The sequence below is a fragment of the Chlamydotis macqueenii genome, chromosome 3, assembly GCF_036417535.1.
Source record: "Chlamydotis macqueenii isolate bChlMac1 chromosome 3, bChlMac1.mat, whole genome shotgun sequence".
Taxonomy (NCBI): domain Eukaryota; kingdom Metazoa; phylum Chordata; class Aves; order Otidiformes; family Otididae; genus Chlamydotis; species Chlamydotis macqueenii.
Genome location: NC_141558.1, coordinates 127,425,165 through 127,494,958, shown reverse-complemented (window position 1 = coordinate 127,494,958; position 69,794 = coordinate 127,425,165). Strand labels below are relative to the sequence as shown.

Genomic DNA, 69,794 nt, shown 5'->3' with positions numbered 1-69,794 from the left:
GGAAGCCTTTCTTAACAAGCAGCACCCTCATACATTCATCTCCCCATGCATCAGGGCTGCAGGCCCACAGAGGCCTCCAGGGCAGTTAGGGCTGCCGGCGCAACCCTGCTATAGCTCTGCAGGGTGCCCTGGGACCTCAGCTGTAGATCTTGGCCTGAGAGTCCCAAGTTGTTCAGGATTCACAGCCACAAGCCTTCCTCAAGCTCATGTTTTCTTACAAAAAAAAAAAAAGAGGAGAGGAACCGTGGCTTCTTTTGAATCCTAAGTTGAAACTTGCCTCCATTGCAAAGGAGATCCATAGCCACATTCCCCCTGTGCAGCAGAGTACTATGGGACTGACTGACCCACATCTCTCACACCCTCATGGAGCCCACCACCCTCTCCACACCTCAATCCGTGGTTTCTTCCCTTTCCCCAACCACCCAGTAATGGACAGGGGCAAACTATGGGCAAGGATTTTGCAAAACGCTGGGCTTTGCTGGCCCTGTTGGCTAATCGTAATCTTCCAGCCGCAGTTCAGTGCCCAGTGGCTGAAACAAGCCATTGGAAGCAATATTGCATCCAGAGACCTAAGAATTAAACCACAGACAGAATTAAGTACAACAGCTGTGCTCAGCTGTAACAAACAACCGTACTGAAGGGAGAAAAGCTCACGGTACAGGCTAGTGCTGTGGAACATTGAAATATTTCAGGAAAAAAAAAAAAAAAGTAAAAGCAGCACAGAACCGCTGCATGCTATGCTTCCACACTGGAAGGGAGGGATGCCATCCAGAGGGACCCTGACAGGCTGCAGAGGTGGGCCCGTGCCAACCTCATGAAGTTCAACCAGGCCAAGTGCAAGGTCCTGCACCTGGGTCATGGCAATCCCAGGCACAAATACAGGCTGAGCAGAGAATGGATTGAGAGCAGCCCTGAGGAGAAGGACTTGGGAGTGCTGGTGGACGAGAAGCTCAACATGAGCAGTCAATGTGCTCTTGTGGCCCAGAAGGCCAACCGCATCCTGGGCTGCATCAAGAGAAGCATGGCCAGCAGGTCTAGGGAGGTGATTCTCCCCCTCTACTCTGCCCTGGTGAGACCCTACCTGGAGTACTGTGTCCAGTTCTGGAGCCCCCAACACAAGAAGGACGTGGACCAGTTGGAGAAGGTCCAGAGGAGGGCCACAAAGATGATAAAAGGGCTGGAGCACCTCTCTTATGAGGACAGGCTGAGAGAGTTGGGGCTGGTCAGCCTGGAGAAGAGGAGGCTCCGGGGAGACCTGATAGCGGTCTTCCAGCACCTCAAGGGGGCCTACAAGAAAGACAGGGAAAGGCTGTTTAGTAGGGCCTGTTGCGATAGGACAAGGAGAAATGGTTTTAAAACAGAGGGGGGTAGATTTAGATTAGATATTAGGAAAAAATTTTTTACAATGAGGGTTATAGAACACTGGAACAGGTTTCCCAGAGAGGTGGTGGAGGCTCCATCCCTGGAAAAGTTCAAGGCCAGGTTGGAGCAACCTGATCTAGTTGTGGATGTCCCTGTTCCTTGCAGGGGGGTTGGACTAGATGACCTTTGAAGGTCCCTTCCAACCCTAACCATTCTATGATTCTATGATTCTATGCCAGCTCTGCACCAGCTCAGCCAGGGAGCAGAATCAGCTGGCTGAGCAAACCATCTTGAAACCAGAAGCCACCATGTCAGCCCTGTGAGAGGTGAGCTCTGCACATGCCAGGGAGATGGGGCATCCTTTAAGCAGGCGTGTCTCCTTGCCTAGGAGAGGATCTGCATCATACACCTACTTTCCCCTAGATCCACCACCTCAACCTCAACTGCTCCCGCGCGTGTGTGCAGTGTCACGACGGCTGGTAGACATGAGGCAGCAAAGTTTGGCTCCAGGGTTTATTGCAGATGATTTCTCCCACCATGGGTAGCAGAGCTGTGGGGCGTATGGGGCCCGGGGAGGGAGCAGGGCCTGAGCAAAGCAGGGACACACCAATCGCACAGGGAAGGAACTTGCACTGTCTCCCCTCCCCAGGACAGGAGCGGGAGCGCCCACCCCAAACCAGTGCCTGTGTCCCAGTGCCAGGCACCACCGCAGCACTGAGTGAAGTCACCCGCGTTCTGGGGGCTCTGGGCGATCGCTCCTGAGCCCCAGAGCTGCTGTCGTTCAGCTGGTGACGGTGCGGGAGCCGCAGGCAGTGCAGGACATGCAGCAGGGCTGGCACAGGGCTGTTGGCAGGCACGGGAACAGGGCACTGAGCTGGGGACGGCAGCACTCCCACAAACTGCCAGGAGGCTGGGCACTGTGGCACGGTCAGCACACATCTGTGGGTTTGACCAGGATGAGGGAGGACGTGCAGTCGCCATTATCACAGAATCCTGGCCAAACGATGTGTTTTTTGGCATTGAGCAGGACATTCTGGCACCGGTCATACCACCAGCCCCCGTAGCTGTTGGCGCAGTTCCCGCTGTACTGGTCCTGGTCCCTGTCGGTCGTGCTGAACTTCATGTTGTCATGTATGCCCCCCTTCTTGGGGTGATAGCTGGTCAGATAGTCATCCCCATCACCAGAAAACCTGCCCAGCCTCAGCGGGTACCCGCTATCCTCGCTCTCCACCCTGAAGATGTCGTACTCGGCGTAATGGGTGACGTTGGCCTTGTTCCGCACGATGAAGCGGATTTTGTAGGTGCCCTGCTGCGTCAGCAGGTGCAGATACTCGGTGCCCAGCCAGTGATCGCCCTGCACATTCCCGAAGCCATACTTGTATGTAGTCCAGGATTGCTTCCACGTGATCTCAGTGTCATGAGAGTTCCTCTGGACAACAGTCCAGCCCTTGCCTTCGGTGTCCATGTCGCACCACACCACGCGGGGGGGTGACCTTGCTGGCTGGATGACATACACCCCGCTGGGGCTGGTCTTCTGCCCCTGCCCTTGTGGGAGGGGGAGAGAATGAGAAGGGTGGAAGTGAGGAAACTCATGGGTTGAGATGAAAACAGTTTAATAATTAAAAGGAAACAAACCACCACCACCACTTGTGAGGAAAAGAGTAAAAAAATAACAAATAGAGAACAATAAACCCCCAGAAAGACAAGTGATAAAACTGAAAACAATTGCAAATTATCAATTAAAACAACTGAGATGGGAGTGAGGTGCAGGGAAGCAGGTGGGAGGTGTCAGGTGGTGGGGGGCAGGCATCACCCCAGGGTCTGCAGGCAGAGGGGGTTATGGGGGTCAGGGTGGAATATAGGGAGGCAGAACAGGGGTGGAGGGGGGAGTGAGGGCATGAGACAGGAGGGCAGGGGTTGTTGGGGGGGGGGGGGGGGCGGAGAAATACCAAAAAACCTCAAAGAGCTAAGGGGAGGGACCAAGGGAGCCAGACAGAGAGAGAATGATACAGACAAAAGTGGGCTATGGCACAGAAAGGGAAGAAATTAAAACAAAGGGACAGGGACCTGGAATAACTTAATCTAATGTAAGAAAGAAAAGGTGTATGTAGGATACAGGGCAGAGAGAGAGGAACTGAAAAATCAGGGACATGGACCTGGACATAGAGAGATGGGGGGTGGGAACTGTGAAAGGCTAAAAGGCAGATGAGGAGAAATTTTGAAAATTGTGATAGGAAGACAGACCGATAAATGGAAAAAAAATGGGCAGCAGAGAGAAAAATAAAGCAAAGAGGTAGCAGGAGAGAGGGAGAGGTATAGGGAAGTAAAAAAAACCTACAGCAGTGAGAGAAAGAGAGGGAGAGGCAGGGAGGGATGAGGATGCAGAAGAGGGATGAAACAACGCTGCTGGTCCAGGACCCATTGCTTCTCCTGCTCTCAGATCTGCTGCGAGAATTTGACGGTTTGGATGAGTTTTTCTCTCTCTCTCTCTCACCCCACCCTCCCTTCCTCCTCTGTACCTCTGGTCACTTCACTGTCATCCACTTAAGAGAACAGACTGGCGTCTTACACTCTTACAGTAGGAGGCTTTGAGGACACACAGCCTCACGCGCACACACGTGCCTGTCCTGCGCTTTCGGTTGCATACAGACCCTGCGGTGCATGTTGCCAGTCTGGCCTGCCGCCGGCTACGAAGAGGAATTCTTCCTCACCTGGAGAGGGAGGCTCCCTCTGGGCTGCAGCAGGAGGCAGATACCAGTCAGACGGCATTTGTTTTTTTCTTCCTTACCTTTCACCAGCCTCTCCAGCTTCCCGCTGCAGCAGCTCCTGTCCACAGCCAGTAAGTCCTCCCATGGCTCGCACTGGCCCCTCCACGGCCACCCGGGGCAGGGCAGCACCAGCCCCTCCAGCAGCACCCACCCCTTTACAGGGAGGGGCCGCCTCCATCACCCTCACTGCCCGCACCTGGGGCTCCTCCAGCCCCAGCCCACAGCTGGAGCCCGGCAGGAACTGGGGGCCATCGCCTGACCCCCACACTGCATCACCTCCTCCCATGGGCTCTTCACAGCCCCTGGCCCCGGGCACAGGGAGCAGAAACGCAGCCGGAAAGTCAAAGGACACGGCGAGTGTTTATTCAGCCCCAGAAGTGAGGTGCAGCCAACGCTCCCCCAGCCCCTGGAATGCCTCGGCAGCCGTTTCCAGAGCTATGTTCGTCTCGCATGGTCGGTTGACTGGCTCCTGTTGGGCTGGGCTGCTAGGCAGAGGTGGAGGCTGCCAAAAATGAGGAGCAGGGCACAGGACATCAGAAGAAAGGAGAAAAGTGGCAGCCAGCTGGACAGGGGGGCATTGTGAGAATGCATGAGGCAAGGAACGGGATGGCAAGAGAAAGACACAGACAAGAAGAAGGACAGATGCACAGTGAGAAAAAAAAGGCAGCAGGACAGAGACAGATAAAGAAGCAGCAAGGACAGAGGAGGAGAGGCAGAAAGAGCGAGTGGGAGCAGGACAGAAAAAAAATAAGAATAGGAAGCAAGATGGAGATGAACTAAAACCAGGGATGGGCAGCACAACAGGAGAGGAACTGAAAAACAACAGTGGCAAGGAGCAGGACAGAGGGATGCTGTAAGAAACAATGGCACGGGCAGCAGGACAGAGAGAGAATTTAAAAGGAAGAGAGAGCACGAGAGAAACAGAGTGAGGGGTGAGGAGAGGACAGACAAAAGGATACAGCAACAGTGGGAAAGAGGATCAGGGAGCAGGACACTGGGACAGAATGAGAGAAAGAGGGGCAGCAAGCAGGACAGAGCAGTAGAGAGGGACAGAGAGACAAAGAGGGAGACAAGGACAGAGGGAGATAAATAATGACTGGGGAGGGGAGAGAAAGACACGGGCAAGGAGCAGCAGAGAAGAATGGAGGGAGAGAGGGATGGCGAGCAGGACAGAGGGTTATAAAGATAGAAATAAGACGAGGGAGGAGGACTAAGAAGCAGAGACAGAAAGGTACAGGGAAAAGGACATTGAGATTAAGGAAGAAATAAGGTTAGGGAGCAGTACAAAAGGACAGAAAAAGGAGAGGAAGAAGGAAGAATAAAGATGGGGACAGGGAATGTGGCATATGGAGAGAAAAAGTAGGACAGAGAACAGGGGAGAGGGACTGCGTGATAACAGAGAGAGATGCAGATTGGGACAAAGAGACGGAGAATGCAGAAAACAGAAATGGGCAGAGGGACATGCTTCAGACAACCTGTCACTCCTAATGTCACTTCCATGGACCCAGAAATGGGACATGGCACAAGACAGAGGAATGGGGGAAGTGAAAAAAAAGAAAATAAAGGCACAGGAAACTTTTTTAAAAGATAGAAAAGAGAGAAAGGAGAGAGCAGAATAGTGATGGGGAATGGGATACAGATGGGGAGCAGACAGAGTAAGAGAAGATGAGAGACAGGACACTGGACAGAAAGTGAGAGGGAAAAGGGATGGAAAGCAGGATATAAGAATGGAAGAAAATTGGGAAAAAAAACGACAGTACTTATTACACAGTGTGGCTAATTAAAATGTAAACAGTCTATCATCTTGAACAGAACTGCTTACCAGAGTGGCTTAGCCTGTGTCTCATCTAAGCTACCGTCTTTCTTGACAGGGTACACAGGACTATAAAACCCACGATAAAACACGCTTACAGGACTAAGCTAAATGGATTATGTGCACAAGATTTGATATTACTTAGTCTTAATCCTATCTGTACAGTCAACACTTTTATGTCTGAATTTCATTGCTACAAATTCCACATTTATCCATGCTCCTCCATTAAAACAAGGGGAAAACAAAAAAAAGCATTATGTCAGTGATCTCAGTGTTATAGGGCTGTTTGAAGATGCTGTGAACATAATGAGAGACTTCTCTTTTGCAGGTTCTTTGGAAATCCTACATTGACTTTGAAATTGAGCAAAAGGAGTATGAGAAAACAAGAAACCTTTACCGCAGATTACTCCAGCGGACGCAGCATGTTAAGGTGTGTATGGGTACCCAGAACACAGAATTGATCTTGAACCTGGTCCAGGGTGGACAGAAAGCCGTGACTACCTTGGTTGTGTGGCTTTTTCAAATCGACAGTGAACCACGTTTAGTACTGCGCCTGTGCCGTGAAAGGGGGAAAGACATTTCTACATTGTGTATAAGAGGTTTATCTTTTATGCAAGTATTATTACATGGACCTCTTCCTGCTGTGCTTCTTGGGTATTGTACGCTACTTTCATTGGTCATGAACAAGAGAAAGAGTTTTTATTATTACTGACCTCAGGTATTTTTGGTTTGAAGGAAAAACAAGAAAACATCATACACGAGGTAATCCCATTTTAATAGTCTCTCACGGTCCAATATTTGAGAGGAAAAAGAATGGGCAAAGTGCAGCAGTATGCAGACATTACCAACAGAAGTGGCATTAGTACGCTTCTCGGTATTGCTTTCTGGTATTCCATGGTGAAAAACATCAACCCAAAGATTTCTTATCCATAAGTTCTTGGGGGCTAGGGGGAGAAGGAACCTGATGCTCTTAGTGAGTTGCCTGAGAATCACAGCTTACAGCTACTCAATGTCTTCTGGTCTCACGGGATGAGGCAGAGGTATAATCGATTTCTTCTCCGTATCTCTGGAAAGAGCTTTTCTCATATCTGTGGCAAAAGAAAAAAAAAAAAAAGCTATTGTAATAAGACAGTCATTGTGCAAAGCCATATTTTCTCTTACAATAAGACCATTTTTAATCAAGAAGATTTCATAGAATATCTCAGGTTGGAAGGGACCCATAAAGAACATCGAGTCCAACTGCCTGCTCCTTGCAGGACTACCTAAAACTAAACCATATGACTAAGAACATTGTCCAGACACTCCTTCAACTCTAACGGGCGTGGTGTCGTGACCACTTCCCTGGGAACCCCGTTCCAGTGACTGACCACTCTCTCAGTCTTTTCCTAATGTCCAATGTGAATTTCCCCCGATGCAGCTTTATTCCATTTCCTGGTGTCCTATCGCTGGTCACCAGAGAGATGGAGATCAGCCCTTCCCTCCCCGCTGCCCGCCTTGAGGGAGTTGTAGGCTGCAGTGAGGTCACCCCTCAGCCTTCTCTTCTCCAAGTTGAACAAAGCAAGTGACCTCAGCTGCTCCCTGTAAGTCTTGCCCTCGAGATCTTTTACAATCTTGGTCGCCTTCCTCTGGACGCACTCTGATAGTCTGATGACCTTAATGTTCAGTGGCTACATTATCAATTGGAATATAACACTGCATGAAACTCAACCAAATGGAAAGGAAATGCTAGGCTAAAGGGACAAAAATGTGACTTAAGGTGTCTGCAGCAACAGTAGATGTCTGTCCGCAGCCCCTGCGTATCAAATGAACAGTGCAAGAACAGAAAAGATACACAGCATGGTCGTGTAACTGAGGGGAGAATACTTTAAGGAAAGATCTAGAAAGAGGAAGCAGCTGGTACTTCAGTTTTGATGACAGAATTAACGTTAATATACTTAAATTTCCATGTTCCTTCGCTTTTAAGCTGAAAAGGCCAACCAATTCTCTGCCACTGTTGACCACTGACACTTTTAAATTTGTAGTCAGACATTTGAGTAAAACAAACTTTCAAGTCGCTGCTATGGGAAGAAACGAGGAAAGCACTGTAATTCCTTCCCCAAGTAACATCAGCAAAAAGCCCAGCCACTGGGTGTGGGCCCCTCAGAAAGAAAAATTAGATTAAAAACTGCATTTTAATTTTCATCTTACCTACAGGATAAGTGTCTTTGTACTTACTAACTTATTCTTGTTTTGTAGTTTATTTTGCCACAGATGCTACAAAATGTGTAAATTGCGAGGTTAAGTTTTGCAACTGATGTAATCTTCAGTATGAAAAGCTATCTAAAGGAGTATGCAAAATCCCCTTCATCAACAACTATCTGAACTTGCTTCACATAAAAAAAAAAAGGAAAAAGAAAAAAAAAATCATACAAGCAAGCCCAGGAAACCTTGACATGAGACTCTTTCCATTCAGCTTGAGGCAGAACAAGTACTTACCATAAGCATCTTCATCTGGCTCTCCACTGCTAGCAGGGTAGTACTCTAATACCGTACGGTACACGCTGTAGCCTAGTTGCTTATACATTTTTACTGCAACCTGATTTGATACTCTCACAAAAAGATCCACGAAAAATCCACCCTTTCTTTGAAAAAAATGAAAAACAAGAAAGCACAGTAAGGAATAGTACATTAACGTATTTCTGAATAATAGCCCCTAACTCGTGATCAGACCAAGACAGGTCTGATCACGTGGTGCACTAATCAAACATCTTTCACGCTGCAATAACAACAGGCGCACTCCTTTACCGAGGAACAAATCCTGTATAGGCACAAATCCCATTTTATTTTTGTCACATGACCATTCTTCTACACTAGCCAGTAGGTTCAGAATTACGAACAGGAAGAACAGGACAAGCTAAACACCCACATAAGCCTCATATCTGTAAGAAATTATTTAAAAAAAAAAATCTCAATTTTAGCATAAGAATTTTTTTATATGTACATATATATATACACATATATATATTGCCAGGCTCATCCGGAGGGCTTTAAACTGGTGTTGCTGGGGAAGAGGGAGCACAGTCCAGCCCACTGCTGTCAGCATGGCGCCAGTGCCAGCACCGAGGGTCCAGAAGCTGAGGAAGGATCACAGAAAAGTGCAAATAAACCTAAACTGTGATCCAATAGCACCCCTGTCACTCCAGCCAGCAAGTCGGCTTTGTCGGGGGCCCAGCTGAAGTGTCTCTATACCAATGCACGCAGCATGGGGAATAAACAGGAAGAGCTGGAGATGCTTGCACACGAGCAGGGCTACGACCTCATTGGCATCACGGAGACGTGGTGGGATGACACATACGACTGGAGCGTCAACATGGAGGGGTATAGGCTTTTTAGAAAGGACAGGAAGGGGAGACGAGGAGGGGGTGTCGCTCTCTACGTCAGCAACCGGCTGGAGTGTGTGGAGCTCCGCCTGGGGATGGAGGAGGAGCTGACAGAGAGCTTATGGGTCAAGATTAGAGGATGGGGACGGACAGGGGACGTCACGGTAGGGGTCTGTTCCAGGCCGCCTGGCCAGGAGGATAGAGCGGACGAAGTGCTCTATAGGCAGATAGGAGCAGCCTCACGGTCACAGGCCCTGGTCCTCATGGGGGACTTCAACCACCCTGACATCTGTTGGAGAGACAACACGGCAGGGCACAGGCAGTCCAGGAGGTTCCTGGAATGCGTGGATGACAACTTCCTCCTGCAGGCGATAGAGGAGCCGACAAGGAGGGGTGCCATGCTCGAACTTGTACTCACCAACAGGGAGGGGCTGGTGGGGGATGTTAAAGTAAAGGACAGCCTTGGCTGCAGCCACCATGACATGGTGGAGTTCAAGATCCACGGGGCAGCAAGGAAAATACACGGCAAGCTCTCTGCCCTAGACTTCAGGAAGGCGGACTTCGGCCTCTTCAGGGACCTGATGGGCCAAGTGCCATGGGAGGCGGCCCTGGAGGGAAGAGGGGCCCAGGAAAGTTGGTCCATATTCAAGGAGCACCTCCTCCAAGCTCAGCAGAGGTGCATCCCGATGAAAAACAAGTCGGGCAAAAAGGCCAGGAGGCCGGTGTGGATGAGCAAGGAGCTCCTGGACCAACTGAAAGTAAAAAAGGAAGCCTATAGAGGGTGGAAGCGGGGACAGGTAGCCTGGGAGGACTACAAAGAGGCTGCGCGAGTGGCCAGGGATAAGGTAAGGAAGGCCAATGCCCTGGCAGAACTGAATCTGGCCAGGGGTATAAAATGTAACAGGAAGAGCTTTTATAGGTACGTAGGGGACAAAAGAAAGTCCAGGGTAAATGTAGGCCCCCTCCAGAAGGGAACTGGTGTCCTGGTTACCCAGGACATGGAGAAGGCTGAGGTTCTCAATGTCTTTTTTGCCTCAGTCTTCACCAACAAGAGTTCCTGTCCCACCGCCCAAGCTGTAGAAGGTGCAAGCAGGGACTGCGAGGATGAAGAACCGCCCATTGTACTCGAAGAGCAGGTTCGGGATCATCTGAGGAACCTAAAGGTGCACAAGTCCATGGGTCCTGATGAGATCCATCCGCGGGTCCTGAGGGAACTGGCGGATGAAGTTGCCAAGCCACTGGCCATCATATTTGAGAAGTCGTGGCGGTCTGGTGAGGTCCCCGATGACTGGAAGAGAGGGAACATAACCCCAATTTTTAAAAAGGGGAATAAGGAAGACCCAGGTAACTACAGGCCAGTCAGCCTCACCTCTGTGCCTGGCAAGGTCATGGAGCAGATTCTCCTGGAAACCATGCTAAGGCACATGGAGAGCCAGGAGGTGGTTGGTGACAGCCAACATGGCTTCACCAAGGGCAGATCGTGCCTGACCAATTTGGTGGCCTTCTATGACGGGGTGACGGCATCGGTGGACAAGGGACGAGCAACTGACATCATCTACCTGGACTCGTGCAAAGCTTATGACACTGTCCCGCACGACATCCTTCTCTCTAAACTAGAGAGACATGGGTCTGATGGACGGACCACTCGGTGGGTAAGGAGTTGGCTGGATGGCCACACTCAGAGAGTGGTGGTCAACGGCTCAATGTCCATGTGGAGACCGGTCACGACTGGCGTCCCTCAGGGGTCTGTGCTGGGCCCGGCCCTGTTCAACATCTTTGTCAGCGACATGGACAGTGGGATAGAGTGCACCCTCAGCAAGTTTGCCGACAACACCAAGTTGTGTGGTGCTGTCGACACGCTGGAAGGGAGGGATGCCACCCAGAGGGACCTTGACAGGCTGGAGAGGTGGGCCCGTGCCAACCTCATGAAGTTCAACCAGGCCAAGTGCAAGGTCCTGCACCTGGGTCACGGCAATCCCAGGCACAAATACAGGCTGGGTGGGGAATGGATTGAGAGCAGCCCTGAGGAGAAGGACTTGGGAGTGCTGGTGGATGAGAAGCTTAACATGAGCAGGCAATGCGCCCTTGCGGCCCAGAAGGCCAACCGCATCCTGGGCTGCATCAAGAGAAGTGTGGCCAGCAGGTCTAGGGAGGTGATTCTCCCCCTCTACTCTGCCCTGGTGAGACCCTACCTGGAGTACTGTGTCCAGTTCTGGAGCCCCCAACATAAGAAGGACATGGACCAGTTGGAGAAGGTCGGAAGGAGGGCCACGAAGATGATAAAAGAGCTGGAGCACCTCTCTTATGAGGACAGGCTGAGAGAGTTGGGGCTGTTCAGCCTGCAGAAGAGGAGGCTCCGGGGAGACCTGATCGCGGTCTTCCAGTACCTCAAGGGGGCCTACAAGAAAGATGGGGAAAGGCTGTTTAGTAGGGCCTGTTGCGATAGGACAAGGGGTAATGGTTTTAAAATAGAGGGGGGTAGATTTAGATTAGAAATTAGGAAAAAATTTTTTACGATGCGAGTTATAGAACACTGGAACAGGTTGCCCAGAAAGGTGGTGGAGGCCCCATCTCTGGAAGCGTTCAAGGCCAGGCTGGATGAGGCTCTGAGCAACCTGATCTGGTTGGGGATGTCCCTGCTCCTTGCAGGGGGGTTGGACTAGATGACCTTTGAAGGTCCCTTCCAACCCTAACCATTCTATGATTCTATAAAATCCACATTTTAGATTGCATCGGCTTAAGGAGCACCTCCTTCAAAGTGCATAGGTGGGGCAGTGGAATCAGCCACAAAATTCAGTTGCCTAACAGGAGACAGTCCTTCTCCTCACAAGGCAGATTTTTCAGAAAATCATACTATTTTCTGATTTTACCAACTACAGTGCTGTTGCCCTATTAGCATGAGGTGGGGACATTTCCCTGTGGGTTCATTTGACGCTAAATTAAAGTTTGTGCGGGTACACGTAACCACACACGAGATGAAAACTAAGCTCAGATTCTCTCTGCCGTACAAAATTGCTCCAAGCTTGTGCCTGAGGGAATTGCACAAAGCCCACGATTACTGAACACCTATGTTGGAGACCCTGTGGGAAACAGTGCTGATGCTTAGTGAAGCTCTTTTCCTGCCAAGAAAAGGATCTTTTATATAGTATCTCTATTGGAATTCAGGCTACTTCCGACTCATCCTAGCAAGGCAGCTTTCAGAGAAACCCTGAGATTTTAAACCACCAAGCAACATTCATAATTCTTGTTCTCCAGCTATGGGGAATTTCAGCAAATCAGAACACTACTCAACGCAAAATTCTGGGTCTGTTTCATGCAAATCAAATATCTATGCCACAGACATGCATCTGTAGAAAGATCACTTTAAAAGACAAATGTAAAGATAAGCATAGTACTCACTTTTCTGAAATTTCTTCCAGTAGTTCCATCAATTTAGCAGCCAAACCCAGCCGTCGAAATTCTGGTGCAACAGAGAGAGCAGTAACGTGTCTGTGCCATTCTTCCCTAGCCACAGAGCCTTCCGCTTTACCCATGACTGTGAACATACAGAGCATCAGCGCGGTAGCGCCTCTGGAATGATGCACCACCCACAGCTGTACATCTTTACAAAAGAACCAAACAGCGTAGAAACAAACATTGCAATGACAGTGGTAAAGGCTCAGAGAGGGATCTCTATGTTATTGCTCCGATTCAGCAACCATTAAAAATGTCATTTTGCTCAAGTATTACAGTGGTCTCTTGACCAGTGTAAAAAAAAAACAAACAAAACAAAACAAAACTTTTTTTGCAAATTCATTGTTTGAGGAATGACTTCCAAATCCGAGTTTTGAGCAAGTCTCATGAGTCTTTCCCTGAGCTGAATTCAAGACCTGACTAAAGTAACGGAGGAACGGAGGGCTAGAGGCCCAAAGCTAATTCACCATCCCGACAACTACTGGAGACTTTTGGTGACCAAGAGAGAACAGAGCTTGGGACATTTTGCCAAGCTGGCAGCAGAAAGCTAAGGCTTGCAAACACAGTATGTTTAAGGGAGGGGGAAAAAAAAAAGAAAATAAAAAAAGAGGGACATTGTTCTGGGGGGCTTCTTTACAGTTCCTCTCCTTTCTACACAGAGCCAAACCAGTGTTAGTTCACTCGAGTATTCCATACTTCCACACGGGACTCCCATAAACATCCCAGTCACTGCTAATAAGCAACTGATGTGGTGGGTACAGAGAAACCTTCTGCACAGCAAATGCTGGAAGGAATAAACAGACCACCAGCTCTATTTGGAATAATTTCTGAGAAACACAAGTATTCCACGGCAAAGAAGCAACTGACATCCAGACCCAGAGCTCTCCCTCGCAGGCCCATGCAAAACCCCAGCCCAGCATCTGTACTCCCTGATGGCTGACAGCGCGCGAGCCCAGCGCGGGGTGCAGGGGCCCAGTTCCAGGATGGCAGAAAGGCGCACACGCGTTCACCTGCACGACCCTGGGCGGAGGTTACCGCAGTCCCTGCTGCGCTGGGCACGTCAAACCAGAAACTGCTGCTGCGAGGCCTGTGGACACCCTCAGACACGTATGAAGCGGGAAGATGCTACACAAGGCTCCTCTTCCCCGCCAGCTATTTGGAAAACGCGAAGAGCACGAAAAGCTCCCGCGCTATCCCCCCCCAAACACGCAACGCCGCGGGACGGCCGCGCCGGCCAGCCCGGCGCCGCACCGCACCGCACTCACTGTAACCCATCAGCTCCCCGCCGGGCGCCTCGGCGACGATGAAATACTCGGGCCAGTGGGCCAGGTACTGCAGGTAGAAGGGTGTCCCGTACTGCGGCGCTCGGTTAAGGAGCAAGCTGTCGCCGCGGCCCCGCGCCCCCTCCCCGGCGGCAGCGGGAAGGATACGGTCTCCGTCAGCGGGTCCAGGTTGCTGCGGGGGGGCGGAGAGCGACGCTCACCACGGGCCCGGGACCCGCCCGCCGGCCGAGGGCCGCCCCGAGCTCCCCCGGGAGAGGGGTGGAGAGGGGAGGGGGCGGCGGCGGGAAGGGGGAGCCGCCAGCGCGTTCCCCGGGGCCGGGCGGGAGCGGGGAGAGGAGAGGAGAGGCGGGCGGGCGGCGCTCACATGTTGAAGCGGAAGAGGTCGTCGCAGGTGAAGGCGCGGAGCGTCGTCATGCTGCCGCCGCTTCTCCCGCCGGCCCCGCCGCCCCGGAAGCGCTCCGCCGCACACGGCCCTTTCCGCCACGGACGGGCGGCAGCGGAAGCGGCGGGGCCGGGCTGCGCTCGGACGGCGGTTCCGGGGGACACCCCAAGCAGGGCCCGGGGGCCAGGCCCGGGACAGCCGCAGCCCCGAGGGGCTGCCAGCTGGGTTCCCTGGGCGTTATCGTCCCTTCGGAACCGGGCGGTCTCGCAGTACCGGAAAGCGGCCTCCTCTGCTCGAGCAGCCCCAGCGGGCCGCCCCTTTCCCCCGCGCCGCGCCTTATCTCTGCCCTCCCGGCAAGAGCTGGGAGAGCAGCACCGCAACTTTTTTACTGTTGTAGTCGGGCTAATCTACCGGCCCCTTTACACACAGCAGGCATTCCGTTTTCTGCAGTTACGGAAACGGCCTCCCCCACTCCAGTAACGAATCCTCACCCGGTTCGTGATGCTGCAACGCCAGCAGAAAAGGAGGAGCCACCGAGTGTAAGGCGGGCCTGGAAGGCTGAGACCCCAGGGAAGAATGACAGCCTTTGAGATGAAAAATAAAAACAACATGAAGAGTTAGATTTGATTAGCTGCTGCAGGTGGCATGCTATCATTCTGCAGGATGTACTTTTTGTCCTAATGTAGTGTTACCTGTTCTGTTTAACTTCTTTTATTTGTAAGATTTAGGGATTTACTAGCCCCAGCTTTATTTCCTTTAGTGTTTCCAGCTACTTCTCTATCTAAAGAAGAGGGAGTAATAAATAGAGACCACCACCTATAATCTTTTTCTTGCTTTTCAGTATTTAATAAGGTCAAACACCGTTCATTGGAGAAGATGGAATAGCTTATTTTTTACAAGTCATAACTGCTTCCAAATTTTTTGTATCATCTGTTTCCTGGCATTATGAGAAGTGAGAAGTGTGGGGTGGGAAAAAAAGAAAAAAAAGTACCACACAGAAAACCAGGTGGCACAGAGTCTCAAACCTGTGCCATTGCCCGGTATTGGGGAGATGGGGAAAGCCACTGAAGGCTCGACACCCCGGGTCCATCTGCATTTAACTGCTGGCCACCACCGTGCCTCTTTCCCGCTTGGCGGGCTCCAGCTTAGGGCCGGAGGAAAAGGAAGGCAAGGCACCGTCCCCCCTCTTGCCCGTGCCGCCGCCAGGCTTCTCCTGGGCCGGGGGAAGCTGCGGCAGGCTCCATGTTCCCCGGCCGTCCCGTCTGCCCGCGGCTGCTGGCCACGGGGTCCGGCGGGCAGCTTAAGGCCAGAAAATGAGCGGAAAAACAAAAGGACCGGTTTCCAGCTGACACCCACCGCCGGCGCTACGCAGTCCCATTGCCGAGCCCTCAGGGCCAACTGGCAAAGCCGGGGCAGGCCAGATGCCACGGGCTGCCCGGGCTTGTCTCACGCCAGCAAAAAAGACAGCGAGGTGACGCCGCCTCGCCCGCACCGTCATTGGGCTCTTAGAGGGGAAGCTGCAGGCGGGCTCCACATGCCGCCGGGGCCATCTGCGTTTGGTCTCGATCTGCCCTGCTTCGCGGGCTTCCAGCTTAAGGCCAGAGTGACAGGGAAAAAAAAAAAAAAGCGGGCGAGGTGCCGCCACCACCGCCCGTCCCCGTGAAGGGGACCTTGCCGGGGAGCCCGGGGGAAGCCACAGCAGGCCTTGCCCCCCCGGACTTTTCAGCGTTCGAGTGCCGATCAAGCGCTGCTGGCCACCGGTCTTCGCCCTGCCCCGTGGGGAAACACATGCCCCAGGGAAACTGGGGACGAGGTGCCACCACCTTGGCCCATGCTATGCAGTCCCTTCACCGAGCCCTCCAGACCCCGGCAAGCCGGGAGACCCTGCACCCCGCTGGCCGCCCACGTGGGGTTTACACGGGGGAAAACGGAGAACCAGCAGGCAGCAGTGCCGCCGCCTCGCCCGCTCCACATCATCAGGCTCTTGGGGGCTGGGGGAGCTGTGGACACGCTCCGCACGCCTCCTCGGCCGTCTGCCGCTGCCCCAGCCTTCCAGCGCTAGAGTGCCGGCTACTACAGCCACCGTGCTTCGCCCCTTCACTGCCTCAGCCACCTCGGTCTCGCACACCGTCTAACAGCCCTTGGTTGACACTGCCCTCCGGACGAGTCACCGCTCACCCTATAATACAGACAGATGCGTCCCCACCTCCGGGGAGCTCCGGGAGGCCCTTCTGTGCCCACCGGGGAGGCGCAACAGCGACGCCGACTTTTACCATGACGTAACTGGAGCGATGGCTGCAATGGGAAATGACTCCTGTGAGTAACAGCCTCACCCGCATGCTTGGACTTTGTGAATCCCCTGATCTTCCTGCTGGTGAGGGGAGGCCCGGGCTCTCACTGGCAGCCTGGCAACAGCTGTGCCATTGGCCACAGCAGAGCCAATCAGCAGAGCCAGAGGGTGGCCTGTCAGTTACAGCCGGCCTGGGGCCCGAGGGGCAGAGGCCCAAGCAGGCTGAGGAGAAGGCAAGGTGAGCTGGGCCAGAGGCAGCTGAGGAGGCTCTGATCAGCAGCCCAAAACAGTTACCCCCAGTGTAGCACCGGTTCAGGGCACCCCTGGTACGAGCAGCACAGACCCTTTCCCCACCGTTCCTGGCTGCTGGGTGCAGCTGAGCCACAGGCCGGGCAGGGGCCAACAGTCTCCTGCCTTGGTTGCCACTTGGCTTGAGAAACAAGCCAGAACTTTGTTGACACCACCTCAAGGGAGGTGAGGAAAAAAAACCAAACAAAACGACGTAGTAGAAAGGCGAACAGCTGTTCCCGGATACAACATCCTGCTCAAGAACTACCTTCCTAGCTCCCCTCTCTGAGATAACAACCCTCCTAGCTCCCCTCTCCAAGGTCGCGTTCCCACAGCTGTGTGCAGCTTGTAATTGCCCAGAGTGGCCCTACTCGGACCACCACTGAAATGCTTCACACAACGGACCGCAGCTCCTCCAGGAGCCTCCTGCGGCCTGGGCTCCTCTCCACGGGCTGCAGCTTCCTGCTGGAGCTGTCGATGGCCGCCTGAGGGGGGGCAGCATTGGTGGCTGGATCCTCTTCTAGGCATCCCTTTCACAGAATCGCCAGCCTTGCATCCTCCATGGCTCAGAGCAGAATTTCTGCACGCTGATGAGACCCAGTACCGATCCCTGGCTGACACCACCAGTTACTGGCCTCACGCTACGCTTGGTGCCGCTGAGCAGCACCCTCTGGGCCTGGACGTTTATCCGGTGTCAAGTCCCCCTCCCTGTCGGCTCATCCAGCCCATTTCCCTGAGGTTGACTTGAATTCCATATTTAGAATGAAGAGACTGCAAGATGGGCACAGGCAAGCACACTGCTTTCCAGATCCCAAGACATAAATCTCCCACACTGGGTATTTCCAGCAACTGCCACAAAAGCTACAGGGAAGAAAACACCTCAGAAATTACATACGCAATGCCAACAAGTGGTTTTAATTCTGGCTTTTGCTTTTCTACCTGTTGGTACCAAACGAGTGTTATTTTTGCAAGTTGATCCCAAAAGTGGAACATGGATAGTCCGTAGTGTCCACAAAGTGGCTGTGGAGATCACAGCCCTGCCGCGGGGATCTGCTGTACTCTCTCTTGCCTCAGCTGAGTTTGCTCCTGAGCAGCCCTGGGGTCAGGACCCGACTTGGAGCTGGCGTTGAAGGGCTCTGGAGCTGCATCCTCCCTTGAGGTTCAGGGACAATGGGGAGGACTTGTTGTGCAGCTCCTCCTCCTCCTGGCTGACGGCTGGTAGTCCGTGTGCTCCACGAACCGGCTGCGGAGATCATAGCCCCGCTGCAGGGATCTGCTCCACCTTCTCTGCTTCAGCTGAGTGCTCTCCTTGGCAGCCCTGGGTGCAGGAGCCCACTTCGAGCTGGCTTTGGAGGGTCCTGGTGCTATATCATCCCCTGGGGCCTGGGCACAGTGTGGAGGACTTGTTCTCCACTTCCTCTTCCTCCTGCTCACTAACGGGTTGTAGTCTCTGCACTCCACACACCGGCTGTGGAGATCATAGCCCCACTGCAGGGATGTGCCCCACTGACTCTGCATTGGCAGGGTTTGCTCCCAAGCAACACCGTCCATGGGGGCCAACCGGAAGCTGCCGTTGGACAGTCCTGGAGCTGTGTCATGCCTGCGAGCACGGAGATGGCTAGGAGGACTATTTCTCCTCCTCCCTGCTGAATGCTCGTAGTCCATGCTGACCAGCAACCTGCTGTAGAGATCCCTGCCCCATTGCGGTGATCTGCTCCAGGCCCTCTCCCTGGCCCTGTTCCTCTGGCAGCAAGAAGAAGGGCTCAAAGCATGCTCCTCTTTCTTGCCGTCTTCTTGCACAGCGTGCAGCACACGGTCCCATGGCTGGCAATGGACCAGGAGGCCATGTTGAGCCTGTGTGGCCAGGTGGGGGCATGGCCAGCCTGCAGATGCCTCCTGTGCAGCTGCCCAGCTTAGCTGGCTGGTGCTGGCTGTTGTGGAGGAGCTGCTGTCCTCTGGAGAGTCCTCCATGCCCACCGCCATGTCCTGCAAAGAGAGCAGTGAAAACATCCTGCTTTTTCCTCCTGAGAGGACCAGAACAGTGGGTGTGAGGGGACAGCTAAGGGCCTCCCAAAAGCTCTCCTGGAGGGCTGCAAAGGCAGAAGGGCCAAAGGCGCACAAACGGGATGGATCTAGGCGGGATGCTTTGAGAGGGAGCAGCGTTGCAACTGGGAAGAAAGTTGCAGTGTTGGAGGGCAACGAGAGCAATGCCAAGGACCCAGAAAGAAACTCAGTGTCCATCTGGTGCCCAGACCCACCTCCCTCAGACGTACCTTAGTCCTACCAGGCAGAGCCTGGGGTCCCACAGGTCCCGCCTGCTTGCTGCCGGCTGCCCATTGGCTGAGGAAGGAACGGGCATGTGATGGGGCCGGTGAGGGAGAAGCCCTTTCTTCAATTTTCAAATCAGAGCACCTGCAGGGAAACAATTTATCTGCATTTAGGGCCTTTCTTACAGTCTCCTCCGGGGTTCAGTCATTTTCTTGGGGTGGTTTCTATGACAAAGAGAAGACATAAGCAAGACTACAAATAAAAATTTGATTGAGGTCTTCCCACCAGGTCCGCCCCTGTCAGAGCAAGACCTCGGCACTGAGCAATGCAGGTAGTCTTTGTCTCCTATGACAGAAACACTCAGGAAGATGAGGTGAAGAAGAAGAGCAACACCACGAAAAGGAAACGTATTGTGAGCACAGTTTGACGCTTGTCATTACCTGACGTAGAACAGTAAATAGGCTTGCTGCCTGAGAACTGTGTTGATGTTGTGAAGAACCACATTCTCATCGTCCATCTTGTACCACAGCCCATTGCTGGCCTGCAAAGAAGGCATTGGTATCTGCAGGTGGCTTCCCCACAAAACCCCAGGCAGAAAAACTATAGAACCAAGAGTACGTCAAAACAAATCCAATCCAGCTGGTAAGGAGACCTTCTCCCCCAAAACCTGGGCTGCCGGTAACACTAGCATGAGAGTTTGTCTTCCCCAGGACACATTTTTCCCTTGCTAGGAAGGAAGTCGCTCTTTACCTTTGTGTAGCAGAAATAGTGTCCTACATGGCAGCTGCCACCGCTATGCACCAGGACAGCATACAAGGAGTAGAGGAGTGGTTCTCCAGCTGTCTGAGATGTGTACGGCCGAAGATCCAAGTACTCGGGATACTCCACAAACTATGGAGGGACAAAGAGGGCTCACAAATGATCCTGAAATACCAGATGAAATAGCCTTCCAAGACCAGGGGCCAGAGGAGTATAAATGCATCTTTGGGGCTCATGAACACGAGAGCTTCTGAAAGAGCCTGCTGCTTTGAGAGATCTCCTGCTCCAGGAAAAGAAGGTTGCACTCCAATTGCGTACACACCTTGCTGATCTTCCTGCCGGTGAAAGCTTCAAACCTCTTCAGACACACCGTGAGAATCTTGGGCACGCGATGGATTGTAAACCTCCTGGAGGCGGCAACCATCTTGTCACACCTTGAAACCAAGCACAGAGCCAGCTGCTGAAATGCACCCTTTCTCCGCCCCAGAAGGCCAGACAAGCTCTCACATCTTCTCACACATCCTTACGTGATTTTAAGGCTATTCAGTACCATAAGGCCATACTAAAAACCGTCCGTGTCTCATTCTCGTGCATCTAACCAATGTGAAAAGATAACTTATGCTCGATGACATGGAGCACCTTCTCGTAGGCTCTAGTATTACTATGTCGTTAGTAATCATCTTACTGGCTACATTTAAAGCAGTTTTCACCATCCAGCTGCTCGGGTTTCACAAAGTCCTCCAGAGCTGCGATGAGAGACGAGGCTGCCTGGAGGAGTGAGAAAGGAGAGCCTTGAGCTGCGGTAGGTGTTTGCGCCCTCGCCCAAACACTTACTAGGAGCAGACAAGGAGAGCCAGGTAGCTGATGCTGAGGAGACCCACTGTCAACCCACAAGCAGCGTCCAGCAGGTGGCAGAAGGAGGATATGGTGATGCACATTTTCCTCCATTCCCAGGGATTCCCAGGGCTATCAAGAGCTACCTCTCTGAGGCACCGCACGGTTCGGCTACCGATGGTGTGCAGGGTCATCAATAATGAAGACAACACAACCCATCAGCCTGGGAGTCAGACTGGGTGTTGAGGGAGGGCAAAGGGAACAAGGATGAGAGTGTGTCAAGGGTGCAGCGAGGACAATGCGTGCTTGTCCAGCTTAAAGCCAGCACCTCCAGGGAGACCACTGCCATGGCCGCACCAGAAGGACACCGTCCATTCCGCTTCCCCCCCACCAGCAAGCTCTCTTGTGTTTGCAGTATACGTTTTTTAAGACAACTGCCTTGATTCTGGAAAGCTACAGGGGCCTTGGAACGTCTTGAATCACAGTTACAAACCCTCTTACTTCTATAGCCAAAGGCATATCCAGGAAGGCCTCGTACGAGTTGGAAACCGCTTTGCAGCTCAAGCACGCGACTGGAAGGCAAAACAAAACGCTCAGCGATAGAGGAGGTCGACTGACCGTGTTGGTAGGCACTCTTCATACCTGCTATGCCAGTCACATGATCAGCTGTTTGTCACAGGCAGACAGAAGGGCACAGACAATTGCAAGGAGAGCAATAGCTGTGGGAAAGTACCTCTGGATCTCAGAAAGCCCCCAAATATTTGATGAATGATGGTAGTTGATTGAGAAGAGATGTCCAAGCTGGGAACAAATGGAAAGGCAGACAGTTATCTCCTCCAAGAGTTTTGCTTTGTCTGAAAGCACTGGGTGTAAGCTTTTCCTTGATGGGAGGACATCAAGGAGTCCAAAGGGCTCATGAACACTGAAAAGGTAACTTGCTTCTGCTTACTTGCTGCTTCCAGTCAGACAATCTCTCTGCATGGCATTGACAGTACAGTGTAAGAACTCGTGGGCGTCTTCCTGCACTCCAAACCTGAAGTGTTCTCCTATTCCTAAGAAAGAAGAAGTTAGTAGTTCTGTCCTACAAGAAGGGAAGAAAACATGTCAAAGCACCTGAAATTACTTACTTGTGAGAACACTGACGAGTGCCAAAGGCCTGATGGCACTGTCTGAGGAATGCAAGACGTTGGTAACGTGCTGTTCCATTCTGCACATCACGCAGAAGCCTTGCTGGTGACCTGAACAGGGAGGGCGGAAGTAAGCTTCTCAGGTTAGCAAAATGTCCATAGCGATGGGAAACCTAACGGAGATCATGAAGTTACAAGAAGAGTCTCCGCCCCTCTCCTCCCAGGGTGCCAATGTCCCAACAAGCCCGGGACATTTTCGTGCGTAGAAAACGTTCTGCAGAGGGATGCTAAACTGACAGAAGTTTTCTGTGCAATAAGCAAGGAGAGTATAACTTGCAGGGATAGGGACCAAGACCCAGGGCTAGGAAGAGGTGGCTCTCTGAAGATGAACACACCTAGATACGACAAGTGGCTTCTAGGCTTGAGTGTCCAAAGAACACCAAGTTGGGCGATGGCCAGAGAAGTGGCTGCTTTTCTCCTCCATCAGCTTCCAGATTGTGGGACTCCTTGGGAAGTGCCCAACAGATTTACAAGGAGATGTTCATAAAAGCACTCACACAACCGGCTGTGCTCCCGAGAGAGCAGGTAGTTGGCCAGAGGGGGTGTGTACGTCAGGCACTGCAGGACGGAGTTCAGGAAGCATGTATTGCCCAGGTTCTTGAGTCCTGCTCCAGCTCTCTGTCTTTGCTGCCAGCCCATGCAAATCTTCTCCGGAGGAAAGAGGATTCTTTGTGGAGGAGCCATTCCCTCCACAACAACTGCAGGGAAATGACATTTGAAAAGAGATGAGACGATATTGTTGCACGAAAGCATATGGTCAAAGTCGAGTTCTGTACAGGAGCACGCAGGACAACCAGCTAGAACCTCCAACCCAGAAGCATGGTTGCTCTCAGGAAATGCCCCAGAATTCACGCTAGGCTGGTCAGCACATCAGCATTCAGGGATCGGGCACCAGCTACGTCTGTTGCCTTTGGGGACTCACAAAGTCCAAGCCTGCGGGTGAGGCTGTTACTCACAGGAGTCGTTTCCCATTGCAGCCATCGCTCCTCTCAGGAACAGAGGGGAAAGCTCTGGAGGACAAAGGACATGCTGCAGAAAGAGAAGATCAGCGCCAGTCCCGTCACCTGGTTGCAAAGAAATGATTGCACCTCAGGAAAATGATTTAAAACAGCAACCCACAGAACAGCAACCACCATCAAAAGTGTTTCAGTGGTACTTGGAACTGCAGCAGAGCTACAGGCTGACAGCCCTACTGTCCCTGTCATGGGAATCCAGTTGACAGCAGTGATGAAGGCCCTTTTGAAAGACTGTACTGCGTGTCGCCTTCTCTGACGAGGACCTGCTGCTTGCCTGTTGCCAGGGTTAGCAGCAGAGCCCTCTGGTTCTCCAGCCCACACTTTCCCACCTTGTACGCAGGAGGGGCTGGCTTTCGGCCATTACTTTAACAGCTGCCTTTGCTGTGCTCCTTTTCTCTCTCCCTGCCTACCGCTTCACTCAGGATGGGCCTCTTGTCATCAGCCCAATGCCTCAGACTACACTGTCCCCTCCCCCACTTCACTATCCTTGGATACGGTAAAGAAATAACAATTAGCAAACTGGAACTCTCCCCATATGCTTATCTGGCCAGCCTATAAGGGTGTACTAGCTCAGCCTGCACCTTGGAAGGTCTAGACCAACCTATGCTTTTCTCCCCTATCTGTCCTGAAAGTCAAATGATAATCGCCTTTGGAAGAGGATGGAAGTTGAGGAGAAGCGGACAGTAAACGATAAGCGGTTGGAAAAGACTAGCCACACAAGTAGCAAAGGAAGGAGCCGAGCTATCCCGAAGGCCAGCTCAGTCCAACTAGCTTTTGCTGGCCTGCTTTCCGGGATACCAAGGTGTGGCCAGGCAAGCTCACAAGCACCAGGCGGGTTCCGCATCACTGCCTCTTTGTGACACGGGGCCATACGGAGGCGCATGGGGACATACAGTGGCCACGCAGCTACCACAGCCCGGGCACCTCACGTAGTCAGCACAGTCTCCAAAAAGTTGATGGCAGCCCATGCAAATCTTCTACGGTTGGTCGTAGTGCATGGTTTTGGGTTCTCCGTTTTTAAGAGTTGAGATACCATAAAAGTGTGTTCCTCTGCATGCTTCGATACAGTCAAAGGCATTAGCAAATTTGCCTGTCTTTTTGGTAGCCTTTCCATTGTAGTGCTGGGGATTTTTTTTTGTTTCTTAAAGTAAAATCACATGGGGCATGTCTTAGGTCTCTCTTTTTTAAATAATAAATCAAAACTTATAAAAGTTAAAGTTTTATAATTTACTGCTTAAACTGTATCTTACAGTTGCAGCATACAATTTATTAGGCATTTAGATGTTTGTTCTAAGTGTTTAAAAAGCGAAGCAACAGAATTTATTCAAGCACTGTCAGCAAGACTCCCTTGCAGGAGGTGGCTGGAACACCAGAGTTACCCACCTCTATCTGTCCCTTTGCTCACTCTATCCACACTGGCAGTAAGGGTCCTGCAGTTCATCTCACCCAGAGTCATCTTGTCATCGGTAGGCATCACCTCAGGCTTGAGGGGACGGCACAGCCATGATCTTGAGGTTTACTCGGTGCCCCACCATTTTCCCTCACTGCTTCCGTGAGCACTGAGCTGCATAGGTCAGGAGATGTACCTCTCCACCAGTCCCCCTGTACGGCAATCCCCAGTTCAGGCTCAGAAATGCACGTGCCCTTTTCTTGGAGACTTGCACACTAAGCAAGCCATTTGGTCCAGTAGCCAGAGCAGCAACGTGACCTGGGGGACTGTCCATCTTCCTGGTAGTCCAAAAGCCAGTTACAGTCAAGCACATGCTCAGGAAGCACTTGGACCACCACAGTTCCAGCCGTATCAACCAACAAGTAAAGCTGGCCAGATGACAGCTGACAGCTAGGGTGTTGCTCTCAGGTATTTGTTCCTGCAAACTCACCAAGAGCCACTGGGAGCCACAAGAAGAGGCCTTTCAAGACCATCATCATCTGTAAGGGCATCTTTTGCCTGGAAAAGAGGGAGGGAGTCCTGTGGCTGCCAAAAAAAAACCAAAACACCACCCCAATAATAATGACTGAGGACCCTGAGGCTGGGGACACAGGATTCGGGGAATACACCTGGCATTCTGTGAATGACAATTTAGGGCTGTGTGCTCCCCAGCCCACTTAAGCCATAAACACCAGTGGGGATTGTGATGGCTGCATGCTGCTGAAGCTGGAGACCGGGACGGATGGGAACATGGTATCCAAGGTCTCTGTGGAAAAGTGGCCCAGATATCTTGCTGACATGCAACTATAGCTGCAAGTCAATCATACTTTATCAATCAGGGGCATCCGAGGAATCATTGAGCTCTTTTCTAGCAGAGTGAGCTGCACGCCAACAGTAGGGATGCCTCTCAAGGTTACTCCTCGGAGTTGAGCGATTTCTTGCCACAACAGGATTAACAGGATGCCTAACATTGAAAGGTTTGCTAAGATGATAAAGACTACATTGTGCATATGTAGTCTTTTAGACATTAACAGTTGATAAAGTCTGGGACTAGGAGTTTCGAAAGTAAGGGGCCCTTTCTGAAACGCACCGCTAAACGGCAAGATCTCCCTGACAATTTTGTCTGACCTTGTCCTGTATGCAGTAAATAATGCAGTGTACCTTGCCATTGAATCTTGTTAAACGACTGTATCATTTAACATTACACTTCATTAACCCACTCTTTTTACAATTTATTGTGGATTTGACTTCTCTCTTACAACTGATGTGCCTCATGCCATCAGTTTTCCCCAAAGCAGAAGTTCTTTTACCCGCTATGCAAGAGCCAATCAACATACTGAGTTGAGATACTCATTTCTTTTCAATCTGTAGTGGCAGTGGCGAGTGCTAGGTATCTAACACAGCCAGCACGCCTCTTAGAAGTACAAGGGGCATTTTCTACAAAGTAATAACCACAATAAAATAATTGATTGGTTACCTATACTTTTTTGTACCGCTCATGTGTTTTAAACATTTAGGGACTCCCTCTTCATTAGAATGCTTCTTATCTATAAGCCAGTGTAATTTTTAGCATTAAAATCAACAAAGAATTAATCTTAGTTAAGTGTAGGCTTGTGTCATAGTTCAGGCCTGATCCGGACCAGACTGCTCAGTGTCTCTCTCACTGCCCCCACACTCCAAGAGACTAGAGGGAGATAATGTAAGAAAAACGGCTCGAGGTTTGAGATAAGGACAGGGAGAAATCCTTAAAGTTAACATTACAGGCAAAGAGACTCAACTTGGGGAAAACTTAATTTATTACTACAAACAGCAGGATAATGAGACAGAGAACAAGATAACCTTCCCCCACTCCTCCCTCTTCCCAAGCCTAACATTATCTCTACCACCTTCCCCCCCCGGGCAGCGCAGGGGGGAAGAGGGAATGGGGGTTGCGGTCATAGAATCATAGAATCATAGAATGGTTAGGGTTGGAAGGGACCTTCAAAGGTCATCTAGTCCAACCCCCCTGCAAAGGAGCAGGGACATCCCTGACTAGATCAGGTTGCTCAGAGCCTCATCCAGCCTGGCCTTGAACGTTTCCAGGGATGGGGCCTCCACCACCTTTCTGGGCAACCCGTTCCAGTGTTCTATAACTCGCATCGTAAAAAATTTTTTCCTAATTTCTAATCTAAATCTACCCCCCTCTATTTTAAAACCATTACCACTCGTCCTATCGCAACAGGCCCTACTAAACAGCCTTTCCCCATCTTTCTTGTAGGCCCCCTTGAGGTACTGGAAGACCGCGATCAGGTCTCCCCGGAGCCTCCTCTTCTGCAGGCTGAACAGCCCCAACTCTCTCAGCCTGTCCTCATAAGAGAGGTGCTCCAGCCCTTTTATCATCTTCGTGGCCTTCCTCTGGACCTTCCCCAACTGGTCCATGTCCTTCTTGTGTTGGGGGCTCCAGAACTGGACACAGTACTCCAGGTGGGGTCTCACCAGGGCAGAGTAGAGGGGGAGAATCACCTCCCTCGACCTGCTGGCCACGCTCCTCTTGATGCAGCCCATGATGCTGTTGGCCTTTTGGGCCGCAAGGGCGCATTGCCTGCTCATGTTAAGCTTCTCATCCACCAGCACTCCCAAGTCCGTCTCCTCAGGGCTGCTCTCCATCCATTCCCCGCCCAGCCTGTATTTGTGCCTGGGATTGCCGTGACCCAGGTGCAGGACCTTGCACTTGGCCTGGTTGAACTTCATGAGGTTGGCACGGGCCCACCTCTCCAGCCTGTCAAGGTCCCTCTGGGTGGCATCCCTCCCTTCCAGCGTGTCGACAGCACCACACAACTTGGTGTCGTCGGCGAACTTGTTGAGGGTGCACTCTATCCCACTGTCCATGTCGCCAACAAAGATGTTGAACAGGGCCGGGCCCAGCATGGACCCCTGAGGGACGCCACTCGTGACCGGTCTCCACATGGACATTGAGCCGTTGACCACCACTCTCTGAGTGTGGCCATCCAGCCAACTCCTTACCCACCGAGTGGTCCGTCCATCAGACCCATGTCTCTCTAGTTGAGAGAGAAGGATGTTGTGTAGGACAGTGTCAAAAGCTTTGCACGAGTCCAGGTAGATGATGTCAGTTGCTCGTCCCTTGTCCACCGATGCCGTCACCCCGTCATAGAAGGCCACCAAATTGGTCAGGCACGATCTGCCCTTGGTGAAGCCATGTTGGCTGTCACCAACCACCTCCTGGCTCTCCATGTGCCTTAGCATGGTTTCCAGGAGAATCTGCTCCATGACCTTGCCAGGCACAGAGGTGAGGCTGACTGGCCCGTAGTTACCTGGGTCTTCCTTATTCCCCTTTTTAAAAATTGGGGTTATGTTCCCTCTCTTCCAGTCATCGGGGACCTCACCAGACCGTCACGACTTCTCAAATATGATAGCCAGTGGCTTGGCAACTTCATCCGCCAGTTCCCTCAGGACCCACGGATGGATCTCATCAGGTCCCATGGACTTGTGCACCTTTAGGTTCCTCAGATGATCCCGAACCTGCTCTTCGAGTACAATGGGCGGTTCTTCATCCTCGCAGTCCCTGCTTGCACCTTCTACAGCTTGGGCGGTGGGACAGGAACTCTTGTTGGTGAAGACTGAGGCAAAAAAGTCATTGAGAACCTCAGCCTTCTCCATGTCCTGGGTAACCAGGACACCAGTTCCCTTCTGGAGGGGGCCTACATTTTCCCTGGACTTTCTTTTGTCCCCTATGTACCTATAAAAGCTCTTCTTGTTGCATTTTATACCCCTGGCCAGATTCAGTTCTGCCAGGGCATTGGCCTTCCTTACCTTATCCCTGGCCACTCGCACAGCCTCTTTGTAGTCCTCCCAGGCTACCTGTCCCCGCTTCCACCCTCTATAGGCTTCCTTTTTTACTTTCAGTTGGTCCAGGAGCTCCTTGCTCATCCACGGCCGGCCTCCTGGCCTTTTTGCCCGACTTGTTTTTCATCGGGATGCACCTCTGCTGAGCTTGGAGGAGGTGCTCCTTGAATATAGACCAACTTTCCTGGGCCCCTCTTCCCTCCAGGGCCACCTCCCATGGCACTTGGCCCATCAGGTCCCTGAAGAGGCCGAAGTCCGCCTTCCTGAAGTCTAGGGCAGAGAGCTTGCCGTGTATTTTCCTTGCTGCCCCGTGGATCTTGAACTCCACCATGTCATGGTGGCTGCAGCCAAGGCTGTCCTTTACTTTAACATCCCCCACCAGCCCCTCCCTGTTGGTGAGCACCCTCCCTGTTGGTGAGCACCCTCCCTGTTGGTGAGCGCAAGGTCGAGCATGGCACACCTCCTTGTCGGCTCCTCTATCGCCTGCAGGAGGAAGTTGTCATCCACGCATTCCAGGAACCTCCTGGACTGCCTGTGCCCTGCCGTGTTGTCTCTCCAACAGATGTCAGGGTGGTTGAAGTCCCCCATGAGGACCAGGGCCTGTGACCGTGAGGCTGCTCCTATCTGCCTATAGAGCACTTTATATGCTCTGTCCTCCTGGCCAGGCGGCCTGTAACAGACCCCCACCGTAATGTCCCCTGTCCATCCCCATCATCTAATCTTGACCCATAAGCTCTCTGTCAGCTCCTCCTCCATCGCCAGGCGGAGCTCCACACACTCCACACACTCAGCCAGTTGCTGACGGACCCCACCCTGGTGTGGGGTCCTCCACGGGCTCCAGGTGGATCTCTGCTCCTCCGTGGAACTCCATGGGCTGCAGGGGGACAACCTGCTCCACCATGCTCATCACCACCGGCTGCAGGGGAATCTTGGCCAGGATGGGCCATGCAGGAGAACCCCGTGTGGGTCCCCAAAGACCACAGCAGTCATCCGTGTGCTGCTCTCCCGACAGGCGTGATTGGTGGGGCCAATGACTTGACTCTTGCATCCTTTCCTGCAGGCCCCTAAGCCTGACTGGTGGGGTTTTTGGTCTCACCCTCCCGCCTCCCCACGTGCGAGAGCCGGGCCCTCGGCCCCGCTGCCTCTAACAGCACGCGGGACCTGTTGGTACCTTCTGAGCAATGCCAAGGGCATGGGCATCCTCCTCCAAAACCTCACGCAGGCCGGGGAGCAGCCCTCTGCTCCGACTGAGCTTTTCCTCACGTGACTGCATGAGAAACCTCCTCCCTTGCTCTGCAGGACGTTAAGGTGGTGTTGGTACCATGCAGGACGATGGGCGCACCAAGAGCCCCCACTCGCCCCGGGCTACGCCCGCCAAACCGAAGGGGCAGCACCTTGCAAGGCCAAGATGGCGCGCAGCTCCTGGACACGCTGGCTGCGTTTTGCCAACCGCCTCCCACTGATGTTGGAGCCCCCAGCATCACAAGAACACGGACCTGTTGGCACGAGTCCAGAGGAGCCACAGAGATGATCAGAGGGCTGGAGCACCTCTCCTGTGAGGCCAGGCTGAGAGAGCTGGGGCTGTTCAGCCTGGAGAAGAGGAGGCTCGGCAGAGACCTTCTGGTGGCCTTCCAGTGCCTAAAGGGGGCTTCTAAGAAAGATGGGCAGAAACTTTTTACCAGGGCCTGTTGTGACAGGACAAGGGGTAATGGTTTTAAGCTAGAAGGAAGTTTGATTTAGACTGGATATAAGGAAGACGTTTTTTACAACGAGGGTGGTGAAACGCTGGCCCAGGTTGCCCAGAGAGGTGGTGGATCCCCCCCATCCCTGGAAACATTCAAGGCCAGGCTGGACAGCGCTCTGAGCAACCTGATCTGGTTGAAGGTGTTGCACGAGATGACCTTTAAAGGTCCCTTCCAACCCAAACTATTCTAGGATTCAGTGACGCTATGACAGGTCAGGCAGCCCCAGTCTAAGGGCTTCATCTCAGATTTCCCTCTCCGTTCCAAGGCAGGCTCTGCCCTTCCCCTCCCATGCACGGACACCACAACACCCACCCTCGGGTCCGATACCCGTCCAGGTCTTGGCCACTGCCCCATGTTGCCCCATAGCTGCCTCAAACACACGCCAGCCCATGGGTGTCCCAGAGCTGCCTGGGGGGCAGACGTCGCAGGAAGGTGCTGGCCCCACAGGACGAAGGGGGAGAAAGCCAGCTCGCCCTCAGCTTTGCGCTGGCCGGCAAAGCAGTCCCCACCCCAGCCCATCCCCACCTCTGCGGGGAGAGCAGCTGGGCAACGGACAGGAGGATGGGGCTGCCTCCAAACCCAGCTCAGCACCCCTCAGGCTCTGACCCCCATGCGTCCCGGGAGACAGAACTGACCTAGGCCCCCTGTGCCAGTTTTACCGCAGGCTTGGGAGGAATGAAAAAGATCTGCTCTATTAAACGTGCCAGGAAAAGGGTATAACTGGTGGTCTCGGGCATCCAAGGCTCTCATGACGCAACCGCTACTTCTTCCTGCTTTTCTTCTTGCTTTCGATCACGTGCAGCCCCTGCTTCTTGATGTCTTCCCGCGTGAGGACAAGGTCATGGTCCTTGTCACCGAAATCAAAGGGGTCTGGAGGAGAGAGCGGAGAGGAGCGGTTGGGGTCTGCTGGGACAGTGGGAGATAGACAGGCAAAGACACTCAGAAATCCCAGCGTGCAGGGGCTGCGACAGTCGCTGGGGGACGTGTCCCTGCTGTGCTCTCCTACCTTGGACGCTACTGCCTATGTCCTTCAAGCAAACCTTCAGGTTCTGTGCATCGTTTGCGGTTGCTTGCTCCAGAATGTTTCTGACCTTCACAAAAGTCTGTGAAAGACATCCTGGGGTAATTGCTGACGGGGAGGTGAGTTACAACCCAAGGGGCACCCCACCTCCATGCCCCTCTGCGGGGGATGCCCCACAGTGCCCAGGGCCACCTGGGGCTGAGCTGCTCCATGGCTCTTCCCTGGGGCCACCTCCATCCTCCCAGCTGGGAGGACGGCTTGGGATGGGCCATGCGGGAGAACCCCGTGTGGGTCCCCAAAGACCACAGCAAGGACTGAGTCCCGGCGCACCTCGTTCTCCTCGTCAGGGCTTTGCCTGTGTGTGGGCAGGTCGGCCACTCGCTGCACCAGGTACTGCAGCTTCTGCTCACAGTGCTGGAGCTTCTCCTCCACCCTCCTGGCCTTGACAGAATCATCCTGGAGTCAGAGAGAGAACAACAACCTTGGTGGGGAAAATGAACCACTTGGGGTGAGGGTGGCTGCCCCAAGTGTCACCGCGCTGTGCTGTTGCACCACCGAGCACCGGCCGGGGTCGTGCTCACCCCAGGGCCACGTGGGTACCTGGCCGGGCATGGTGATGCCATGCAGACGGACAAAGAGGTTGTCAATGCCGTTTTCAAACTCCAGCAGGAGCTCCCGATTCCTCAGCATCTGGGCTCGCATTCGCTCCAGCCGGGCCTCTTCCCGCTGCAGCTTCATCCTCAGCTCCTCCTCCAGTATCCTGGAGCCAACCACATTCACATCCATACAACTGCACAGGTGTGCAGAGACACCCTAAACCTGCTGCAAAAGCTGCTCAGGTTGTCCCCGCTCCAACTGCAGAGCAGAGATGCTGCTGGCAACCCAACTTCCCACGCCAGGCAAGGAGCAAGGGTCCTGCTGCCGCAGCAGCAGCTTTGGCTGCTCTGCCAGGACCAGAGTTGGGGGAGCACCCTGCTCAGAAAACCTCCCGGTGTAGGAGCGGTGAGCGGCTGCAGTGGGACGGAGGAATGAGTGATGCACACGTCCCTCCCCAAAGGCGACGACCCCGTCAGCACGACTGGGCCGAGGCCAGCAGTACCTGGTTGTGCCGGGGGGCTGGCCAAACTTCAGCTCCGCCTGCTTGAGCTCCAGCTCTTTCAGCGTCTGCTCCAGCGCCTGCTTCTTCTCCTTGCACTCCTTCAGGTAGGCCTCCATGTCCACCGAGGACTTCTGCTGTTCCAGGAGCCTGATGGGGATGTCCTAGCCAGGGGAAAGCATGAGGACTCAGCCCAGGGTGCTCCTGCAGGGTGCAGGATCTGAGCTATGGCCTCGGAGCGGTTTCTGCTCCATGGACAACTTCAGCCTCGTGGCGTGGAGAAAGGCAGCTCCATCTCTGCCTGCACAAGAGGGGCTTTGGGGGGCTCCAGGGACAGAGCAGAGCAGATAACCCTGCAATGAAACAAGGAGAGCAGAGAGGTCTTGGCTCCCCGGGGCTCGAGCAGCGCTGGGTTCTCTAGCAGAGACAGGTTTTTACGTTACCCAGAGGCAGGAGCACTGCGCCGCAGCCTTGGCCTTCTCCATCTTCTCGGTCACCCAGGCCTCGTGCCCCAGCCGGGACTTGGTGGCCTCCAGTGTGGCACCTGTGGTGGGAGGAAAGCGGCACAGAAGGATGCCGGCAGCTGCGCCCTCGTCCCGCTCCCCCACCCCCCGCACCCCACCAGGCACTCACCCACCAGTGGGTCATCTGGGTTCAGGGTTGAGTTGTCCACGGTGAACTCGTCAGTGCCGTGCTGCAAGGATGTTCATTGTCACCCCCCCGAGCTGCTAGCACCCTGGGGGAGCTGGCCCTGCAGCCCCCACACCCACGGGGGGCTTGGCACTGATGCCTGCCATCTGCCCGCAGCCCTGCCTGCACCGGCTGCCCCCAGCTCACCGCTCTCTGGTGCCTTTTCATTGCTTCCTTCAGCCAGAGCCTCTTGGTGTGCTCCTTCAGGGTGGCCAGGGAGCGATACCTGTGGTCTCTCTCTGCGAGAAACCGGGTTTTCATCTCGGCCATGTCCTCCTGGAGCACATCAGGGAAGGGAGAAGTGGCTGCCAAGCTGGCATGGACCTGCCAAGCTTCTGGGATGGCCAGCGTCCAAAATGACCCCCCGTGTAAATGGGCTGGGTAGGAAACTGGGGTGGAAGGAGGGCGGGGAGGGCTGAAGGATGGAGCATGCTGCCTTCACCACGCCTGGTGCTTCAGGCTGGCTGACCCCAGGGCGGCCCGGCCCAAGAGCAAGACATGGGAGGAGCTATGGAGGCACCTGGCTGCTGCGGGCACGCCCAGCTCAGTCTCTTTTGCTCTTTATTGCAGGAAGACTCACCAGCCCGGGCGCGTGCTGCTGTCTGTGGGTTCTGGAGGGTGGGAGAGGGCCCCAAGATGCCCTGCCCCATCTCACCTTGGTTACATCAGCAGCTTTGAGAGCATCCAAGGCTATGAGCTCCATGTCTTCCAACTCCCCGTGGCACAGCTCAGCCATCCCGCACAGGAGGTCCAGCTGCGGAGGCAGGTGGGCCAGCTCCTGGGACAGGGGACACAGGGAGCCACAGCATGTCACCTCACGGAGCCCTGGGGGTCCCTGGCGCTGTGACAGGGGATGGAGGGGTGCAGGAGGACCTCACCAAGCCAGGAGGACATCCCACCAGCGCAGCCCCTGGGGCACCTCATTGCCTTTGCAAGGGGGAGTGGGAGGGCCGATGGCCCAGGGAAGGGGAGCTCACCTTTCTCAGGACATCCCGCACTGCCAAGTACAGGGCGGTCACCGTCTGTCCCGTGTGAACTGCGGTGAACATTTTCTCAATGTTGTTCTCCAGCTGGCAAATTGCCTGGGGCAGAGACGGGTGGGGGGACACGGGATGACTCCATGTGCTGAGCCCAGTGCCCACCCGGGGAACGGAGGGGTTGGGTTCGAGCCCCCCGCCGGGTGCTGCCACCCTGGGAAGGGGTCCTGGCTACCTGCACCTGCGCCTGGTGCCGCTTCTCATCCTTGGCGGCAGCCTGCAGCTGCCGCTGCCACCTCTGCTGCAGCTCGTCCAGCACTTGGCTGCGCTGCCTCATCTGGTACAGCAGCATGTTGCACACGTTTGCTCGGTCATAGATTTCGGCCCGGACCTTCTCCTGGCCCACCTGGATGGGCGCACGAGAGTCCGCCAGGCTGGAGACAGGGCTCACTGGACACCCGAGGGAGAAGAGGGTCCTGCCTGGAAAACTCCTCCCAAGGTAGAGCCGGGGACGCTGGGATGTTGGTCCGGGACATTGTCACTCCCTTGGCAGGACGGGATCTGGGAGCGGTTTGCTCTGGGGGGCTGACTGGGATAAGGGAGAGGTGGGCATCTGCTGACGGCAGCGGCGGGTCGGGCTTAGGGACTCCGTGTAACGCAGACCGGGGGCTGGGCGTCAAGAAAATCAACCAGTGCCCTAGATGCAGAAGCTGGCAGAGAGCGGTGGCGCCACTCTGTCCCTGCAAGAGGCCCCTGGGCAAAGGCAGCTCCGCGGGGCCGGCGCCTCTATTTCCATGGCCTTATGACCAGGTGATACCCTTGGGACAGGCAGCCGAGGGCAGAGACGGCATCTCTCTCCCAGGGGTGCAGCTGGAGCCCGCAGGAATTCGAGCAGCCCTGGGGACACACAGAGTGGGAAGGCGAGGAGCTCTGCTGGAGCAAAGCATCCGCTGAGGGGGCTAAAGGAGGACACGTGTGGATAGCTCCCACGGTGAAAAGGGACCTATGGCAACAGACGTGAACACCCTGTGTCGCACCACACTAGCCCTGTGGGGCTGTCCTTGTGCCAGGACCACGTCCCTCCGCTGTGCACCCTGTTCTTCCCAGCGCTCCCGGAGCCCCGACCCTCTGCGAGCAGCCCACGCCCACCGGACCCTGCTGTTACCTCCACTGTCTTCCTGGCCAAAGCAACGTCCAAGTGCTTCTGCGCTCCGCAAGCCTCGGAGATGGTGAGCTTGTTGCGCTGTGGGCAGGAGAGGGGCAGAGAATATCACCGCCAGCCTGGGGATGGTCACGTCCTCTTGCTGCCCTGCAAAGTCTGCTCCCGGAGAGGACCGGCGCAGGAGCTGGCTCTGCAGGACCAGCACCAGGCAGGGACACAGCACACGGGACCTGTCGGTACCTTCTGGGCAATGCCCAGGGCATGGGCGTCCTCCTCCAAAACCTCACGCAGGCCGGGGAGCAGCTCTCTGTTCTGACTGAGCTTTTCCTCACGTGACTGCGTGAGAAACTTCCTCCCTTGCTCTGCAGGACATTAAGGTGGTGTTGGTACCATGCAGGACGATGGGCGCACCAAGAGCCCCCACTCACCCTGGGCTACGCCCGCCAAACCGAAGGGGCAGCACCTTGCAAGGCCAAGATGGCGCGCAGCTCCTGGACACGCTGGCTGGGCTTTGCTTTCCGGCCCTGCCCGGCACCGGCACTCCTCTCTTCGCCCTCCGACCTGGCTACCTGCGCGGCAGCCATTGCGGCTCCACTGCCCCGTGGAGACGTCGCCATCGGGCTGTCACCACGGACGGAGCTGAGCTCCCGGTGGCCGTGGAACCGTTGCTGTGGCACCTCCAACTGCCTCACGCCGCACACCTTCTGCTCAGCCGTCGCCTCCCACTTGGCCATTGACACCCACAGCCCTTCCTCTCTGCTTCTGCAGGCAACAGGTTCATTCAGAAGCAGCCACTGAGCTCTCTGAGGTAACAAAGGCAGAGTGGGCAGCGTGGACCCCAGTTCTGTTTCCCGTCACCGTGGCTACGGCAGTCGCACCTGCCCAGACGAGCGAGCCCTCCAAGCCCCACCAGGGCGAGGGCAATTTCAGGGACAATATGTGTACACACACCCCCAAACACACTACCAGCGCTCACCTCCCATCTGCCAGCTTATTTCAAATGCCAAGAGGAGTCTATTGCTACCTAGATATGTAGCTTTGGAAACTGGACTTCCTTAGCGTCATAGTTGAGCCCTGTTCGGGACCAAGCTACGCAGTCTCTCTCTCACTCCCCCCACCCTCCGAGGGAATAGGGAGAGATAATATAAGAGAAAAGGCTTGAGGTTTGAGATAAGGTCAGGGAGAGATCCTTAAAGTCACAGTTATGGGCAAAACAGACTCAACGCGGGGAAAAATATTAAAACCAAAGCAGGAGAATGAGACAGAGAACAAACTTCCTCCCCACCCCTCCCTCTTCCCGGGCTTAACTTTACCTCCTTCCTCCCCCCGAGCGGCACAGGGGAGAACAGGGAATGGGGGTGATGGTCAGTTCATCCCCTGTCGCTTCACACCGCTCCAACTGGTCCACGTCCTTCCGATGCTGGGGGCTGCAGAGCTGGATGCAGTACTGCAGGGGGGGTCTCACCAGAGCAGAGTAGAGGGGCAGAATCCCCTCCCTCGACCTGCTGGCCACGCTGCTGGGGATGCAGCCCAGGAAACAACCAGTTAAGAAAATATTGAAACTAGTTGGTTGCTTTTGTGAATGAATGCATATAGAAACACAGGCATGGCTGGTTGTTCTGAATGACAGGCGCTTGAAGGTTCAAGTAATTCACAGTCACTCCCTTAGACCCTGCGTGTGTCTGGACTAGTGTGTCGTGAAAACCTTTGAATTTGGAGGGGACCTGAACTGATTCCTTTCCATGGCCATTCTTCACTCATTAGAAGACCCCCACAAACCCAACAGTTGGTAACCTCCAATTCTCCCGCTATACTTTCAGCAAGATCCACAAACAGGTTCTTCCCGATAAAGGGAAGCCCTAACGGCTAACTACAGTGTTTTCCATTAAAATATTTAGAGGAGCCATCTATAAAAAGTCTTTTCCCTTCAAACACTAGGGCTTCGTGTAAATCTTCTCGGACTTTAGTCTGGTATTCAATAATATCCAAACAGGTGCAGGAGCGGTGAGCGGCTGCAGTGGGACGGAGGAAGGGGTGATGCACACATCCCTCCCCAAAGGTGACGACCCCGTCAGCACGACTGGGCCGAGGCGTGTGCAGAGACACCCTAAACCTGATCTGGTTGCAGGTGTCCCTGCTCCTTGCAGGGGCGGGGGGCGTTGCACGAGATGACCTTTAAAGGTCCCTTCCAACCCAAACTATTCTAGGGTTCTCTGATTCTAATTTGGGTGAAGGTGAGCCAGCTGTAGAAAGGTACAGGGCCAGTGCTATCACCCATTCAGAACTCCCACCCTGGGGAACACCCAGGACCTCCACTCAAGGGACTGTCACAGGCCCCCCCACTCTGGACATCTACACCCTAGGGCACCCCCAACCTGGCCCACCCTAGGGCCTGGGCCCCCAGGGAACCCTTCTGGGCTGAACAAAGGCTGAGCCCTTACGGCTTATCACAGGGATGTGGATCCACAATGATCCCCAGTCTAAAGCTGCTGCCTCCCCACCAGCTCCAACGTGCGTCCCTCCCTGTGGTGAGTGCCTATCCCTCTATCTTGCCACACCCTGTCCCCTACTACATCTAACATCCCCCTGGGACCACCAAGTCTCTTCCTCCCTGGGTACCAGCCAGTGCCTGCATCTTCCAGCGTGTGACCCGCTATCCCATGGACTGCCAGTTTTTCTTGGACTGCCCAGGTATGGGCATCCAAGCTGGGCTCAGCACCCCCCCAGCCCTTACGCTGCACTGCGACGCACCCTTTGCGACACCCCCCACCACCTGCCCATTACCTGGATGTTTGCTAAGGACATGAGTTGCACATGCATGTGCAAAAGTGTATGTAGATATTCATGAGAGGATTGGGCATGGGTCCCACCGCCTGCACGCACACAGTTGTGCACTTGGCATGAGGACTGTCAAGAGATGCAGGTATTGCTTCTACAGTAGGTGTGTGTGCTATAAGTAGCATGTGTATAAGCATGCACAGGATGCATGCAAATGCTCATGCATGTGAAGGGTGCACACAAGCAAGAGGCAGGTCGCTTGTGTGTTTGCAGATCCATGTCCACTTGTGTGTACGCGTCTGTGAAGGAAGTGACTTTTCTGTATGCTCTGCTTGTGCATCTCTGTGTGCACACACATGGGGCATGAGGAGCATGTGTGGGACATGAGGGGCATGCACCTGCGTGTTGACGCGGAAGTAACGGACACTGCTGATGACCAATATGATCAAGCAAATGCCAATTTATTGTTGATACATCCCGGTTAATATAGCCCTTCTAATTCCGTATCATACGCAAGCTCTCTACTAATTGGTTAACTATATCATGCACGCGCTCCTAGCTAAAATATGATTCGTTAAGTCTCCATGTTCACACGCACGGCTCTCTCCACCTGCACCCTGCTTCACATTCAGCCCCCAGTCACGTATGCCAGCTGTTTTCCTTCTTCTCAAGGTTGCTTCGTTTACTTTCTCACAGGAAGCTTCATTACTTTCTCACAGGCGGCCTCATTATTTTCTCACAGGTGGCTTCAGTACTTTCTTACAGGCGGCTTCATTACTTTCTCACAAGCGGCTTCAGTGATGTCCTTGAGGCCTGCTGCTCACAAACATAACAATTCCATTCGGTCTGGATTGTTCACTAAGTGCCCCTGGTACTCCAGGTATCCAACACCTGCATGAGCAAAGGGGACAAGAAGCATGGAGGGGACATGACGAGCATGTGCAGGACACGGGTGCCTTTGCATGCACACGTCTGCTGTTTCGTGTACCCGGAGGACCAGGCTGCACTGATGTGTTCCTCTGTGCCTCAGATGCACACACAAGATCTGTCAATGTTTGAGGAGCTGCATGGGATTGCAGATGGAGCTCTTGGTCTGACCCTTCAGGACCCTACTTCGGAAATCCTTGCCTGTCCCCGAGGGGTCCCTTCTGAGCGCATGGTTCTTAAGTACTTCTACCTCAACGGTGGGCCCAGACACCTGAGTGCCTTGGGGTCAGTGAGCAGTGTGGGGTGGAGTGGGACCACAGACACCTGGGTCCATGGGAGAGGGGTGCATGGGGGTGTAAGCGGGGTGCCAGGACACCTGTGTCCATGGTGGACAGATGGAGTGGAGGAGGAGCTCCCAATGCCTGGCTTCTCTGCGGGCAGTGAGGTCTGTGGCTGGAGCAGGTGCTGCAGGGACATCCGGTCCCTGGGGCACAGCGCCCCAAGGTGCCTGAGTCCCCACAGTGTCAGAGTGGCAGCAGAGCTGGCACTCCAGGCTCGGTTCAGCGCTGCGCTGTGCTTGCCCCACAGCAGGATGGCCCCACACCACACAGCATGGCTGAGGCTGGTGTTGGCACTTGGCTCCATGGCGCTCGTCCTGCTGCTGGTGTGAGTCTTCCTGACATGGTAAACCTTACCCTCAAAATCCCCATGCTTCTGGAGCCCCCTGCAGACCAGGGGCTCCCAGAACTCCCTCTGGACCCTCAGTCTCTTGAGATTCCCTACAAATGTGACGGGACCCAGGTGTCCAGGGGCAGCTGTAGGCTGCCGGGACTCCTAAACTCACAGGGCCTCCTATTTCCCCCTGTGACTCCCATTGTCCTCTGGCCCATTCCAGGACCCCTCCCTTGCATCCAGGACAACTCCAGGCTGCCTTGCTTCCCCCAGATTCCCTAATTTCCCCTAAGACCCTGCCACTTTTCCCCATTTTTCCCCAGACCTCTCACTGTGCCTTTCAGGGTCCCAGTTACAGTCAATTGACCCAGATGCCCCCACTTTCCCCCAGGGTCACATACTTTCACCTTTAGACCCATCAGTTGCCCCCAGGAGCCATCAATTGTCCCTTGGTCCCCCTAGATGCCCCATGATCACCCCTCCTAAGATGGGGATATAAGGGTCTCCTCCTCTCTCCTCCTCTTTCTCATTCCTCCTTCTGCCTCCCAGGGCCACCTGGCAATGTCAGAGCATCCCAGATCTCAGTGACCTCCGGACACCCCACAGATATGGACAACAGGGTCCCCCAGGGGATTCCCGATGCCTGGATTCAGACTATGGGAGCTTGACACCTGGATCCATCCCTGAGGACCAACATTTCTGCAATTGCTTTTCTTGCGCTGGAGGTGACATGTGCAAATGGGAACAGTCTGAAAACAGAACCAGAGAGTGATAAAATCTGGATTAGGCTGGAGATAGAGAGCTGGGGTCTTGGGCTTGCATATAGAAGTCTATGGGGTTGCGTCCAGAATAACTGGGTACCACGCAGCACATAAGCAGTCCAAAACATAGTTTTGATGCTCCTCACCCTGCATTTCAACAGCTAGCACTAAGGGAAGGTCAGACTGCTACCTGTAGGAAAGCTTTCTCTTGATACTGATGTATCAAAGATACCTTCTGATGTCATAGCCACTCCAAATGCCAAGTTACTTTCTCCTCTGATTGTTTGCCTAAAAGCATTTTATCACATATTTACTTTGATACCACTTTATAACCCAGCTGACTTCAATTCAGTAACTTGGATAAACTATTGCTAGAGATTTTCTAGACATTATGCCTGTAACAAAATGGCCAAAGAGTAAAGGAAGAATGGTATATGATTACTTGAAGAAAAAAAAAATCACAGTGTCTCCAGTGCTCTGTGTGGCCTTAATATGTACCTAGACTTACGTTAGAAAGAAACAACTACCAGAAAAACAAACGCAGTATATGCAGAGTACGCCTATATCATAGAATCATAGAATCATAGAATGGTTAGGGTTGGAAGGGACCTTCAAAGGTCATCTAGTCCAACCCCCCTGCAAGGAGCAGGGACATCTCCAACCAGATCAGGTTGCTCAGAGCCTCATCCAGCCTGGCCTTGAACGTTTCCAGGGATGGGGCTTCCACCACCTCTCTGGGAAGCCTGTTCCAGTGTTCTATAACCTTCATTGTAAAAAAAAATTTCCTAATATCCAATCTAAATCTACCTCCCTCTATTTTGAAACCATTACCCCTTGTCCTGTCCAGGACTTTAGGCACTGGAAGGCTGCTCTAAGGTCTCCCCAGAGCCTCCTCTTCTCCAGGCTGAACAGCCCCAACTTTCTCAGCCTGGCCTCACAGCAGAGCTGCTCCAACCCTCTGATCATCTTTGTGGCCTCCTCTGGACCCTCTCCAACAGCTCCACGTCCTCCTGATGCTGGGGGCTCCAGAGCTGGACGCAGCACTGCAGGGGGGGGGGGTCTCACCAGAGCAGAGCAGAGCACCAGAATCCCCTCCCTCAACCTGCTGCCCACGCTTCTTTTGATGCAGCCCACGATGCGGTTGGCCTTCTGGGCTGCAAGCACACATTGCCGGCTCATGTTAGACTTCTTGTCCACCATCACTCCCAAGTCCCTCTCCTCAGGGCTGCTCTCGATCCATTCTCTGCCCAGCCTCTATTTGTGCCTGGGATTGCCACGACCCGGGTGCAGGACCTTGCACTTGGCCTGGTTGAACTTCATGAGGTTGGCACGGGCCCACCTCTGCAGCCTGTCAGGGTCCCTCTGGATGGAATCCCTCCCCTCCAGCGTGTCAACAGCACCACACAGCTTGTTCAAGGCCAGGTTGGATGAGGCTCTGAGCAACCTGATCTAGTCGAAGATGTCCCATATCCCACTGTTGCATTCAGTCCCAAGCAATCAGTTACAGGTTTCCCTCAGGTGGATGGCTGTGTGAAGTAAAGGGAAGGGGATGAAGCTGTTCCCACCCTGAATGCTGATAACAGGAGCATACACAGCTGGCAAAGGAGGGTGACAGAAAGATGCCACCACTGGGCATAGGCTCTCCCTTCCTCTCAGACCTCTCGGGCTCTTTTCTCCTCTCCATGGCAGGCCCTGGCAAGTGCTGGAGGGGCTCAGCACAGCATGGAGCAGCCAAGGGCAGAGAGGGAGCTGGTTTGCTGCAGTCTCACAGCGGAGGGCTTGCTACATGGTCATTTGCTACACAGAGCACAGTGACCTTGTCCTCCAGGACCCTGACTCATTATTGTATGCTCCGAGCTGTTTGGCGCAGGGCCCAGCTGTACAGCAGCAGCTCAACCAGCCTGGCTGGAGCTCTAGCACAGAAGCCATCAGCTGCCAAGCACAAAATCCAGTTCCTGAGACTGTCCAAAGGGGAATGAGCCCTTCTGGCCCGCTGCAGGTTGGGGCTGACTGAGAATCTCAGTGATGAGATGGCTAGAGTGGACCCTCCCCAGAGACTGCGGCAGCTCTTAGGCCTGGCTGTCACTTTGGAGAGGAGGCTGGCAGTGCATCAGAGTGTGTACCAGCATCCTGAGAGGTGATCTGCCATGCTCTGCACCATCTACCTTGCCACCCCCAGCAGAGGAATCTATGGAAGTGGGGACCACCAGCACACTTCTCACCCCAAAAGCAAAAAAGTAGATGGAGATAGGGGACATGATTTTATTATATATGTTTATATTATGCTTTTCTTATATTTTCTGCAAACAAGCAAGAGATCAAGCAAAAGTTGCAGAAAGCTTGTGTGGATGAGCAAGGAGTTCCTGAGTAAACTTACACATATAAAGGAAGCGTTCACCAGATGGAAGCAGAGTATGATGGCTGCTGGAATAAGGAGATGCTGTCCAGCAATTCAGGGATGGGGCTGGGAAAGCCAAGGCTGGCCTGGAGTGGCATCTGGCAAGAGAGGTGAGGGGCAGCAAGAAAGATTTCTACAAGTAAATAAACAAAAGGAATACTATGGAAAATGGGAATTCCTGTGAATCTGCTGCTGAATCTCCATTCAGAGGCCCTGGTGACACAGGACATGGAAAAGGCTTCACTTCTGCTTTTCTGGGGAGACCAGTCTTCAGGAATCCCAAGCCCAAGAGATCAGGGGAAAGGCTGAAGCAAGTAACACATACTCTTGCTGGAAGAGGATCAGGTTAGGGAATACTTAAGCAAACTGGACATACAGAAGTCCATGGGCAGGATATACCTGCAAATGCTGAGGGAGTTGACCAGTGTCACTGGAAGGCCGCTTTCAGTAATCTTTGATTGATCCTGGCCACTGGGAGAAGTGTCTGAAGACTGGAGGAAAGTAAATGTTACTCAAGAGCAAGAAGGAGGACCCAGGGAACCACAGGCTAGTCTGCCTCACCTTGATCCTCAGAAGGTGATGAAGCAGCTAGTCCTGGAAACCATTTCCAAGCACATGAAAGACAAGAAGATGATCTGAACTAGTCAGCATAGATTTACAAAGGGAAAGTTGTATTTAAGTAACCTGCTAGCCTTCTACAATGACACTCGCATGATGGATAAGGGGACAGCAGTGGATATTGTTCACCTCGATTTTAGTAAGCTTTTTGACACTGTCTCCCAAAACCTCCTAACAGACAAACTGGCAAAATATGGATTAGAGAAGTGAACAGGGAGGTGGACTGAAAAACAGCTGAATGGACAGGCCCAGAGAGTGCTGATCAGTGGCATAAAGTCCAGCTGGACACCAGTCACCAGTGGTATACTCCTGGAGTCAACCCTGGGGCCATCCAGCTGCAAAGCAGGTCTGTGAAGAAGGACATGGAGATCCTGGTGGACAAGAAACTGACCATCAGCCAGCAATGTACGGTCATGCTAAAGAATGCCAGCAGCACCCTGGACTGCACTAGGAGTAGTGTTGCTAGCAGGTTGAAGGAGGCCTTCCCCTCTGCTCAGCACTGGTGAGACCTTACCTGGAGTCCAGTTCTGGGTTCACCAGTGTAAGAGAGACATGGATATGCTAGACAGAGTCCATCAAAGGGCCACAAAGATGATGAAGGGACTGGAGCAGTTCTCCTTTGTGGAAAGGCTGAGAGAGCTGGAACTGTTCAGCTTAGAGAAAAGAAGGCTCAGAGAGGGATCTTATCAGTGTGTATAAATACCTGAAGGGACAGAACAAAGAAGTGCGAGCTGGGCTCTTTCCAGTTGGTGCCCAGTGCCAGGACAAGATGCAATGACCACAAACTGATGTATAGGCAGTTCCATCTGAACACAAGAAAATACTTTTTCACTGTGAGGCTGACCAAACACTGGCATAGGTTGCCCAGGGCTAGAGTCTCCATCCTTGGGGATATTCAAAACCCAAGCAGACACTTTCCTGGGTGGCCTGCTGTCACTGATATTTCTTGAGGGGGGTGTTGGACCAGGAGATCTCCAGAGGTCCTTTCACATCTTGCCATCACATCCCAATGAGATGGCAAGAGAGGCCATCACATTGCCACCTGCCTCAGCAAACCACTTGTTTCCCCAGTGCCGGAAAACATCTTACCTCAATGGCAGCAAAGAGGGCCTGGTCAGACCACATTTATTAAGGTCAGTACACCCTACCCTCATCCTCCTGGATCAGCACACCCTCCAAAACAATCCTATAGTTGAATCAAGGGCCTCCTGTAGGTTTGTGGCCTCTGCATTTGCCCAGAGCACCCAGGCCCTTACCCAACCCACCCCAGACACTGTCACTGTTACAGATGGGAGAAGAATGCATGGTGGGGCCATAGCCCAAGAGACCTTAGAGTAACCACGATACCTGGGCATCCAGAGACTGTCCTTTGTCCCTAGTTATGGAAGTAAAACCTGTCTTTACCTGGCACTGGGGATCCTTGTGCTTCCCTATTGGAAGGGAAGACCTAGATCCTGAGGCAGGAGCTGGCCCTAGGAACCATCAGGCATTGCTTCCCGTACCACAGGACTTTGCCGGGGTTGTTGCAGAGATTCCCCTGTTACTGCTTGTGAGAGTGGGCCAATGCCAGCGCCCTTGAGTCGTTTCCACCTTCTCAGAGCATAGTTTGCTGAGTTAAGGAGTTTAGCCGGCCATGTCCAAAGTTAGCTCCTTCACTGAAAAGGACTGTTGTGAAAAAAGCTAGAAGAGACGGCCCACTCCTCCTCGAGAGTTGCTTTTAAGCTGCATCTTTACTCTTGGCTACATGGCAGCTGTGCAGCAGCTATGTCTGTGCCAAGCCTCATTCCTCCAGTTCTGCCCCGATGGGACAGAACTGGGCTTGACCTCAGACCTTCCCTATCTCTGCAGGCAGGCTTGGTCTGTGGCCCCAGCAAGGAATGGACTGTCACTATCTCCAGACTGGAGTCTTATCCTGACTTTCTACTCAGCATCACCCAGGGCCTCTGGGGTGACAAGGATTTGCAAAGGGAAACAGAGTGCAGGTGAGGGCTTGGGGAGCACCTGAGGGCATACAGAGGGCTCTGGCATGAAAAGGAAAGCAAATGTAGAACACTGTGATGCACTGCAAAGAAAATGGGGGGCTCTAGGCAGCACCAGAATGCAAACAGAGGAGTCTGAGGTGTACAGGAGGGAAATCAGAGCCCTCCGAACATACACCTTCTTTTGGGTGCACCAAAAGGTAAATGGAATGATTCTTAGGGGACAAGAGACCAAATGGAAGCCTCTGCATTGCACCAGAGGGCAAATAAAAGACCCTGGGGAGCATCAGAGGGTACACCAAAACCATTCATTCAATTCTACATGCATCCAGATCCCCTCCATGCAACTCTGTTCTCCCACATGGTACTGTGGTCCCCTCCATTCTTCTCTATGCTCATGCTTCCTCTGTTCCCCTCTGTGGACCCTCGATTACCTTCCATTCCCTTTTGAGTGCTTGTAGATCCTTTCTGCTTCCCTACCTGTGCCTTGGAACCCCACAGTTCCCACCCATGCATGCTCTGGTCTCCTCCACTCCCCTCTGTGTCCCCACCCCCCAGTCCCCGCTATCCTTTCTGAGTGCCTTACATCCAAACCATGCTTTCAGATTCCCTCTGTTCCCTTCTGGGTGCTTCTAGATCCCCTCAGACTCATTCTGTCCACTTCCAAGCATTCTCAGATGCTCTCCATTCCTATCCAGCTGTTTCATAGCTTCTCCATTCCCCTCCTTGTACACTCAAGTGTCCTCCATTTCCCTCTGTGTGCACCCAGATGTCCTCTGTTCCCCTTCTTGAATACTCGGATTTCCTCTGTTCCTTTCAGTGCCTGCTTAGTGCTGACTTCTCCCCTCTCTGCACACTCACATCTCTCTTTTCCACAAGTGCCCTCAGATTCCCAGTGTTGCCCTCCATCAACACTCAGGTCCCACTTGTCCCTTCTGTGGGTACTCCATTCCTAAGATTCCCAACGTCAGATCCCTTCCAGTCCCTCTGGGCACCCTCAGTTCCCCTCCACTTTCCCGCCGTGCACATTCATATCTCCCCCATTCCTTCCCTATGAACACAGGGTCAAGCTTTCTGTTTTCGCCTGTGTGCATGCTCAGACCTCTCCACTCCCCTCCCTACATGCTCAGATCCCCGTTGCTGCCTAGCATCTACCTGTTGACGCGGAAGTAACGGACACTGCTGACGACCAATATGATCAAGCAAATGCCAATTTATTGTTGATACATCCCGGTTAATATAGCCCTTCTAATTCCGTATCATGCGCAAGCTCTCTACTAATTGGTTAACTATATCATGCACGCGCTCCTAGCTAAAATATGATTCGTTAAGTCTCTATGTTCACGCGCACGGCCCTCTCCACCTGCACCCTGCTTCACGTTCAGCCCCCAGTCACGTATGCCAGCTGTTTTCCTTCTTCTCAAGGTTGCTTCGTTTACTTTCTCACAGGAAGCTTCATTACTTTCTCACAGGCGGCCTCATTATTTTCTCACAGGTGGCTTCAGTACTTTCTTACAGGCAGCTTCAGTACTTTCTCACAAGCGGCTTCAGTGATGTCCTTGAGGCCTGCTGCTCACAAACATAACAATTCCATTCGGTCTGGATTGTTCACTAAGTGCCCCTGGTACTCCAGGTATCCAACAAATCCCCCTTTTTGTTTTGAACAATCCAGACCCACTTTCATCATACGTTCCATAGCTTTCACAAAGCATTTTTAAATATACCCCAAAATCATCAGTGTCAACAGCAAACCCGTCAATAATACCAACCCATAAACTATCAAATCTTTTAGCCAGCCTGTGACCCCCAAGGATTTCAACCAGTCTGTTAACCTGCTTTCCACTTGTATTGCATGCATGTTGCATCATAACTCTGCCAACTGATAGCGTATCGACTTAGAGTGATCAGAAACATTCATGCAACACATACCTTCAAAATCTTCATGTCCATGCGCTAATAACAAAAAATCAATGGCTGCTAGATTCTGCAAAAATATCATGACGCATGCTATCCATGTCTTCTAATAATCCTGATAACATGCTAGAGGTTAAATTCATTTGCTTTTGTGCCCAACAAGCTAATTTATTTAAGTTAGCTAAAGTTTTTGCAGTTGCTGCCCAAGGAACAAATAAAGATAATGCTATCCGCTCAGCTGTACCCAACAGGGTTAAATTGCCGTCACAATGGGGAGTCAATACTTTTAGCGATCTTCTTGCTCGCGTATGATACCATAATGTTCTCATAGGTGGAGCAAACACTATCAATTTTCCAAAATAACATGGTCCTCCTATGGCCCTTTTTGGTACTCCTGACCTTATTTTACTACAATATCAACTAGGTTCATGTAGGCCTCTACTGAATCTCCCCTTTTTTTTTTTTTTTTTTTTTTTTTATTAGCCAGATTGTCTGTATTGAGTTGTTAATCATTTTTTGCAAGCATGGTATGTTAATGATTATGCCTAGTATGATGCCTAGTATCACAATTCCGATTTTAACCAAGGACAGCAACCACCCAATTATGCCACACACAAGCTTAGTTAATAAAATTACTGATCACACGTTATACATATTCATGATTATGAAGCAAAGCTAAGTTTCACTACCTTCTAGTAATTTTCTACTATAACATTCTTCTACTATTATAGATATAACAACTCCAGTAACTTATCTATAAGAGCAATGACTAGTTTTCTGCAGGCCTCTGTTGAAACAAGCCATAAATTCTGCTAACAATGTTTTGTATCTTAAAGCTTCCCTTCTCATTCCATGGCTTTCTTCCTGAGAGCATGATTGCATTCCTCCCTCAAGGTCGGTGTGCTTTCACTGATACCATACTGGCTCAGCGAAATACCACATCTCCCCCTTCTTTTTTTATGAGAAGAGGCTTGTTTCAACGCTTTATCTGTTAAAGTCTGCACACATTTTAAGACACAGAATATAGATCAAAATACATATATAAAAGGAATGAATAAGCATCCCACAACTATTAGTAACAAGCTTATATCAAGTCACCAAAAGATTTCTGAATATCAAAACCATCACTTTGTTGCTGTTTTTGTACTCCTTTTTGCAAGTTTTGAATACTTTTGTGAATAGATTCCGAATGATCAGACAGATTCATGCAGCAAAGCCCATCAAAATCCTGACAGTCATGATTTTGTGCTAATAATAATAAAAAAATCTATTGCTGATCTATTCTGTTACTAACCCAACTATGCGAAAGACACCGCTGAGCAAGAGGCTGTTTATCAGCCGGGTCAGAGCAGAGAAGGGAGACAGGCGCAGCACCTTCAGGGCGTCCCCTGTTGTAAATAAAGTGTGCTCTGGGTCTGTCCTCTCCCCTCCGCTCCGAGCCACCTCTGTTTATCCCCTCAGCAGATTCAGTGAAAGAGTACTGACTAGGTGTTGCTGCATGCATGGCCAGTGCATACAACAAGGCCTGTCAAATATGTGCTCTGCAGGCTAACAGCGATTCTGTTTTATAAAGTAGCATAGTATATAGAATCTACATCAGTTAACAGCGTTAATAGTGCCGATGCAGTTGTATTTATTTGCTTAGCAAGCCAACAGTCCAATTTATTTAGCATAGTTAATGCCTAGGCACTTGCCACACCAGGTGTAAAGACTGAAGCAGCAATAATTTTACTTAGTTTCCAAAACTCTGTATTGTCTTGGCAATCAGATTCAATGCTATGTATGCTTCGTTTAGGTCTTTTATGCTGTCTAGATTTTGATATGTGCTCGCATGATTACGTCATGCTGTGTCGTTGCAATGTGTAGATCTTAAAGCATTTACAGTCATTACCCCTCTAGAAACATTAGTTCTTGAATAGTTAAAAAATAGACAGAAGTCCATCTTTACTGATCCCAAAAAGTTCCATCTTTTGTAGTTTTAGCACTCAGCACTCGTGGTTGCTGCTGTTTTACACAGAGTTGCTGTCCGACCGGTATCTGGCAGGTCAATCAAACATGTTCTGAAATACCCGCAGATGAGACAGACAGGGATCCACTTGTTTACTGCTCCTGTAAAGACATGAGCGTATCCCTTCCCCCATGTTATAAGAGGGAACGGTCCTTCCACTTATACAAAGCTCGACTCAGACAGGAGTATCTGTTAACCACGTCAGGGGCGGGGGGGTGGGGGCGCCTGGCGGCGGCTGTGGCCCCGGGCATATAGGAGGAAAGAAAACTAAAACCCGAGGTTTAAGACAAGAATAGGGAGGGATCCTTAAAGCCACCGCTACAGGCAAAAAACAGACCATCACTAAAACCAAAGCAGGACAATGAAAAAAGGAACAAGACAACCTCCCCCCACCCCTCCCTCCTCCCAGGCCCAACACCATCTCCACCTCCCTCCCCTGACCCCTGAGCGGGACAGGGATGGGGGGCGGGAAGAGGGAATGGGGGTTACAGACAGTTAATCACGCACTGCTTTATTGATATCAACGGTTTAACGGCTGCACCTACAGCAGCAACCATGACCGGAGCCTTTTCTTGTTCTAACATTCGCTCGACAGCTTCCAGCAGTTGCCCTGTACTAGATCCTTTTGGCAGCACACTAAGGGCTCTTAAGGGCTCTCTTAGGCTTTTTTTTTTTTTTTTTTTTTTTTTTTTTTTTGTTAGCATTATTAAAGGCAAGCATATCTAAGAACTTTGCTTTCATGTCATCATCCAGATCAGGGTGAGCCATAATTGCGGTGTGCAACCGATCAATACATTTCCCATATGGTTCTGTGGGACCTTGCCTTACTGACGTAACGGCAGGTCCGGACTTTTCATCATACACCCTAGCAAGCGCTCTATAAGCCAAATCTTGGCCCAGTTGTAACACTTCGGTAGCAAATTGCGCTTGCCAATCAGATCGTGTGTAGGGTCCCACTCCCATCAGCATTTGAGTTTGCACCCCGAATAATGGATCACCCTGTTGTCGAGGCGTTGCAGGTGCCCTATCACAAGCAGCCTGCCAGTACTGAAAGAACTGCAGCTGCTGTGACAGTAGCAAAAGCATCTGGACAATCATTCTAATATCATAAGGAGTTAAAAACTGTGACAAAAAAAAATATGCTGCAACACAGATTGAGTATATGATGATTTTAGCCCATACTGAGTAACTGCACTTTTAGCTTCCTTCAATATTTTCCAGTCTAATGCTTGCCACACACTTCTCCCAGTATTATTGGTCACAACTGGAAATGCCATGGGCAAAGGCTCTCCTTCTATCAAAGCACCTCGAATCACCTCTTTCCACTGCACTATCGGATTCAAAACCCCGGCCCCTCCCGCCGGCGTCCCTTGCAAAGGTGCAAAAAGACTGATCTCACCCGATGCTCCGTTCGGAACGAATAGGTTGGATGCTGACAGGTCTCGATGTGGCACAGGCGAAGGAGTTGACAAGTTTCCCAGCGACGCTTCTAGGCGAACCTCTAGGGCTTCTAGCCTTTTTAGTGTCTCTTGCAGCTGTGCATCCTTCAAGCCGGATGAATGTTCATCCCCCTCTTCCTCATGCCGTGGTGGCAGGGAAGAAGGTGGTAACGGGGGATAAACCGGAGCTGCTGGCGCCGGCGAAAAGGCTCGTGACTCTGAGCCTGCACTGGCGCAGTGTGGCGGGGTGCCTGGTGGTGGTACATCTGATGGTGAAAGGCTTTCGGCAGTTTTTCCTTCTGGTGCTTGTATATCTATAGTTATAGGGGCTGTGGCTGCAGCTCCTGCAGTCCTTGCTGGGACTCGAACCCCCCCACCCTCAGCACGAGCCGGGGCGGCGGCAGGGCTCGTTAAACCCGAGAACGGCATGCTAGTAGCGGAGGTGGACCTGCCGGCTGGAGTTAAGGCCACAAAAGCAGATGTGGCAACTGAACGTTCGGCTTTCATGCTTATCAATGTTTCGTTAATTAGCCTCCACACGGTGGAGAGTTTGCTCGCCTCCTTTGATCCTTTACTTTTTTCATCCCACAGCTCTTTTCCTATCTTCTCCCATGTCGGGAGTTCAAAAGCATCATCAACTGTGGAGATTAATTCCCTTTTCTTTGCCCACTGCAGCAAAGCTTCTAGGACGGCCGAGTCATAACTCAGTCCTCTCATAGAGAGCATATGTTGGAGGAGCTTAACCACTGCTGACTCCTCTTTGGTCAGTGTGGACCCCATCTCCTCCCCGGCCGCTCGCCTGGCCAAGACGAGATTCCCTCCGTACCTTTTGTACCTTTTTGCGCTATAGCGACTTCCCGAGTGCCGGGGCAGCACTCGCCTTCGACCGGCTTCCGCCCCCTCTTCTTTTCCTATTTTGGTTCCGTCGGGATGACCAACGCCGATCTGAGGGTCCCTGTTCGGGCGCCACCTGTTGACGCGGAAGTAACGGACACTGCTGACGACCAATATGATCAAGCAAATGCCAATTTATTGTTGATACATCCCGGTTAATATAGCCCTTCTAATTCCGTATCATGCGCAAGCTCTCTACTAATTGGTTAACTATATCATGCACGCGCTCCTAGCTAAAATATGATTCGTTAAGTCTCTATGTTCACGCGCACGGCCCTCTCCACCTGCACCCTGCTTCACGTTCAGCCCCCAGTCACGTATGCCAGCTGTTTTCCTTCTTCTCAAGGTTGCTTCGTTTACTTTCTCACAGGAAGCTTCATTACTTTCTCACAGGCGGCCTCATTATTTTCTCACAGGTGGCTTCAGTACTTTCTTACAGGCAGCTTCAGTACTTTCTCACAAGCGGCTTCAGTGATGTCCTTGAGGCCTGCTGCTCACAAACATAACAATTCCATTCGGTCTGGATTGTTCACTAAGTGCCCCTGGTACTCCAGGTATCCAACATCTACCCAGTTTAGTTCCGTTCCTGGGCAGACACTTGCTCTACTCTGCAGCCATCCATCCTGCATGGCCAGTCTCCCAAACCCAGTGTCCCAGAGACCACAGCTATCTCAACTGGCCTACAGAAACCTTTTAGCCACTGTCAGCAGACCCATTCAGCTGCATCCTTGCAGATCGGGAATGTGGAACAGAGACCTCTTCTGCTTCCCCCAGATGGGGACCATCTGCCTGCTGTCATGCAGTCTAGAAAAAACTAGCCACTCCAAATATTGTCCCACAACAGTCAGTCTCTCTGGGAGTCTCAAGACTGCTCTAACTTCCCCACCAAGAGCTAGGCTGGGCTTCTCACAAGCACATTAGACAAGAAGCAGTTGACCTGGCAGCACCCTGCTGTAATGGTGTGAGGCGGGGACATCCCCAGTGTTTGCTTTCCACACTGGCTGGTGACTGGCATTCAAGTGTTTATTTACTGAGCTGCACTCTTCAAAGGTCCCAAATATGCTGTTTCCAGGGGAAATTCAATCCAAGCAGCTAAGCACTCACAGAAGAGACCATTCAAAGAAATTTTGCTGGCACAGGAGTTATTTTCTTTGCAGCTCAGAAAACTATGCATCTAGAGCCACAGGCACCTTCATCTCAGCTGGTGTTTTCTAAGGGCACAGAGGAAAGCCAGCCCAGTTTCCTCCTCCAGAAGGAAGAAAGCCGGGAGCGGGGGGTTAGGATCCACTCACCCCGCCCACAGCAGGGAACTCTACAAATGCCTCTGTGAGACCTGCCACTCCACAGCTCTGTGCTCCTGAGGGCATCCCTCTCTGAACACCGTGGGTGAGTACGGGGCTGGGAAGCGGGCGCTCCTTGCTAGCAACGGGAGGAGCACAGGTGGGGCAGCCCAGCCGTAGGGAGAGGCTCTGTGCACTGGTCTTTGCGCACTGTGGAGGGTAGTGGCACTCCACCCAAAATTATCTCATGCGTGACTTTTCAGGAGCTAATCAAGGGGAAAAGGCAAGGTTCTCTATCCCTAGGGCAAAAGAGTTGAAGCCTTTTGGCAAGCTTTCCAGCTTCCATGGACCAGTCTGATGCTGCTCAGCATGCTTGGTGCACTCCTGCATCTCACATGGTCGTGTTACACTGTGCAATGCTGGAGCCATGGGATTTCCCGTCTCTCGGGAGGGAGGGTCACATTTCATCTTTTCTCCATCTTTTCCCTTTCTAGCAGCCCAGTGCCTCCTACTCCTTGCTTGCATGCTGGTCTTGGCTGCCCCAGGCCACTCCATGCGTGTACAAACCCTAAACATCTTCAAGAAATCTCCCTCCAACACTTCGGCAAGTGCTCTGAAGAAAACCAGTATGTAGCATCCCATGGGCATCGCAGTACTCTCACCAACCCCCTTCAGTTCCTCGGTCTGGGTCAGCCCTGGCTAGTGAGCAGCCCCAGCCCATGCTCTGGGCCAGTGGAGGCTTGGTAAAGCGACACTTGGGAGAGGGTGTGTCATCATGCCTCAGATCCAAAAACCACCTCCATAGTGTATACAGGCAGGCACGCTGGGGAGAGGCAACATCAACCCCAGTCTTTGCTCAGCTGTGGAGAGGAGCTCTGCCCACCTGTCAGGATGACCTTACCGCAGTGGGAGGTCCTGCAGCAAGCAAGCTGAAGGCATGGGGGGACCACACCTGCCAGCACAGGGGGGACCCAGTGCTGCGCACTCATGTGCAGCCAACTCCGGGTGGGGAAGGGCCCTACGCTGTCCCTAGCCCTGGCCCCGCTCCAGGACTGAGGATGGTGGATGTGAGGAGGTGTACCTCATGCAGATTGCAGTGCTGCACTTGTGCATGCATGTGCGTGTGTGTGTGTGCGCACGCATTGTGCAGACTGGTAAGGGTATCTGTGTGCTTGAAGGGGTCATTTTTCACCCATTCCCTCAGTCACAGGCAGAGGCAAGGTCCTCTTCACCTTCCTCCTCAGCGTGACCCGGTTTTAGCGACACAATCCCTTTTCAGGAGACCCAGAACAGCCCACTAGTGTCCTTAGTCTCCTGGTCTGATACCAGCAGAGCCCAGTGGGTCTGGTGCCTTTCACTGAGGCTGCCTCCTGTTAGGTGTCCCATATGGAAATGGAACAGAGGGCTGAGGCCAACCTACTCTCACCTCCAGCCAAGCACACTCACCTCTCTGGGCTGGGACAGCTGATTATCCCCCAGGTACTCTGGCCAGATGTCCCTCTTCCCTGCCACAGGGTGAAACATGGTCTTGTCCTGTTGCACAGACTTTTGTTATATCACCTTCTCTCCCACTGCAGGTTTGCCCAAGGACTGCAGTGAGGTCCTTGCTGCCAGCCCCAGTGGCGTCTACGTCATCCAGCCCACAGGCCTGCACCCCATCGTGGTGTACTGCGAGATGAACACAACAGACGGGGGCTGGACGGTCATCCAGAGGAACCGGCAGAGCACGGAGATCACCTGGGCTGAGTCCTGGAGCACCTACAAGTATGGCTTTGGGAACGTGCACACTGATTTCTGGCTGGGCACTGAGTACATCCATCAGATCTCCAGGCAGAAAGTCTACCAGGTCAGGTTTGTCATCTGGGATGCCGCAAACAATACAAAGTTTGCAGACTACAACCTCTTCAGTGTGGAAGATGAGTCCCACGGGTACCGGCTGAGGCTGGGAACGTACTCGGGGACAGCGGAGGATGCCATGGACTCAGACAATCCCAGGAACATTCACAACAACATGAAGTTCTCCACAAAAGATTGGGATCAGGACACTTATAGAGGGAACTGCGCTTCCCGCTCTGGGGGCGGGTGGTGGTACTCGGCATGTTATTCCGTACAGCTGAACGTCAAGGGGGCCATAAAGTGGGGCAGCCTGTGCAACGGGAACTGCAAAGCTTCTGCCATCCTCATCAAACCAGCTCCCTACCATTAGTACTCTTTCCTCTCCTGTCTGCACCAGGCACACGGCCAGACCAGTGTCCTGCTGGGACCCATTTTGCTGGCTGGGGGACTGGGGGTGAATCGAGTTGTTCCTGTATATGAAGACCTGTTTTCTTTTCCTCTTCTCCTGAAAAGTAGCAAAGCTCCCTGCTTTGTCTCTAGCCTTTCACCTGTGGTGGGTTTTTAGGGATCATTAGTAGAACAAGTCTTTATACAAACACAGCAGTTTCCAAACATTTTCCATCTGGAGAGAAAACTGCACAGAAACCTAAAACCCTCCTGATCCAGCAAGGTCTTATTCTCTTCTTGCTTTGCTTTTAGCCTGCAGAATAAAATTGTTTTCAGAATCTGCACAGACATGCACAAATTCACAGAGGTGAGGGGTGGAATGTCCTGGTTTTATTCAGTGAGGGGAGCTACGGTGGCAGCTTCTGTAAGAAGCTTCTAGAAGTTGTTTCCCCTTTATCCAGTGGACTCAGCGGGGCCCAGGGCAGACCCGCTGCTGGCCAAGGCCGAGCCGATTGGTAGCAGAATGTTCCCTGATAACGCCTCTGCGATAACAGATTTAAGAAGGGGAAAACAGAAAAAAAAGAGTAGAGAAGATGGGATGTGAATGAGATTCTGAGAGGCGTCTGCCAGCCTGTTGAGAAGAATTTCTTGTGAGAGGAACGGCTGCAGACGCTAAGGTCAGTGCAGAAGGAGGGGGAGCAGTAATGCAGCTCCTGGCCAGAATTCCCCTGCAGCCTGTGGTGATGAACATGGTGGAGCCGGCTGTGCCCCTGCAGCCCGGGGAGGCCCATGGAGGAGCAGAGGTCCCCCTGCAGCCCGGGGAGGACCCCATGCCGGAGCAGGCAGGTGCCTGAAGGAGGCTGTGGCCCATGGAGGCCCCACTGGGGCAGCCGTTCTGGAGAGACTGCACCCTGTGGAAGAGATGACCCGCGCCGGAGCAGTTTCACGGAGGACTGTGGCCCATGGGAGAGACCCCACGAAGGAGCAGGGGAGGAATGTGAGGAGTTCTTCCCCCGACCATGAAGCAGCGGCGTGAAACAACGTGTGATGGACTGACCGCAACCCCCATTCCCTCTTCCCCCTCTGTGCCATTCGGGGGGGGGGGAGGTGGCAGAGATAATGTTAAGCCCGGGGAGGGGGGGTGGGGGGAGGTTATCTTGTTCTCTGTCTCATTCTCCTGCTTTGGTTTGAGAAATAAATGACTATTTTTCCCCAAGTCGAGTCTGTTTTGCCCATAACGGTAACTTTAAGGATCTCTCCCTGACCTTATCTCAAACCTCAAGCCTTTTTTCTTATATCATCTCCCCCGGTCTCTCGGAGGGTGGGGGGAGTGAGAGAGAGACTGCGTAGCTTGGTTCAGAGCAGGGCTAACCTACAACAATCCTGCAGAATAAAATTGTTTTCAGAATCTTCACAGACATGCCTAAATATCCTTCATTTGCTTGGGAACTTCTTGTAACTGCTGCCAGTTTCTTGCCAGGAGCAGACCTGAGGCTCCTGTGCAGTAAGAAAAGACTTTCAAAGGGAAAATTTTTCATTAGGCTTAAATGAGGAATTAAAGACAAAACTTTCACTTAAAGAAGATAGTTGTGTTTCAAGGTGAGCATCTTTCAAAAAGGGAATGCAGTACCACATGGCCAAGAGCAAGCACTGAGGGTAGGAGGCAGGCATCAGCCCAGTTCAGCCCTATCAGCCATGACCTGGAGCCAACCACCCTGCCGTGTTAACCTTGTGAATGCTGGCCCAGGCCGTGGAAGGTAACTGGTAGAGTGGACAGGGAAGAAAGGGACAACAGCACTGCAAAGCCACACAGCACTGCATGACAGGGACATCTGGGGCAGGTTTAAAAGCTGAGGCAGCCTGACATGGCCGGGATCCCAGAATTTTAAGAGGCCTGGATCAGCTTGGGTCTGTAGAGGCTTGCTCCAGTGTGGTGATATCTGTATGTGCTGCATAGCTCAAACTGGGAAGCCTTTCTTAACAAGCAGCACCCTCATACATTCATCTCCCCATGCATCAGGGCTGCAGGCCCACAGAGGCCTCCAGGGCAGTTAGGGCTGCCGGCGCAACCCTGCTATAGCTCTGCAGGGTGCCCTGGGACCTCAGCTGTAGATCTTGGCCTGAGAGTCCCAAGTTGTTCAGGATTCACAGCCACAAGCCTTCCTCAAGCTCATGTTTTCTTACAAAAAAAAAAAAAGAGGAGAGGAACCGTGGCTTCTTTTGAATCCTAAGTTGAAACTTGCCTCCATTGCAAAGGAGATCCATAGCCACATTCCCCCTGTGCAGCAGAGTACTATGGGACTGACTGACCCACATCTCTCACACCCTCATGGAGCCCACCACCCTCTCCACACCTCAATCCGTGGTTTCTTCCCTTTCCCCAACCACCCAGTAATGGACAGGGGCAAACTATGGGCAAGGATTTTGCAAAACGCTGGGCTTTGCTGGCCCTGTTGGCTAATCGTAATCTTCCAGCCGCAGTTCAGTGCCCAGTGGCTGAAACAAGCCATTGGAAGCAATATTGCATCCAGAGACCTAAGAATTAAACCACAGACAGAATTAAGTACAACAGCTGTGCTCAGCTGTAACAAACAACCGTACTGAAGGGAGAAAAGCTCACGGTACAGGCTAGTGCTGTGGAACATTGAAATATTTCAGGAAAAAAAAAAAAAAAGTAAAAGCAGCACAGAACCGCTGCATGCTATGCTTCCACACTGGAAGGGAGGGATGCCATCCAGAGGGACCTTGACAGGCTGCAGAGGTGGGCCCGTGCCAACCTCATGAAGTTCAACCAGGCCAAGTGCAAGGTCCTGCACCTGGGTCATGGCAATCCCAGGCACAAATACAGGCTGAGCAGAGAATGGATTGAGAGCAGCCCTGAGGAGAAGGACTTGGGAGTGCTGGTGGACGAGAAGCTCAACATGAGCAGTCAATGTGCTCTTGTGGCCCAGAAGGCCAACCGCATCCTGGGCTGCATCAAGAGAAGCATGGCCAGCAGGTCTAGGGAGGTGATTCTCCCCCTCTACTCTGCCCTGGTGAGACCCTACCTGGAGTACTGTGTCCAGTTCTGGAGCCCCCAACACAAGAAGGACGTGGACCAGTTGGAGAAGGTCCAGAGGAGGGCCACAAAGATGATAAAAGGGCTGGAGCACCTCTCTTATGAGGACAGGCTGAGAGAGTTGGGGCTGTTCAGCCTGGAGAAGAGGAGGCTCCGGGGAGACCTGATAGCGGTCTTCCAGCACCTCAAGGGGGCCTACAAGAAAGACAGGGAAAGGCTGTTTAGTAGGGCCTGTTGCGATAGGACAAGGAGAAATGGTTTTAAAACAGAGGGGGGTAGATTTAGATTAGATATTAGGAAAAAATTTTTTACAATGAGGGTTATAGAACACTGGAACAGGTTTCCCAGAGAGGTGGTGGAGGCTCCATCCCTGGAAAAGTTCAAGGCCAGGTTGGAGCAACCTGATCTAGTTGTGGATGTCCCTGTTCCTTGCAGGGGGGTTGGACTAGATGACCTTTGAAGGTCCCTTCCAACCCTAACCATTCTATGATTCTATGATTCTATGCCAGCTCTGCACCAGCTCAGCCAGGGAGCAGAATCAGCTGGCTGAGCAAACCATCTTGAAACCAGAAGCCACCATGTCAGCCCTGTGAGAGGTGAGCTCTGCACATGCCAGGGAGATGGGGCATCCTTTAAGCAGGCGTGTCTCCTTGCCTAGGAGAGGATCTGCATCATACACCTACTTTCCCCTAGATCCACCACCTCAACCTCAACTGCTCCCGCGCGTGTGTGCAGTGTCACGACGGCTGGTAGACATGAGGCAGCAAAGTTTGGCTCCAGGGTTTATTGCAGATGATTTCTCCCACCATGGGTAGCAGAGCTGTGGGGCGTATGGGGCCCGGGGAGGGAGCAGGGCCTGAGCAAAGCAGGGACACACCAATCGCACAGGGAAGGAACTTGCACTGTCTCCCCTCCCCAGGACAGGAGCGGGAGCGCCCACCCCAAACCAGTGCCTGTGTCCCAGTGCCAGGCACCACCGCAGCACTGAGTGAAGTCACCCGCGTTCTGGGGGCTCTGGGCGATCGCTCCTGAGCCCCAGAGCTGCTGTCGTTCAGCTGGTGACGGTGCGGGAGCCGCAGGCAGTGCAGGACATGCAGCAGGGCTGGCACAGGGCTGTTGGCAGGCACGGGAACAGGGCACTGAGCTGGGGACGGCAGCACTCCCACAAACTGCCAGGAGGCTGGGCACTGTGGCACGGTCAGCACACATCTGTGGGTTTGACCAGGATGAGGGAGGACGTGCAGTCGCCATTATCACAGAATCCTGGCCAAACGATGTGTTTTTTGGCATTGAGCAGGACATTCTGGCACCGGTCATACCACCAGCCCCCGTAGCTGTTGGCGCAGTTCCCGCTGTACTGGTCCTGGTCCCTGTCGGTCGTGCTGAACTTCATGTTGTCATGTATGCCCCCCTTCTTGGGGTGATAGCTGGTCAGATAGTCATCCCCATCACCAGAAAACCTGCCCAGCCTCAGCGGGTACCCGCTATCCTCGCTCTCCACCCTGAAGATGTCGTACTCGGCGTAATGGGTGACGTTGGCCTTGTTCCGCACGATGAAGCGGATTTTGTAGGTGCCCTGCTGCGTCAGCAGGTGCAGATACTCGGTGCCCAGCCAGTGATCGCCCTGCACATTCCCGAAGCCATACTTGTATGTAGTCCAGGATTGCTTCCACGTGATCTCAGTGTCATGAGAGTTCCTCTGGACAACAGTCCAGCCCTTGCCTTCGGTGTCCATGTCGCACCACACCACGCGGGGGGGTGACCTTGCTGGCTGGATGACATACACCCCGCTGGGGCTGGTCTTCTGCCCCTGCCCTTGTGGGAGGGGGAGAGAATGAGAAGGGTGGAAGTGAGGAAACTCATGGGTTGAGATGAAAACAGTTTAATAATTAAAAGGAAACAAACCACCACCACCACTTGTGAGGAAAAGAGTAAAAAAATAACAAATAGAGAACAATAAACCCCCAGAAAGACAAGTGATAAAACTGAAAACAATTGCAAATTATCAATTAAAACAACTGAGATGGGAGTGAGGTGCAGGGAAGCAGGTGGGAGGTGTCAGGTGGTGGGGGGCAGGCATCACCCCAGGGTCTGCAGGCAGAGGGGGTTATGGGGGTCAGGGTGGAATATAGGGAGGCAGAACAGGGGTGGAGGGGGGAGTGAGGGCATGAGACAGGAGGGCAGGGGTTGTTGGGGGGGGGGGGGGGGGCGGAGAAATACCAAAAAACCTCAAAGAGCTAAGGGGAGGGACCAAGGGAGCCAGACAGAGAGAGAATGATACAGACAAAAGTGGGCTATGGCACAGAAAGGGAAGAAATTAAAACAAAGGGACAGGGACCTGGAATAACTTAATCTAATGTAAGAAAGAAAAGGTGTATGTAGGATACAGGGCAGAGAGAGAGGAACTGAAAAATCAGGGACATGGACCTGGACATAGAGAGATGGGGGGTGGGAACTGTGAAAGGCTAAAAGGCAGATGAGGAGAAATTTTGAAAATTGTGATAGGAAGACAGACCGATAAATGGAAAAAAAATGGGCAGCAGAGAGAAAAATAAAGCAAAGAGGTAGCAGGAGAGAGGGAGAGGTATAGGGAAGTAAAAAAAACCTACAGCAGTGAGAGAAAGAGAGGGAGAGGCAGGGAGGGATGAGGATGCAGAAGAGGGATGAAACAACGCTGCTGGTCCAGGACCCATTGCTTCTCCTGCTCTCAGATCTGCTGCGAGAATTTGACGGTTTGGATGAGTTTTTCTCTCTCTCTCTCTCACCCCACCCTCCCTTCCTCCTCTGTACCTCTGGTCACTTCACTGTCATCCACTTAAGAGAACAGACTGGCGTCTTACACTCTTACAGTAGGAGGCTTTGAGGACACACAGCCTCACGCGCACACACGTGCCTGTCCTGCGCTTTCGGTTGCATACAGACCCTGCGGTGCATGTTGCCAGTCTGGCCTGCCGCCGGCTACGAAGAGGAATTCTTCCTCACCTGGAGAGGGAGGCTCCCTCTGGGCTGCAGCAGGAGGCAGATACCAGTCAGACGGCATTTGTTTTTTTCTTCCTTACCTTTCACCAGCCTCTCCAGCTTCCCGCTGCAGCAGCTCCTGTCCACAGCCAGTAAGTCCTCCCATGGCTCGCACTGGCCCCTCCACAGCCACCCGGGGCAGGGCAGCACCAGCCCCTCCAGCAGCACCCACCCCTTTACAGGGAGGGGCCGCCTCCATCACCCTCACTGCCCGCACCTGGGGCTCCTCCAGCCCCAGCCCACAGCTGGAGCCCGGCAGGAACTGGGGGCCATCGCCTGACCCCCACACTGCATCACCTCCTCCCATGGGCTCTTCACAGCCCCTGGCCCCGGGCACAGGGAGCAGAAACGCAGCCGGAAAGTCAAAGGACACGGCGAGTGTTTATTCAGCCCCAGAAGTGAGGTGCAGCCAACGCTCCCCCAGCCCCTGGAATGCCTCGGCAGCCGTTTCCAGAGCTATGTTCGTCTCGCATGGTCGGTTGACTGGCTCCTGTTGGGCTGGGCTGCTAGGCAGAGGTGGAGGCTGCCAAAAATGAGGAGCAGGGCACAGGACATCAGAAGAAAGGAGAAAAGTGGCAGCCAGCTGGACAGGGGGGCATTGTGAGAATGCATGAGGCAAGGAACGGGATGGCAAGAGAAAGACACAGACAAGAAGAAGGACAGATGCACAGTGAGAAAAAAAAGGCAGCAGGACAGAGACAGATAAAGAAGCAGCAAGGACAGAGGAGGAGAGGCAGAAAGAGCGAGTGGGAGCAGGACAGAAAAAAAATAAGAATAGGAAGCAAGATGGAGATGAACTAAAACCAGGGATGGGCAGCACAACAGGAGAGGAACTGAAAAACAACAGTGGCAAGGAGCAGGACAGAGGGATGCTGTAAGAAACAATGGCACGGGCAGCAGGACAGAGAGAGAATTTAAAAGGAAGAGAGAGCACGAGAGAAACAGAGTGAGGGGTGAGGAGAGGACAGACAAAAGGATACAGCAACAGTGGGAAAGAGGATCAGGGAGCAGGACACTGGGACAGAATGAGAGAAAGAGGGGCAGCAAGCAGGACAGAGCAGTAGAGAGGGACAGAGAGACAAAGAGGGAGACAAGGACAGAGGGAGATAAATAATGACTGGGGAGGGGAGAGAAAGACACGGGCAAGGAGCAGCAGAGAAGAATGGAGGGAGAGAGGGATGGCGAGCAGGACAGAGGGTTATAAAGATAGAAATAAGACGAGGGAGGAGGACTAAGAAGCAGAGACAGAAAGGTACAGGGAAAAGGACATTGAGATTAAGGAAGAAATAAGGTTAGGGAGCAGTACAAAAGGACAGAAAAAGGAGAGGAAGAAGGAAGAATAAAGATGGGGACAGGGAATGTGGCATATGGAGAGAAAAAGTAGGACAGAGAACAGGGGAGAGGGACTGCGTGATAACAGAGAGAGATGCAGATTGGGACAAAGAGACGGAGAATGCAGAAAACAGAAATGGGCAGAGGGACATGCTTCAGACAACCTGTCACTCCTAATGTCACTTCCATGGACCCAGAAATGGGACATGGCACAAGACAGAGGAATGGGGGAAGTGAAAAAAAAGAAAATAAAGGCACAGGAAACTTTTTTAAAAGATAGAAAAGAGAGAAAGGAGAGAGCAGAATAGTGATGGGGAATGGGATACAGATGGGGAGCAGACAGAGTAAGAGAAGATGAGAGACAGGACACTGGACAGAAAGTGAGAGGGAAAAGGGATGGAAAGCAGGATATAAGAATGGAAGAAAATTGGGAAAAAAAACGACAGTACTTATTACACAGTGTGGCTAATTAAAATGTAAACAGTCTATCATCTTGAACAGAACTGCTTACCAGAGTGGCTTAGCCTGTGTCTCATCTAAGCTACCGTCTTTCTTGACAGGGTACACAGGACTATAAAACCCACGATAAAACACGCTTACAGGACTAAGCTAAATGGATTATGTGCACAAGATTTGATATTACTTAGTCTTAATCCTATCTGTACAGTCAACACTTTTATGTCTGAATTTCATTGCTACAAATTCCACATTTATCCATGCTCCTCCATTAAAACAAGGGGAAAACAAAAAAAAGCATTATGTCAGTGATCTCAGTGTTATAGGGCTGTTTGAAGATGCTGTGAACATAATGAGAGACTTCTCTTTTGCAGGTTCTTTGGAAATCCTACATTGACTTTGAAATTGAGCAAAAGGAGTATGAGAAAACAAGAAACCTTTACCGCAGATTACTCCAGCGGACGCAGCATGTTAAGGTGTGTATGGGTACCCAGAACACAGAATTGATCTTGAACCTGGTCCAGGGTGGACAGAAAGCCGTGACTGCCTTGGTTGTGTGGCTTTTTCAAATCGACAGTGAACCACGTTTAGTACTGCGCCTGTGCCGTGAAAGGGGGAAAGACATTTCTACATTGTGTATAAGAGGTTTATCTTTTATGCAAGTATTATTACATGGTCCTCTTCCTGCTGTGCTTCTTGGGTATTGTACGCTACTTTCATTGGTCATGAACAAGAGAAAGAGTTTTTATTATTACTGACCTCAGGTATTTTTGGTTTGAAGGAAAAACAAGAAAACATCATACACGAGGTAATCCCATTTTAATAGTCTCTCACGGTCCAATATTTGAGAGGAAAAAGAATGGGCAAAGTGCAGCAGTATGCAGACATTACCAACAGAAGTGGCATTAGTACGCTTCTCGGTATTGCTTTCTGGTATTCCATGGTGAAAAACATCAACCCAAAGATTTCTTATCCATAAGTTCTTGGGGGCTAGGGGGAGAAGGAACCTGATGCTCTTAGTGAGTTGCCTGAGAATCACAGCTTACAGCTACTCAATGTCTTCTGGTCTCACGGGATGAGGCAGAGGTATAATCGATTTCTTCTCCGTATCTCTGGAAAGAGCTTTTCTCATATCTGTGGCAAAAGAAAAAAAAAAAAAAGCTATTGTAATAAGACAGTCATTGTGCAAAGCCATATTTTCTCTTACAATAAGACCATTTTTAATCAAGAAGATTTCATAGAATATCTCAGGTTGGAAGGGACCCATAAAGAACATCGAGTCCAACTGCCTGCTCCTTGCAGGACTACCTAAAACTAAACCATATGACTAAGAACATTGTCCAGACACTCCTTCAACTCTAACGGGCGTGGTGTCGTGACCACTTCCCTGGGAACCCCGTTCCAGTGACTGACCACTCTCTCAGTCTTTTCCTAATGTCCAATGTGAATTTCCCCCGATGCAGCTTTATTCCATTTCCTGGTGTCCTATTGCTGGTCACCAGAGAGATGGAGATCAGCCCTTCCCTCCCCGCTGCCCGCCTTGAGGGAGTTGTAGGCTGCAGTGAGGTCACCCCTCAGCCTTCTCTTCTCCAAGTTGAACAAAGCAAGTGACCTCAGCTGCTCCCTGTAAGTCTTGCCCTCGAGATCTTTTACAATCTTGGTCGCCTTCCTCTGGACGCACTCTGATAGTCTGATGACCTTAATGTTCAGTGGCTACATTATCAATTGGAATATAACACTGCATGAAACTCAACCAAATGGAAAGGAAATGCTAGGCTAAAGGGACAAAAATGTGACTTAAGGTGTCTGCAGCAACAGTAGATGTCTGTCCGCAGCCCCTGCGTATCAAATGAACAGTGCAAGAACAGAAAAGATACACAGCATGGTCGTGTAACTCTGAGGGGAGAATACTTTAAGGAAAGATCTAGAAAGAGGAAGCAGCTGGTACTTCAGTTTTATTGACAGAATTAACGTTAATATACTTAAATTTCCATGTTCCTTCGCTTTTAAGCTGAAAAGGCCAACCAATTCTCTGCCACTGTTGACCACTGACACTTTTAAATTTGTAGTCAGACATTTGAGTAAAACAAACTTTCAAGTCGCTGCTATGGGAAGAAACGAGGAAAGCACTGTAATTCCTTCCCCAAGTAACATCAGCAAAAAGCCCAGCCACTGGGTGTGGGCCCCTCAGAAAGAAAAATTAGATTAAAAACTGCATTTTAATTTTCATCTTACCTACAGGATAAGTGTCTTTGTACTTACTAACTTATTCTTGTTTTGTAGTTTATTTTGCCACAGATGCTACAAAATGTGTAAATTGCGAGGTTAAGTTTTGCAACTGATGTAATCTTCAGTATGAAAAGCTATCTAAAGGAGTATGCAAAATCCCCTTCATCAACAACTATCTGAACTTGCTTCACATAAAAAAAAAAAAGGAAAAAGAAAAAAAAAATCATACAAGCAAGCCCAGGAAACCTTGACATGAGACTCTTTCCATTCAGCTTGAGGCAGAACAAGTACTTACCATAAGCATCTTCATCTGGCTCTCCACTGCTAGCAGGGTAGTACTCTAATACCGTACGGTACACGCTGTAGCCTAGTTGCTTATACATTTTTACTGCAACCTGATTTGATACTCTCACAAAAAGATCCACGAAAAATCCACCCTTTCTTTGAAAAAAATGAAAAACAAGAAAGCACAGTAAGGAATAGTACATGAACGTATTTCTGAATAATAGCCCCTAACTCGTGATCAGACCAAGACAGGTCTGATCACGTGGTGCGCTAATCAAACATCTTTCACGCTGCAATAACAACAGGCGCACTCCTTTACCGAGGAACAAATCCTGTATAGGCACAAATCCCATTTTATTTTTGTCACACGACCATTCTTCTACACTAGCCAGTAGGTTCAGAATTACGAACAGGAAGAACAGGACAAGCTAAACACCCACATAAGCCTCATATCTGTAAGAAATTATTTAAAAAAAAAAATCTCAATTTTAGCATAAGAATTTTTTTATATGTACATATATATATACACATATATATATTGCCAGGCTCATCCGGAGGGCTTTAAACTGGTGTTGCTGGGGAAGAGGGAGCACAGTCCAGCCCACTGCTGTCAGCATGGCGCCAGTGCCAGCACCGAGGGTCCAGAAGCTGAGGAAGGATCACAGAAAAGTGCAAATAAACCTAAACTGTGATCCAATAGCACCCCTGTCACTCCAGCCAGCAAGTCGGCTTTGTCGGGGGCCCAGCTGAAGTGTCTCTATACCAATGCACGCAGCATGGGGAATAAACAGGAAGAGCTGGAGATGCTTGCACACGAGCAGGGCTACGACCTCATTGGCATCACGGAGACGTGGTGGGATGACACATACGACTGGAGCGTCAACATGGAGGGGTATAGGCTTTTTAGAAAGGACAGGAAGGGGAGACGAGGAGGGGGTGTCGCTCTCTACGTCAGCAACCGGCTGGAGTGTGTGGAGCTCCGCCTGGGGATGGAGGAGGAGCTGACAGAGAGCTTATGGGTCAAGATTAGAGGATGGGGACGGACAGGGGACGTCACGGTAGGGGTCTGTTCCAGGCCGCCTGGCCAGGAGGACAGAGCATATAAAGTGCTCTATAGGCAGATAGGAGCAGCCTCACGGTCACAGGCCCTGGTCCTCATGGGGGACTTCAACCACCCTGACATCTGTTGGAGAGACAACACAGCAGGGCACAGGCAGTCCAGGAGGTTCCTGGAATGCGTGGATGACAACTTCCTCCTGCAGGCGATAGAGGAGCCGACAAGGAGGGGTGCCATGCTCGAACTTGTACTCACCAACAGGGAGGGGCTGGTGGGGGATGTTAAAGTAAAGGACAGCCTTGGCTGCAGCCACCATGACATGGTGGAGTTCAAGATCCACGGGGCAGCAAGGAAAATACACGGCAAGCTCTCTGCCCTAGACTTCAGGAAGGCGGACTTCGGCCTCTTCAGGGACCTGATGGGCCAAGTGCCATGGGAGGCGGCCCTGGAGGGAAGAGGGGCCCAGGAAAGTTGGTCCATATTCAAGGAGCACCTCCTCCAAGCTCAGCAGAGGTGCATCCCGATGAAAAACAAGTCGGGCAAAAAGGCCAGGAGGCCGGTGTGGATGAGCAAGGAGCTCCTGGACCAACTGAAAGTAAAAAAGGAAGCCTATAGAGGGTGGAAGCGGGGACAGGTAGCCTGGGAGGACTACAAAGAGGCTGCGCGAGTGGCCAGGGATAAGGTAAGGAAGGCCAATGCCCTGGCAGAACTGAATCTGGCCAGGGGTATAAAATGTAACAGGAAGAGCTTTTATAGGTACGTAGGGGACAAAAGAAAGTCCAGGGTAAATGTAGGCCCCCTCCAGAAGGGAACTGGTGTCCTGGTTACCCAGGACATGGAGAAGGCTGAGGTTCTCAATGTCTTTTTTGCCTCAGTCTTCACCAACAAGAGTTCCTGTCCCACCGCCCAAGCTGTAGAAGGTGCAAGCAGGGACTGCGAGGATGAAGAACCGCCCATTGTACTCGAAGAGCAGGTTCGGGATCATCTGAGGAACCTAAAGGTGCACAAGTCCATGGGTCCTGATGAGATCCATCCGCGGGTCCTGAGGGAACTGGCGGATGAAGTTGCCAAGCCACTGGCCATCATATTTGAGAAGTCGTGGCGGTCTGGTGAGGTCCCCGATGACTGGAAGAGAGGGAACATAACCCCAATTTTTAAAAAGGGGAATAAGGAAGACCCAGGTAACTACAGGCCAGTCAGCCTCACCTCTGTGCCTGGCAAGGTCATGGAGCAGATTCTCCTGGAAACCATGCTAAGGCACATGGAGAGCCAGGAGGTGGTTGGTGACAGCCAACATGGCTTCACCAAGGGCAGATCGTGCCTGACCAATTTGGTGGCCTTCTATGACGGGGTGACGGCATCGGTGGACAAGGGACGAGCAACTGACATCATCTACCTGGACTTGTGCAAAGCTTATGACACTGTCCCGCACGACATCCTTCTCTCTAAACTAGAGAGACATGGGTCTGATGGACGGACCACTCGGTGGGTAAGGAGTTGGCTGGATGGCCACACTCAGAGAGTGGTGGTCAACGGCTCAATGTCCATGTGGAGACCGGTCACGACTGGCGTCCCTCAGGGGTCTGTGCTGGGCCCGGCCCTGTTCAACATCTTTGTCAGCGACATGGACAGTGGGATAGAGTGCACCCTCAGCAAGTTTGCCGACAACACCAAGTTGTGTGGTGCTGTCGACACGCTGGAAGGGAGGGATGCCACCCAGAGGGACCTTGACAGGCTGGAGAGGTGGGCCCGTGCCAACCTCATGAAGTTCAACCAGGCCAAGTGCAAGGTCCTGCACCTGGGTCACGGCAATCCCAGGCACAAATACAGGCTGGGTGGGGAATGGATTGAGAGCAGCCCTGAGGAGAAGGACTTGGGAGTGCTGGTGGATGAGAAGCTTAACATGAGCAGGCAATGCGCCCTTGCGGCCCAGAAGGCCAACCGCATCCTGGGCTGCATCAAGAGAAGTGTGGCCAGCAGGTCTAGGGAGGTGATTCTCCCCCTCTACTCTGCCCTGGTGAGACCCTACCTGGAGTACTGTGTCCAGTTCTGGAGCCCCCAACATAAGAAGGACATGGACCAGTTGGAGAAGGTCGGAAGGAGGGCCACGAAGATGATAAAAGAGCTGGAGCACCTCTCTTATGAGGACAGGCTGAGAGAGTTGGGGCTGTTCAGCCTGCAGAAGAGGAGGCTCCGGGGAGACCTGATCGCGGTCTTCCAGTACCTCAAGGGGGCCTACAAGAAAGATGGGGAAAGGCTGTTTAGTAGGGCCTGTTGCGATAGGACAAGGGGTAATGGTTTTAAAATAGAGGGGGGTAGATTTAGATTAGAAATTAGGAAAAAATTTTTTACGATGCGAGTTATAGAACACTGGAACAGGTTGCCCAGAAAGGTGGTGGAGGCCCCATCTCTGGAAGCGTTCAAGGCCAGGCTGGATGAGGCTCTGAGCAACCTGATCTGGTTGGGGATGTCCCTGCTCCTTGCAGGGGGGTTGGACTAGATGACCTTTGAAGGTCCCTTCCAACCCTAACCATTCTATGATTCTATAAAATCCACATTTTAGATTGCATCGGCTTAAGGAGCACCTCCTTCAAAGTGCATAGGTGGGGCAGTGGAATCAGCCACAAAATTCAGTTGCCTAACAGGAGACAGTCCTTCTCCTCACAAGGCAGATTTTTCAGAAAATCATACTATTTTCTGATTTTACCAACTACAGTGCTGTTGCCCTATTAGCATGAGGTGGGGACATTTCCCTGTGGGTTCATTTGACGCTAAATTAAAGTTTGTGCGGGTACACGTAACCACACACGAGATGAAAACTAAGCTCAGATTCTCTCTGCCGTACAAAATTGCTCCAAGCTTGTGCCTGAGGGAATTGCACAAAGCCCACGATTACTGAACACCTATGTTGGAGACCCTGTGGGAAACAGTGCTGATGCTTAGTGAAGCTCTTTTCCTGCCAAGAAAAGGATCTTTTATATAGTATCTCTATTGGAATTCAGGCTACTTCCGACTCATCCTAGCAAGGCAGCTTTCAGAGAAACCCTGAGATTTTAAACCACCAAGCAACATTCATAATTCTTGTTCTCCAGCTATGGGGAATTTCAGCAAATCAGAACACTACTCAACGCAAAATTCTGGGTCTGTTTCATGCAAATCAAATATCTATGCCACAGACATGCATCTGTAGAAAGATCACTTTAAAAGACAAATGTAAAGATAAGCATAGTACTCACTTTTCTGAAATTTCTTCCAGTAGTTCCATCAATTTAGCAGCCAAACCCAGCCGTCGAAATTCTGGTGCAACAGAGAGAGCAGTAACGTGTCTGTGCCATTCTTCCCTAGCCACAGAGCCTTCCGCTTTACCCATGACTGTGAACATACAGAGCATCAGTGCGGTAGCGCCTCTGGAATGATGCACCACCCACAGCTGTACATCTTTA

General features: G+C 52.2%; 2 protein-coding genes and 3 pseudogenes across 2 annotated transcripts; 1 reads left to right on the top strand and 4 right to left on the bottom strand.

The window, feature by feature from the left end:
* Positions 1-2,175: 2,175 nt before the first annotated feature.
* On the bottom strand, positions 2,176-4,025 carry LOC147601522 (fibrinogen-like protein 1-like protein pseudogene; annotated as a pseudogene).
* A 16,681-nt stretch (positions 4,026-20,706) lies between these two features.
* LOC147601521 (ubiquitin carboxyl-terminal hydrolase 42-like) lies at positions 20,707-22,685 on the bottom strand. Its single transcript, XM_086743220.1, has 6 exons — positions 22,544-22,685; positions 21,987-22,097; positions 21,809-21,911; positions 21,593-21,660; positions 21,361-21,431; positions 20,707-20,793 (listed from the first exon to the last, which is right to left on the bottom strand). Exons 1-6 carry the CDS (start codon positions 22,683-22,685, stop codon positions 20,707-20,709), a joined length of 582 nt encoding a protein of 193 aa, XP_086599346.1.
* An 8,154-nt stretch (positions 22,686-30,839) lies between these two features.
* On the bottom strand, positions 30,840-37,830 carry LOC147601520 (coiled-coil domain-containing protein 183-like). The gene is made up of 16 exons (XM_086744690.1): positions 37,810-37,830; positions 36,339-36,472; positions 35,489-35,787; positions 35,266-35,387; positions 35,029-35,106; positions 34,105-34,269; positions 33,864-33,968; positions 33,542-33,664; positions 33,034-33,162; positions 32,830-32,890; positions 32,640-32,740; positions 32,200-32,360; positions 31,701-31,860; positions 31,431-31,556; positions 31,086-31,182; positions 30,840-30,949 (listed from the first exon to the last, which is right to left on the bottom strand). The coding sequence occupies exons 1-16, from the start codon at positions 37,828-37,830 to the stop codon at positions 30,840-30,842; spliced, it is 1,992 nt and encodes a 663-aa protein (XP_086600816.1).
* A 15,290-nt stretch (positions 37,831-53,120) lies between these two features.
* Positions 53,121-55,687, top strand: LOC147601519 (fibrinogen-like protein 1-like protein pseudogene; annotated as a pseudogene).
* A 3,370-nt stretch (positions 55,688-59,057) lies between these two features.
* On the bottom strand, positions 59,058-60,908 carry LOC147601518 (fibrinogen-like protein 1-like protein pseudogene; annotated as a pseudogene).
* Between the last annotated feature and the right edge of the window lie 8,886 nt (positions 60,909-69,794).

What these genes read in the sequence shown, in the direction of transcription:
- LOC147601521 (XM_086743220.1), bottom strand. Translation starts at nt 22,685, where the DNA reads ATGGGCTGGCAGCAAAGACAGAGAGCTGGAGCAGGACTCAAGAACCTG. An exon ending in ACTCGTCAGTGTTCTCACAA is followed by an intron (nt 21,912 to 21,986) that starts GTAAGTAATTTC and finishes CTTCTTTCTTAG; the next exon opens with GAATAGGAGAACACTTCAGG. An exon ending in ATATGCCTTTGGCTATAGAA is followed by an intron (nt 20,794 to 21,360) that starts GTAAGAGGGTTT and finishes TCACTCCTCCAG; the next exon opens with GCAGCCTCGTCTCTCATCGC.
- LOC147601520 (XM_086744690.1), bottom strand. Translation starts at nt 37,830, where the DNA reads ATGTCCTTAGCAAACATCCAG. An exon ending in CGCCATCTTGGCCTTGCAAG is followed by an intron (nt 35,388 to 35,488) that starts GTGCTGCCCCTT and finishes AATGTCCTGCAG; the next exon opens with AGCAAGGGAGGAAGTTTCTC. An exon ending in CAGCCCCCCGGCACAACCAG is followed by an intron (nt 31,861 to 32,199) that starts GTACTGCTGGCC and finishes GGTTGGCTCCAG; the next exon opens with GATACTGGAGGAGGAGCTGA.